This window comes from Glycine soja, chromosome 14 (assembly GCF_004193775.1).
Source record: "Glycine soja cultivar W05 chromosome 14, ASM419377v2, whole genome shotgun sequence".
Classification (NCBI taxonomy): domain Eukaryota; kingdom Viridiplantae; phylum Streptophyta; class Magnoliopsida; order Fabales; family Fabaceae; genus Glycine; species Glycine soja.
Genome location: NC_041015.1, coordinates 9,966,791 through 10,038,879, shown reverse-complemented (window position 1 = coordinate 10,038,879; position 72,089 = coordinate 9,966,791). Strand labels below are relative to the sequence as shown.

The 72,089-nt window shown below is 32.7% G+C and overlaps 3 protein-coding genes and 1 long non-coding RNA gene across 4 annotated transcripts; 2 read left to right on the top strand and 2 right to left on the bottom strand.

The window, feature by feature from the left end:
* Window positions 1–11,464: 11,464 nt before the first annotated feature.
* LOC114383473 lies at window positions 11,465–13,741 on the bottom strand. Its single transcript, XR_003660517.1, has 3 exons — window positions 12,641–13,741; window positions 11,934–12,554; window positions 11,465–11,786 (listed from the first exon to the last, which is right to left on the bottom strand). It is a non-coding gene; the product is annotated as an uncharacterized LOC114383473 (long non-coding RNA).
* Window positions 13,742–17,884: 4,143 nt separating this feature from the next.
* Window positions 17,885–19,102, top strand: LOC114383782 (protein BIG GRAIN 1-like B). Its single transcript, XM_028343524.1, has one exon. The coding sequence runs from the start codon at window positions 17,885–17,887 to the stop codon at window positions 19,100–19,102; it is 1,218 nt and encodes a 405-aa protein (XP_028199325.1).
* Window positions 19,103–33,707: 14,605 nt separating this feature from the next.
* Window positions 33,708–40,448, top strand: LOC114384606 (serine/threonine-protein kinase STY13-like). Its single transcript, XM_028344310.1, has 6 exons — window positions 33,708–33,973; window positions 36,700–37,005; window positions 38,347–38,519; window positions 38,608–38,945; window positions 39,642–39,784; window positions 39,953–40,448. Exons 1-6 carry the CDS (start codon window positions 33,743–33,745, stop codon window positions 40,130–40,132), a joined length of 1,371 nt encoding a protein of 456 aa, XP_028200111.1. The 5' UTR covers window positions 33,708–33,742; the 3' UTR covers window positions 40,133–40,448.
* Window positions 40,449–57,240: 16,792 nt separating this feature from the next.
* Window positions 57,241–62,503, bottom strand: LOC114383148 (thermospermine synthase ACAULIS5-like). Its single transcript, XM_028342749.1, has 10 exons — window positions 62,252–62,503; window positions 62,016–62,082; window positions 61,585–61,679; window positions 60,384–60,486; window positions 59,728–59,816; window positions 59,299–59,455; window positions 58,906–58,981; window positions 58,732–58,790; window positions 58,288–58,424; window positions 57,241–58,109 (listed from the first exon to the last, which is right to left on the bottom strand). Exons 1-10 carry the CDS (start codon window positions 62,407–62,409, stop codon window positions 58,031–58,033), a joined length of 1,020 nt encoding a protein of 339 aa, XP_028198550.1. The 5' UTR covers window positions 62,410–62,503; the 3' UTR covers window positions 57,241–58,030.
* Between the last annotated feature and the right edge of the window lie 9,586 nt (window positions 62,504–72,089).

Genomic DNA, 72,089 nt, shown 5'->3' with positions numbered 1-72,089 from the left:
TTTAAATTAATTTAATGACAATGACTATTTTGTAAAACTTATATAAAGATTGAGACTAATTTTTACATTTCAAAAAAATTGGAATTAATTTGTAAAATGGATCAAAAGTGAAAAATCAAAATGTATATTTACTCCAAAATGATCAAAAGATCCGTGTGAGCACTTTTCATCACAATGAGCAGACTTAATTATATCCCACGCTTGCAAGTACAAGATCAAATGGATACAATACACACACCCATGTATGTTTTAAGAAGCAAATAATAATATCGTAAAAGAAGAAGAGAATAATAATGATTAAGAACAACTAAAATAATTTTATGAAAATTATAGCATATTTTTATCAAATGGGAATTTATTTTACCGTGGGAAATGAGAATTAATTATGAATGTAGGTTATTGATCATATTTAAATGCTTCAAAAGTGTTTAAAATGATTTAATCAATTTAGTTTGTAAACTATAAAATAAGAATGTGGAACATTTACGTTAAAGAAAATTGACTGTAAGATCAAATTTGCTTAACTTTAAAAATAGTTAGACTTACCAATAGGGTTGAATTTAATGAAATAGGTTAATGTTTCACAATTATAATAGATCAAGATTTGAATTTCTATTAGGAGTGATGTTTACATTTAATAAAATATTAGAATAACAAGAAAGTAGCTTAATAAAAGAACATGTTAGCATAATAATTTAATAAATATCTACTCATGCAATATGAGTGGTAATATAATTTAATAAATAAAATTATAGGTGTATATATAAGTTCAATTTATATTATTCGATTGTAAAATTTGATCGAATTTAATATATACTTTTTGTTCTTATACAATTTATAATCTTTTGATTTAGCTTTGGCTTAATTAAGTTTGTAGTTGTTTAAATTTTTTAGATTCTAATTTTTAGTCCTTCATTATTTTTTTATTAATATTTTTAGTTTTTCTAAATTTTTTTACCCATTTTTAATCCTTTGTTTATTTTTATTCTTTAAAATTAATTCGTGTTCTATATATTTATAGTCTCTCATTTATTTTATATTTAAGATTAATTTTGAATAATTTAAAAGTAAAAGAGAGGCTAAAAGTGGACAAAAAAAATTAGAAAGACTAAAAATGGTGAAAGAAATTAATAAAAGACTAAAAATCATAAAAATAAATAAATTTGAGATACTAAAAATTAGAAGCTAAAAAAAAAGGAGTAAAAAATTAATTAATGCTTAACTTTTACTGGTGGCATTTATAAATTGGTAGACGCAGGTGGAGTGTGGCCTCTAAATTTCTTGTTGGATATTTCTTGTCAATTTCTAACAGGAACCTGAATAAATGATTGAGGTTGTGTGGGACTCGTGCTGAGAAACAACAATGTTTTCCTTTTGCCACACAATTTCTTGCTTTGCTAACTCATCAATTACTCAATGAAAATATTTTCTATTTAATAATGAAGTCCATCAAATTTCTCCATCTTTGACTCCATATATTGTTATATATCTTTAGCACTGACCCTACCAAATATGAAATACTCTTGAAGATCAATTGCCATCAGACTTCGAAAGTACATAAGATCATTGTCTAATTGCTGGTGGAAGCCAGCCTCACCTATTACCATCTTTGGACCATTTTTGTAACATCTTCACCACAATTCAAATTGGGCATATCACACCCCTTGCAGTTGAATTCACAGACCAAATCAAGGACCTTTCTATATCAACCCTATTCTTTTCCTTCAAAATAGGGTGCACAATGGGTCATGTATGTTGTGCATATCATATTAATATTAATGTCTTGAAGCTAATGAACATAGAGGAAGCCAAATATTGGATGACACGTGACCTTGAACAGTGTTTATGGGGGCAAATCCTTGATTTGCATAGACCTAATGACATGGTGGTGGGGTTTGTTGGACCGTAATATAAGTCCGATATATCATTCTCAATTTGCTTAGACATGATTTTTTGCTTTACATATTTACATTTACTAGATACACCAATAAGTCTCGTCACCTTATCAAAATTAATCACGTGAATACAATTGCTTGCTATGATGAAGATGGCAATAAATGTGAATTGGCCTATTATCGATCACATCCATGCGCACAATAATTGATTTCACTAAATTTGTCATTTGGGAGGGTTTCTTATCTTGGAAACCAGATATATGATCGACCCCAACATTTTCTCGTATGTTTCTAACAATTCTACATGGAGTGAGTTTCATAATCCTCATGGCAATGCCCCATTGACCCCTAATTGACAATGGTTAAACACATCTTCCCAACCTTGTCCTATTTAGATATATGGAAAGATCGAGAATGCTACTAGCAAAAATGTTTAAAAAATGTCAATGATAAATAGTGAAATGTAAAAAGTATTCAAAAATTAATACCAAAAAAGAATAATAAAACTCAATCTTATGTAAAAGTAATGGTAAATGGAAATTTTAATAATTATTTAAGAGTAAAAAGAAAAGAAAATATAATAAGTTAGAAGTAAGAGTCTCAAAAAAGTGTTTTAAAAATGTTACAAACTACTAAATATTATTATTTATCAAACACTAATAATATGTTTAAACAAGTTTTTCAAATGATAATAAAAAAAGACTTAATTACTGGTTTAATTTTTGAATTTGGTGTGTGTTTATTTAGTTGCTGATAAATTATTTTTTTAGTTCAATGTGTAATTAATTGATACTTTATGAAAGCTTTTAACCGTCACTTGACTTTTATTTTTTAATTGCTAGAATTTATATTTTAAAATCGCGGCAGATTATCAATTCATTACCCGTGAAATTTAAGAGACTATTTTTTAAATAAAACAATAAAAGTTAATATTAAATAAAAAATATATTCACACATTGGTTCACACTTTAAGAGACTAAATGTGCAATTAACAAGTGCAGTAGTAGTATATATAAAATAATTTTTATTTATTGTATAAATAAGTCAAATGATTTAGTTTCTTTGGTAGGAATGGAATATATTAAAAAAGCAAGAGTTTTTTTTTAATAAAAGTAAAAGAGCAAGAGTTATAATTTCACCTATAATATTTTTATCATTTTAATCGTTTATTTTATTTTGCACATCCCCTATTTTTGAAGTTTCACACATTTTGCTCTTTTAGTTTTAAAATTTTGTACATTTTATTTCTAATTGCACGTCAACACCACAATGCCATCTCAACGATCCATATGAATGCCATATGTACTGCCACGCAATAGTCATCATTTGCTATGTCATTATTCTAATATCGACAATAAACATTCAACTAACAAAGAGGTAAAATTTGCAAAATTTTAAAAAATAGACCTGACAAAAAAAGTTATACCCAAATTCACGAAATCATGTATGCAAGTGAGAAAATGTGCAATTAAGCTTACTTTAAACATATACAATCATATTATCATTACCAAACAAAATTCAAATATATTAACTGAAAAAAAAATTCCAACTTAGATTACGAATGATATTTTTTTTGAGGTTATATAACCAATGATCTTTAATTCGAATGTGTTAATTAAGTACTTAAAATGATAATTCTTCTGTTGATAATGATTATACCCTACTCCAGCAAAATTCCTTTTGGAGGAGGTTACTGTGATCCATAAAAAAATTGCAAATATGATCTTACCAGGTGATCAGCTGTAAATATTTTTTACTTTTCTTAAATATCATACACAAAACAATCCTTGTGATATTTCTAGACATTAATTATTAATTATGAACGTGTCTCTCAATAAAATTTCGAACCATTAATTGTAATTTGAATAAATGATTGTACACTCATGTTTCTTTTTAACGCTGTCTACCACATCGACAACATGCATCTATTTTCATTTATCGCACCTATTTAATTAAAACTGGACTCCAACCAAAGAAATAGGAATCAAAGTCACCCGTGGCACATTGGGGCTTAATCCTTCTGTTTCTTTTTTAAATTCACTCGTGGCACATTTAATGAATGAAAATGATATTCCAGTTCATCAAGCCTGTGGATTTCATGACCAAATCATATTTGGACATTTGTTCACATTCAAATTCCCTCTACTATCTAAAGCTATTAAAATTAAAAGTTGAAATTCAAAAATGTTTTATTTTTAAAAGGAAGAGTAATTCAAAGAAGTTGAAATTTAATTAAACTAAAGTGTGTTGTACTTTCTCAAGGTATGCAACAAACATCCCATGAGTATCATCAACATGCTAGCTAACTATAGCTCATGGTTTGCTCTTGACCGAAGACCAAACATTGCATCTCATTCTTATGTGAAGAGAAATGGATCAATGACCAAAATGATGTAAAATTCACAACTGCTATGCTATTCCATCTCCACGACTTACCTATAAAGCAAGAATAAGAGCCCCAGCATTAATTTGGTACAGTCTCAATTTGGTTTTAACAGTTTTGGACTTTAGCAAATTAGACTTGATGTATTATGATGATGAGCTCGAGTTATACTTTAATTATGTTATCTCAATTTGGTAGTATCCTATATTTTTAATGAGTATAATTTTTTTGAATAACTGTATATTAATAATAATTTTTTATGTAATAGATAATATTTTTGCACATGATATTATTTATATATATATATATATATATATATATATATATATATATTAAAATATAATTTAAATAATTTAAGTTTCATATTTCTTTTATTTTGCGGCTTAAGTATACACAATATTAAAATTAATATATTACATTAAATAAATCGAACTAACCCGTTCTTATATCACATTTCTTGATTTGCATCAGATAAAGTTCAAGTTTAAATAACTGAATTTCAGGGGATCGAAGTAAAGACAAAAATCAATTTATCTGAATCCGTCTCACTCACTCACCTCGGGCTATATATTTCAGAACTCCACATGTGAACCAAAGGAGAAAGGACTTTCCCATCACAAATTTGGACATTATTGGTGTGACATATACCTGTATATTTTTTGTGTATCTTCGATTCTCATACAAAAACACCTTGCTATTTATTAAGAATCTGTACATGACAATATGGTATTTGCACAAAAGGAGTCTCACATTTATTTTGTCACCAACTTGCAGATATATGTTGACTATATATAGTCTCTCATTCTTCATCATCCTACGTCATCTTGGTCAGCATGCATGTTATAGTATTTACTAATTGAAGATGATAATTATAATTTAAATTTATAATGATAATCTTGTTTTGGTTGTTATGCTTGAATATTTGTTGCTACATGAAGCAATTCAGTTCTAACAGTATCATTTATTGTTTGGCTAAAATTTCCGCCCTCAAAATTAATTTTGTAGCGAGTAAAGTTGCTTTAAAGAAAAGTTAATATTAAGTGAGAGACTTATAAAATATGTTATATTAGTTGTTTTGAAAAAAAATGGTGATTAAAATAATATGTAAATATAAAAATAAGTAAAATTATTTGCGTTGCCAAGAAAATGATTTTCAATCCTCCACCAGCGCATTAGTTCTTGATCACTATTTTATCCTTAGGATACAATAATCCAACTATTTAAATTTTCTATATAGAATAGAGACAAAATTTTCCCACTTAACACCTTTTTACTACCAACTATATATAATGTTTTAATGGTTTATAAATGAATGATTGTGCATCAATGTGACTACATCACTCGATCACTCTTATAATTTTCAACCGATGGGAGAAAATCTGGGAAATTTATCTTTCTAAGATGATTAACTCTAGGAGGCGATATGCGTTCATCAAATTCAGGGATATTAAGTATCCAAACGAGCTGGAAAGACAACTGGATAGCATATACATTAGGGATAGGAAACTCTTCGTGAATAGACATGAAAAGAAAACCCGTACTCATGGATACTCGTTCGAATTCGTCTCAATTTTGACGGGTAATACCCGTGTATGGGTTTAGATATGAGTTTTTCCTGATAACCAAGAGTCGGGTACGAGTACGGGTATGAGATTACTACATCCGTCCCGACCCCAAACCCGAACCCGCCCCGTCACTTAATTTTTAGAATTTTTACATAATTTAATCAAAAAATTTAAAATTTTTATTACTAGTTAATTTTATTTTAGAATTTTTACATAATTTAACATTTTTTTCTTAACGATTTTTGTAGACACATGTACTATAATAAATTTATTGATATATAAGTAGTTAAAAATAAATTTTTAACAATCAATTTATTTTTTCTAAAATCAATTTTTTAATATTTTCTTTACAAAAAAAAATTATTTTTCTAATTTGGATCGGGTACAGGACAAGATCGGGGATACCCGATACCCAACGAGTACAAGGATGGGATAATAAATTTTAACCTGTCGAGTATCGAGTACAGGTATGGGAACATGTTGGAGAGTCGGGATCGGGGATTGGGGAGACAATACCCGTCCCCGTCCCGCCCCATTGCCATGTCTATTCATGAATCTTCCTAGATTTGGCAGACATCGAAAGACACAAAGGCTTGAGGAGGAAGAAAAACAATGTTACTAGTCGGAAAATATATGACGGAGGGAGAGTTCAACCAGGGGTAACATATGTAGCGAAGGTGGAGAAAAAGAAAAACAAAGTTACTAGCCAATGACAAATGAAAATAGGGGTGAATAAGGATAAGAAGATGGATTCATGGAGAGGTCAAGATTTGAAGATTCAAAAGACCACACGGAGTGGTTGCAAAAATGCTATATTGCGACGCTTCATGAACCAGAAAATTTTAGTAAGGCAAAAAAGATGCTTATTTTACAAGGGGTGGAAGCGATGAGAGTAAGATATCTAGGAGGAAATAAGGTACTCGTGAGTGAAAATGAGGGTGGAAATTTGGATGAATGGTTCAAAAACAGGACAGATTGGCTACGAAATATTTTTGAATCTATAAACCTTTGGACTCCCGTAAATGTCTCCTGGTCTAGATGGGTGTGGATTAGAATATATGGTGTTCCCCTACAATTTTAGAATCAAGAGGGATTCACAAAAATCTTCAACACTATAGGCTCTATTGTTTTTTTGGATGAAAATACTTCATTGTTGGAAAGGATGAAGTGTGCCAGAGTATGGGTGAAAACAAGTTGGTCAACAAACATTAATACCATGACGAGGGTCCAAATCAATAAGCAAGTATATAGCTTGAGGTTTTTTGAGGAATGAGGGATGGATCAGGTGAATAGGTGTTGCTGCCATAGTGAACGTGAGGAGGGAACTAGAGATGAACAATCAATCTTTGGTGTTGATGGGGATGAATAATGTTCTGGTGACTAAAAAAAAATCTTGTATCATCTTTAAGGTTGATTTTGAGAAAGCGTATGATTTGGTGAGTTGGTCTTTTCTTTATTACATGATGAAGAGGTTGGGTTTTAGGGAGCATCATATTGATTGGATTAAGGATTGTCTACAATCGGTGTCAATCTTCATCTTGGTGAATGGTAGTCTAACCACCAAATTCACCACTTAAAAGGGATTGAGGCAAGGTGACCCGCTTGCCCTTTTTCTCTTCTTGATGGTGGTAGAAGGACTTGAGGGACTTATGAGGCAAACTATGTTAGCTAACAAATTTTCCGGTGTCAAAGTGGGACAAGAGGAAGTGGTTGTATCTGTATTGCAATTTGTGGATGACACTCTAATGTTTACGGATGTCACTTTTGAGAATGTGCTTTGCATGAAGAGAACTGTTAGATGCTTTGAGGTCATTCTTTATTTGGGAATTCCTATAGGAACAAACTCTATGAAAATGACTACTTGGCAACCTATAATTGAAAAAATAATCAAGACTAAGCTTGCAACTTGGAAGCAATGACAACTTTCTTATGGGGGAGAATTTGTCTCATTAAATTGGTGTTGATGGCATTGCCTTTATATTTTATTTCCTTCTTTAAGATGCCTTCCAAAGTCATTAGAGAAATAAATAAAATCCAAAGGTTTTTTTTTTTGTGGGGAGGAGGTGAAGGCAAACGAAAAATGGCTTGGGTTAGTTGGGAGAACATTTGCCAAGAAAATAAGGTAGGGGGCTTGGGGTGAAGAGTTTGAAAAAGCTCAATGATGTTCTCCTGGCCAAGTGGGGATGGGGCATGGGCTCTTGTCAACAAAGTTTGTTGTGCAAAATACTTAAAGCTAAATATGGATACATCTTTGACTTCGGATGAAGGAGGCAAGTGGCTAAGGAGTCAATTTGGTGGAAAGATTTTTGTGAAGGTTACTGGAGATGTAGATGTTGAACGCTGGTTGAAAAATCATCCGGTGTGGAATGTTGGTGATAGAGAACACATGGGCATATGGCATCATAGATGGCTTGGTAATCAATCTCTAGTGGAAAGGTACCCAAGGATCTTTTCTAATTTTGAAAATAAGAATGCTAAGATTAAAGAGGTGGGTGCATGGTATGATGGAAGGTGGAATTGGCAATTGGGTTGGAGGAGACAATGGTTTAGTTGGGAAGAATCTATCCTTCATAGTTTTTTGGAAGACAAATAGTGTGGGCCTACATCACTATCAAAATGACAAATTGTAGCTTAAGGTATATTCTAAGTAAGTGACAAACTCGAATTTGACTGTATTTTGATGTGAGTTTTCATGTCATATTCATGCATTTTGATATATTTTATTTGGCAAAACTCACGATTTAGTATAAGTTTGTGAAAGACAAGTGCTTAAGAGGTTTCATGTGAAAAAAGCTAAATATATTATGAATTCCAAATCAGAAGACCATGGTCCGGGTAATTTTATAAAACCGCAATAATTTTGTATGTGTGTGGTAATTTTGTACGTCCATGGTCTACTTGCATCACCTGTCACCTAAAGATTGCAAAGGTCCCCTTCCACATTTAAATCTTAATTGACAATATTCTTTAATTAAGGAAAGATAGAGGGAGAATCTCCATAAAATATTATAAATAAGGAATGAGATCTCTCTTGGAAAATGAGTTTATTCTCAAGTTATATTCTTATCTTTTAAGAAATTTGAATGAACCTTGAGGGATTTTGAGAGCTGAAGATCGTGGACAACACTACTAGGATGGATCGTGATCATCATGCCTATTGATATATCTATGTTTACTTTTTATAGGATTGCTAATTTTGCTCTTATCATGAGTGGTTAGTCCCTCTAGTCCGGGGTTATGATGTAATTGTCCATTTGTACTCATCTCCTTGTTTTTAATGAAATTTTTCATTGTTTTATGTTAACTAATTTTCTTCCTTATTTGGAACCGATCATTCTAATACATAATCTATTGCTTAGTAGTGATCATATGCATGTAATTGGTAGATCTAGGTAGAAAATATTTTATATCAAATTGTATGATAAAATTGTATGGGTAATCTCCACTAGATTAGTTAATCTTTAATTAATCATTCATAGAATTGATTTTATCCATTGACTTAAATTGATAAATCCATGACCATTGAGGCATTGATTTATGACAAAAAAAACATGTAACCTTGATCATAGGTTTTAGTTGATTTTAGAAATCAGTAATTAAATGGGAAGAAATTTCATTAGGACTAGGATTGGGAAAAAATTGGTACTAATGAGTCATAACTCCTGATCATTCTTATCATCACTTAAATTTTTCGTTTATTTGTGTTCTTATAAAAAACTAAAACCATAAAAATATTTAAATCATATTTTTAATGACCTTTATTGTTAGTTTAATAAAGTCAACCAATTGAGAATACAACTAATCCTTTAGATTCGATATTCGAACTTTTGAGTTCACTATTACTATTGCGTAAGATACATTTATCCTTGTGTGAGTCTAACATATTTTACGCATCAGTAAGTAATTCTTATAGCTTATTGATGAATGTTCAAGGGAAGATGAAACAAGGAATATTTTTAAGGAAATATGACGTGTATCAGCCCCCCCTCACCAATGTTGGGTTCTTTGCTTGGATAGTTATGTATGATAGGTTGCTAATAAAACTAAACTTGAGAAAGCAAAATGTAAATGGGGATAACTTGATTTCTCTTGCCCTTTGTGTCATGATCATAAGAATCATTGGAGCATTTATTGTTCTTGAGCTCGGTGGAATCGACAATATAATGCAGGTGTTGGAGATGGCAGGGGATACAAGCGGCTTTGCATGGTAACCCACATGTGTCCTTTAAGCAACATGCACTTGGTTTTTTGAGGAAGGAATCAAATGATTGGCTTAAGATGTTGTGGTTTTTGGTGGTGTGAGGGCATCTGGCTTCTAAGAAATAATGTGATATTTAACAACCATGAAGTGGAGGTAGATGTATTATAGGAGGGTATTATGGTGTGTTTGTGCACTACTACATAAAAGGATTTTAATATCGGTTTTGAAGGAGTTTCAACATCAGTTCTAGAACTGATGTTGAAACAATCATCGTTAAAAGTACACACTTTCAACATTAGTTTTAAAAATTGATGTTAAAAATTATTATCTACATTGGTTCGCTGAAACTGATTTAGAAATATGACTACAATTGTGTATGGTATTGGACTTTCTACATTGGTTTTGAAAAAATTGATGTTGAAAGTATTATACAACATCGATTTTTGGCAAAACTGATGTTAATGTGTTTACTACATTGGTTTTGGTCAAAACCAATGTGTACCTATATCGTAAAGACACTTTCTACATCGATTTTAGACCAACCGATGTTGTTATTTCAAGCTTTCATCATGTTTCATTTTCCAAAATCAATCCACCTTCTTTCTCTCTCACACACACATAAATTAATGTCTCATTTTCATTAGTTTCTTCAAGCTTTCATTATGCATCCCTCATTCAAGAACATATATTTATAGCAAGAAAGAATAGTCATTAAACTTTGCTACTCCCTTAATAGTTGATAGTAGTACAGAAAAATGACATTCTCCACAATAATCCCACTTGAAACTATAAGTTGTTAGCTAGTAACTACTTGGACATGAAAAACATAGATATAGATCCATTGGATAAAGAAACCATTCTAAATATGATTTAGCAATTGACTGTATTTACAAAAAGGTGAATATTGGAAAGATTTGCTAAATATGTCCTATGTTCAATCATCAACATCATAAAATAAAATTTATTATAGGAAACAAGAAAAAAACCCCATGTATGTTTTTGATCTTATAGTTTTGGAATGTGATTAGATTTTATAAAAATTGAGTTCTACTTTTACATATTGACAAAATGAGCTATCAACCTGACAAGCAAGTAGTATATGTTCCTTTGTTTAAGGCATTGGCCCATCAAGAGCATAAACCACAAGAATTCCACCATCCATTTGTGTAGCTCTAGTTATCATGTTTTATAATTTCACCAAATGAATTAATTGAAGATGGAGTCCATACAGACACAAACATGTACAAGAGCACCAAATAATCAATCATGCAAAATAATTAAGATCACACATTCTTCAAAGTAATGCAATGCAAATTCATTCAATTCAATATAGAAGGAAAAACATAAGGGTCATAATTCACACCAAGAAAATTGACTTATAGAAATAAATAATAATAACAACAACAATGAACCATATAGATGCTTTAACAAAGTTTGTCCCCATTCCAACTAACCATACTTTAACATAGTCTGCATGTCCTGGGCAATCAACATGGACATAGTGCCTTTTTGTTGTCTCGTACTCTACATGAGCTTGTAAGATCAAGAGAAGTTTACAAAATTTTACTACTAAAACAATTTGTTCTGTATTATTCACAACATGCATAATTGGAGTATGGACTAAAAAAAAATAGTGATCTATCTTTCATAGTCATAATAATAATCCATATCTTCTTCTCCTCAGGAGCCTTGTCTATGTCCTCAAAGGCAATGCCCTTGGCTTTACCTTCTTTAGCTAACACCTGTTCCACAAAATCAATTCACATATATAAATATATTGTCAAACTTAAACACAAGAATTGAATCACAAAATGTTTATGCCAAAAAGAAATTGAAATTAAAGGTAGATTTCCAGTATTTAAGAATCAGGACACAAAAATAAGCCAAACCTTGGTAATTGCAACAATCAGTGTGGTTTTCCCATAATCAACATGCCCAATTGTGCCCATGTTAAGATGGGTCTTTTCGCAAAAAAGAACAACAACTTCAACAACAAAAAAGAAACACACATTAAATAACCCTTATAACTAATAGCATGTAAAGGAACAAGTAATAAATATCTCTATCTGCTATTTGTATTTCTATTTCCACATTGATACCCAATGCCTCCATAGTTAAGGACTGATTGAAGGTGAATTCATATATAAAAAACATATATTGTCCTGAAGGATATACAAGTGCTTAAACTGGTTATTTGGGCCAGCGAACTTAAGTACATTTTTCTTCTAACGTTGAAGGAGGAAATCATTAAACTAGAAACTAGAAGAATATCAAATAAAGCAACAAGATTACAAATTTCTGGAGGAACTTCTTCCATCCCTTAACACTTTCTTGGATCACCAGTACATTTCTGCCTTATGTTGGTGCATGCTTAACACTGCTCTCACTTCTCCAACACTTTCCCCTGTTATCTTATGTAATCCAAACCACTCATTAATTAACATTTCTAAACTTATGAAACATAATAAAATAAAAATACCTTTCTTGGCATCAGAGTTGTTGGAATCACCCTGCAATAATAATATTAATAGGAAAGGTTCTTCATTCAACATCACAAGTACAAAAACATATAGCTAGGGAAACAAAATTCAATTACCCTAACACGTGGTGTCTGCCATCAAGCACAATTTGTGAGATTAAACCCATCAGCCCAATGCTCCCTCCTCCATAAACCAAGTTGATGTTCCTCTCCACATGCATATATCCAATTCTTATAATTTCTTCTTCTTGATCTTACCACATCATCATCAATCTAGTTAATTAAACTCATAATAAATAATAACCCTTCAATTGTTTATTCATCTTTACTTACTAGATTATTAATATGAATACTTATTGGTTCTTTTATTACTATTCTAACTCATACAAATTTTAATTAGCCAAGGGAATATTTACTCTAATTTGGTACATATATAGTTTGAAGATCAGAATTAAAGAAAGAAAATTGAGTGGTGTGATATGTGAGTGTATATATATTCTAATTAATAATTAAAAGAATAAATAAACGTGGTTTTGTCCGAATTGAAGAAGAGAGAAATAATAATAATTGAGTTGTGACATTACAAGTTGTTTGGTGAGTTGGATGATAGCGAGTAAGTAGTTGGGGGGTTCTTGCTAGGGCTGGTGCCATGAAAAACACAAATACGTCTTAACCTAGACAACAACTTCATCATCATTTTCATCGCTTGCTCTTCAATTTCCATATTAGAAAATTAATTAGTAAAAGTGAACAATTTTATTGGTAGCTAGAAGGTGGGTGAATGAATATGTACATATAGTGAAGGGTGGGGGAAGAACAAATAGAATTGCAAACATGATTCTTATGCTAGCTAAGTAGAAGAATTGAAGTGGTGAGATAGAACTGGTGCCAGATAATCTCTTAAATAAATAATCTAAGAATCACATCCACCTTCTATGCCCCCTCAAGTACTACTTTGTTCAATTGTTGACATGACAAACAAATTTTAGAAAAATAGTAAAGAAACAAGGCCTAGATCTTCTGAATTCAATCAAGGGTTTTGTCTCCCAAATGACACGGGTAATAACTAACAGCTTAAAACTCAAATAAAATCCATTGCACAAGAAAACAAACAAAGGGGACAGATCTCAGTGACATTAGAATGAGCAAAATTGGGTAAAAAGTACCTGGATGAGAGCGGTGAAGACGACATAGATTACATAGAGGTCAATGATTTGAAAGAAAGAGTAAAATTGGGGGTTAGGAAAACAGAAAGAGTAGAAACTAGATTAAGGTTGGGAGAAGGAAAGATAGTTATGTTGAGATTTGTTGGGAGAGTAGAAATCAGGAATCAATTTAATTAATTACAAAAAAAAGGAAGAGATACTCACAATTGTGACTAACTTGTTTAAGAATCTTGTATTCATTGCCATAAGAGAAGGAGGAGGAATCATAATCTGACATTTACATGGCGACGACCTCAATCTATGTGCCCTAAAACCTCCAATCGGTGATTGATCACGAACGGAGAGAGAGATCGCCAACGAATCAGAAAACCTGATCAGTCTATGAAGATGAGAAACGAGACAGAAATGGAGACGATATCTTCAATTTGAACCAATAAACTAAAATCAAAAGAAGAGGAAGAAGAAGGAGTGAATTTATGGTGACATTGTTATTTACCGAGAGTTGAAGGGAGCATGACGATGGTGTGTTGAATGGTGTAAAGGGTTGAAGGAGTTCAAAATCGAGAAGGTGTTAAGGGGTTAGAGACAGAGACAGAGACGAAGAAACTTCGGAAAAGCGAAGTGGACCGATAGAGGACGAGATCCTTTCCTGAGCCAGAATCACATCGTAAAGGATCAAAAGCTAAAACGACACAAAAAACGAAGGGACAATCATGGTAGAAAAAGTTAGAGAGTGAATCGAGATAGGGAAAGAGTTGATCAGAGGGGGAATTGTGGAGGGTTTTAGGGTAAGTGAGAGTGGGGTTTAGATCAAGGAGAGAGTGTAGAGAGGAAGGGCAACAAAGGTGGTGAAGGAAGAGGGAGGGAGAGGAAAGGAGGTGGTGGGGATTGAAAGGACATTGTATTAGGTTGAATTTTAAGGTTGGTGGTGATGGTGTGATGGAGAGAACAAGAGCGTGAAACAAGGAAGTAAAGAAAGACTAGAAGAGGTAGGAGATGGATTCGTGGATATGCGAGAATGAGCAAATCAAAAGGGCTTTTGAGTGTGAGAGAAACACAACATCGATTTTTCTATGTTGTGTTTTGATATTAACATCAGTTTTTTTAAAAATCGATGTTATTAACCATTAAACAACTACAATTTTAATAAAAATCGATGCAAACCTCAATATAATATCGATTTTTTTAAAAAAATCAATGTTAACAATCTCTATTTATTTATAAGTATGTCACCGTGCTTTTTTTAACATCGGTTTTAATAAAACTAATGTTAAAATGACAATGTTAAAAACACTTTTTCTAATTGTGATGGTTGTGAATCTCGTGTAAAACAAAATTAAAGCATTTATATCATATTGTATGATTGGAGCACGAATCCGTTGGAATGTTTGAGACGATCTGCAAGGTAGGTATAACTCTGCAAGGTAGGTATAACTAAAGTGGAGGTACTCTTCTTCCATTTGGTTTTAGGTAATGCTTTTGGAGCTTGTAGCTGCAGAAACTTAGATGGGGAACATAATTGATAACTATAAGTTTGTTCCATCAGTTTATACATATCTGTTATGCTACAAATTGGATTTTCATATCATTGTAATGTTGGCTAGCTACCTGTGTGGGTATCACTTGTACCCACAGTAATATAATTATATTTTCCTAAAAAAATAGAGTGCACGAGAAGAAGTTCGTCTTTCAATATTGTACCACTTTTTATAGCTGTGAAGAAAAGACAAAAAATGTAATTTTTCTCAATCTATTTTCTAAAATTCATGGTTTTAATCTCTTTTTTTAATTAAAACATTTCGTTCATTAGTTCTAAAAATTTGTAATTTTAGTCATTAGTTTAAATATTCCGGCTATCACTTTTTAAGAAAATCATGATTTTTAATTCTATCACAAATTTCAAACATTGATCTATTAACATTATTTGACATGTATCTATTTATTAATCACATGACAAATGAATTTTTAAATTATTTAATTGTTAATAATTTTAATTTTAAAAAAGAATTAGAAAGTACACAATCAAATATTTGAAATTGGTCAAGGGAACTAAATCATAAATCATGAATTTTTGAAAAGTAAAAGATAAAATATTTTAATTAAAAAATGAATGAACTAAAATTACAGATTTTATAAAAGTGAAAAATGAAATTTTTCAATTAAAAAATAAAAAAATTAAAATCACAAATCTAGAAAATTCGGGAGATAAAAATTACGTTATAGCCAAAAGAAAATGCTAATAATAAACAAATCATAAAATTTATAAGTTGTTTTTAATTATTTGATGTTGGTTATAAATTATTTTAAAATATTGATGGCCAGCACGTAAACATTGCTAAAATCTATATTAAACATTGATTAACTGAACGGTACAAATTTAAACTTTTATATATATATATATATATATATATATATATATATATATATATATATATATATATATATATATATATATAATTTCAACAATTAAGTAAGAACATATGAGTTTATACAAACTATTTAGTCCCACCACTTTAAGCCGATCGTAATGACCTAAATTTAAATAGGTTTACATTAATTATTATTATAAATAGAATGTATTAAAAATGAGAGAAGTAAGTACAAAGTGATTACTCAAGCCGTTATATAGGCTATTAAACTAGTAACAAGCTTACTACTAATATCCAAATAATTATATTTATAATACCCCACTGCAAGTTGGGAGGTATTTTCAACACTTATAGCTTGAGATAAATATTACATATTAAACAGACAAATACAATTAAGAATACAAAAAATACATCATCTTAAAGGTAGGCAATGTATAAGATAATAACCAATCAATAGACAAAAGTTTAACCATTTAGAAAAAACCATAACTTAATAGGGCTTGAATACTTAACAGAATTAAACATGCTTAACTATCTAAAAGGCAAAAACAACTTAAGGTTAAGCATCAAATAGTGAAAGCTAAACTATGATGGTTAACTACTTTAGACAAAAACAAAAGATCTCATACTTAATCTTCTATGGCAGAAGCTCACAATAATTCTTAACCATCATGGGCAAAAGTTAACAATTGATATAGGACAACATATGATAACACGAAAAAATCTCACAATCCTTATACTCATAGATTCTAAATAATGAAGGCGGGTAACCTAGCACGACTTTTGAAGGATGCTTGAATCCTGAATCTACAATGGCTTGAGATTTAATAACACCAAGGTACACAATTGAGTAAATACCAATAGTCATATGACAAGATCGAAGAGTGAAAACTATCATCATTTGAAAATTGAAACCATCATACACTAAAAATTTGACATGTTCTCAAATTACAACTCAAAAAGATATTATCACCTTCACGTTGAAGGTTGAGAGCACCATTACTTGAAAAGAGGAAAACGACGTCATAATCCTATCTTTATCACTAGCTTTGACAAGAAAATCACACTCGATCATCCTTATTGGAAAGTGATACTTCAAAAAATGTTAACAATTAATATTTATTGATAAGAAAAATTAGAGAAAATAAAATTTTTTAAGTAATGAATAATAGAATTTTTTTTAAAGAGATAAAATGAATTTTAAAAGTCATATTATTTTATACTATCATTTAATAACAAATTGATATAATTTTTAATACAATTATTAAGTCATTAAATTTATTTTTATGATAAATTATGACTTAATGATAATATAAAACTTGTTTATACTTTATACTATAGTTACATTTTTTTTTATAAAAACATAGAATGAGTTGCCTTTCTTGTTTTTATAAATACTGTGAAACATAATTTGAGTACGTTAAAAAAAATTAACTCCAAAATGTACATCTTGAGCCACACCTCACCATATCAGAAACCACATTTTCACAGTTCTTCAAACTCGATCAACGGCTACAAAATCGAATTTATGGAGCGATCAAAGGAAAAAGCAAGAGTAATAATGGAAGAAACGAGTCAAGTTTGTTGCCACATCAGGACTTGCCCAACTGTCACATATGCTTTTGCCAACGACAACGTACACTCACGCGCGTGACACTCCTCACTCACAACGACCCTTTATAAAGTCCCCTCCCTCTTTCTCATTCTAACTCCAATCCTCAAACACTCCCTCTTCCTCAATTTTCTTCGATCAAACCCAATTTAGCCACCTTCAGCTTTTCACAATTTCCATAGTTTCCTTGATTTCAATTATTGCATGCCAAATCATGTACCATTTAGAGAAGCCACAAAGAGATGATAAACAGTTTCTAACTCCCTCTTTTTCTTCCACACTCCTCGATCAAATTTACCGTTCGATCGACGAGGGTGAAAGAAAAAACGGCGAAATTAAGTTCTACAGACACACCACAATGAGCACTAGCAAGAGACAGAGCAGGAGCAATTCTAAATCGATGGACGCTGGAGACAGAAAAATTGTCCGCGCAAAAAACGGCAGAAAAAAACTGCACTGCGACGAGGACATCATGTTCTTCAGCTCCACTTCGATTTCGTCCACGGATTCCTCCAGCCTCGGATTCTCCTCCTCCGACACTGAATCCATCTCACGGGCCTCGTGTTTTGCGCCAAGGGTGGGGCGTAGAGGAGGAGGGAGCGCGTCGTTCCGGTCGGAGAAACAGGGAATGCGCGTGTTAGACGGTTTCTGTCGGAACTCCTCCCACAGGTCCAAACACGCGCATTCCCCGTTACCCGTCTCGAGCCGTCACCACGTGTCCGTGTCGGAACAGCAACGACATGAACACGTGACGGCTTGCGACGAGGAGGCGCTGATGATCAAATCCAAGTCGCGAGCGTTGCGGATTTACAACAACCTTAAAAAGGTGAAACAGCCTCTTTCCCCCGGCGGCAGGGTCACGAGTTTCCTCAACTCGCTCTTCGCCAACACAAAGAAAACTACTTCTACAACTTCCCGCTCGTGCGGTGAAGGGAATGCTCCTTCTTCTTCATCTTCATGTTATTATTCTTCCACGTGTTCCTCTGCTTCTTCGTTTTCACGGTCTTGCTTGAGCAAGACCATGTCTTCAGAAAGGGACAGGTTGCGCAATGGGGTGAAGCGAACGGTGCGTTTTTACCCCGTGAGTGTGATCGTGGATGAGGATAGCAGGCCCTGTGGGGACAAACGCTTGTGTGAAGAGGAAGAAGCTTCTGGAGAGTTCTTAAGAGAGTACAACCGACACAACTCCAAGATTAAGAGCAATGATAATTTGGTCTTGAAGGACTTGCCTTTAAGGAAAACTAACCTTGTGGAGGATGGTGATGACAATGATGATCATGACGACGATGCATCGAGTTATGCGAGCTCGGATCTCTTCGAGCTTGATCATTTGGCTGTGTTTGGAAGTGGAAGGTATAGTGAGGAGCTTCCGGTGTATGAAACTACTCATGTTAGTACTAACCGCGCCATTGCTAATGGCCTCATAGTGTAATAATTCTGTTCAATATACGTATTACAGAACCATTTTTGAGTTTTCCCCTCCTTTTTTGAAATGGTTTTGTTAATTATGTATGGTTATTAATATTGGGTAAATAAAATGATTTTGAACAGATATTTTTTTTGTTGTCTAAAATATCCTTCCGCCTAGAGTTAGATACTAATATTTTTAAGAATTGATTTCTCTTTAACAAATATCCCTATATTAAAAAATAAAACCCCAAATTATATACTTAAATATTATATGTTTAAGGGATAAAATTATTTACTAAGCATATAATATCATGGTTGGATCTCATACACATAATAATACCTTGTTGATTTTAGCTTGACATGATTGTAGGTATCCATTGGGAAAGATTAATGTTCACAAAATTAATAGGCTTAGCAATTGGTAATAGACTTTTTGGGGTTAGGAGTATTGTTGGACAAAACCAAATCAATGTAAAGTGTGTAATTTTAGCTGTGTAACTTTTTAATTTTGCTAAATTTTGTGGCGTGAGAACAAAGCCGATCTAAGATGAAGCCTGAGGCACATAGATTCTCTGTTTTTATGTAAAATATAACTTTTCTTTTTCTTGTACGTATGTGTGTGGGTACATGTGTATTGTGTATGTATGTAACTGCCGCAGAAGGTGGCAGTGTTTTGTTGAACGACCAAAGAAAACGATAGAAAGAACTGTTTTTATGAAAGTGAGTAGAGTAGGGCGCTTGGTTTTCTGAAAAGAAAAGAGGTGGGGATTCGTAAATTCTTGATCACGATCTAGCACTCAGATCGGATGGATACTGAACAGAGTTAGTTTGATGGAGGATGAGGAAAGAAAAAAAAAAAGGAAAAGAAGAGAGGGAAAATGAGAGAGATTCGAGATGGTAATCACAAGCAAGGTGTGTGTGAGAGAGAAGGGTGTGAATGTGATGGTAAAGGGAAAGGCAGATCTTCGCCCATGGGAATAGAGAAAGTGATCGAAGACTAAAGCTTTTGCTTTCTCTCCTCTTTATTTATTTCTTATCCTTCTCTAGAACCCCATTTTTTAGCTTTGTAGTTTGTATTGTATGTATTAATTTACCACTGTAGCTTGCAGATTGGGCTACACTATTAAAGGCTTCCATTTTTAGAACAGAAAATTATAATAATAATGTTATGTTAACGTTTAATGTTAATCCATACTTTTAGGGAGAAAGAAATAGAAGATACTCAAGATAGAAAAGTGATGACATATGATGGGATAAAAAAGAATGAGATAAATAACAGAGTGTAACTTTTCCATTAGTATAAGACATTTACACTTCCATTAATAAGAAATCATTAACCCGGCCATCGGTTGAAAATTTCATTGTACTCATATGTATGATTTATTTAATTCATATTAGACAAAACTAACGAAAAAATAAAAATAAGTTGATAGTTGAAAGTTTATAATCAAGAAACGATATTTAAATAATATGTCAAAAAATATCAAAAGTTATTAAAAAAATTATTTATCAAATCGTCAAACAAATTTATATTTAATTTTCTTTGTTGTAAAATTTCTTTTAGGTTAGAAACGACTATATACCCCAAATAAATTAATCTCTAACCTAAGGTTGATCTCTCATAAAAAAAAAAATCATTATTGACATAATTTTTAAAAATTATTAATATAAAAAACAATAAATTTGTTATATGTGCTAATTTGTATTTGAATGATAATCTAAATAATCTGTTTTATATGATTAATACATAGTTTATTTTTTCTGAATAAAAATAAGAAAAGTCAGAGATGGGTAGTTATTATGTTGGGGCCCATTGTTGAAATTAAAAACTTATGTATGTACTAATGTGATCTTGGGTTGAAGTTTATACTATATGGTGTTTATGTAACGTTGAAAATAAGCTCATGGTCAGTGGAAGGAGCGGATGATGACAAGTGAAGGAGGAAATATTGCAGTTAGTGTGTGGTCTGTTTTGGGCACTAAATGGTACTTGCTGCAAATTCAGCAGAAAATTGCAAGGCACTGTGTGCGGTAAAGTAGGCAATTATTTTGGTGGGTATTAAGAGGATGATTAATCACCGCCGAACAAGACAAGACTGTGTGGTCACAACTCTTTGTTTATGCCAGAAATTTCAGTGTGTTCAGTACTGCTACAATCATGCGTCCTTGAGATAAGTTGAGGACTAGATATTTGATTAAAAATTTAGAATGTAATTAAGATTCTTATAACAGAAAAAAAATAAACAGATTGGTTTACTTGAGGTTTATGGATTTTTTTTTTTATATTTTACTTATTTTTTTATTTTCTTTAAACACACGTAAAATACACTAAAATCAAAAGAAAATATTTTTTATGGTCAAATTTTATGCTTAAAAACTTTATACAAATATAAATAAGTACCAACATGACCAGCTCGATTTCGTACTCGCGTAGTCTTTGATTTGAAAAGTAAAGAAAATAAAAATGAACAAATATATAAAATAAAAATAAAAATTAAATTTCATTTACTACCCTTTACAAAATGAGTGACTCATGTGCATGCTGCTCTTTAAACAAATGCATTGAATCTAATAACTTTTTATACTTTTAATCCTATAAAAAGAAAATTAAAAGTATGAATTTGAAAGAAAATTTTTTATTTTACTTTTCTCGAAATTTAAATAAATTTTTAAGCTTTTAATAAATTAAAATATTGCGGTTACATAATTTTTGTATTTAACATCATTTCCTAACTCAACCCGTATACATTAATATTTTACGGTTCATAATTTGTTTGGTATTTTATTAAGTATTTTCAAAAGCACATTTTGGGCTAGTAATTGATTTTAGAATATGAATTGAGCATATCCATTGGCACTCTTTACATAGCTTGCTTAATTATTTTAAGTAATATTATTTAATTTTTTTTCTTGAAACAAATGACACGAAATTGCTTATATATACAAGCATCGTTGTTTATACAAGTAATTGTTGTTTAACAAAATTTATAACGTAAATAACTTATTTTTCAAATATTGTAAGCCCTGTAAAATTAAGTTAAATACTATTATAATTTTAATAATTATTTCAAAAGAATTTTCTTAAAAAATATTTAATTAAATGGACAAGTTATGATATTTAAATTTAAATTTCCTATTAATCCCAATAAAAATAGAAATCAAAAGAGGGACAATAATAATTATAGGCTCAGTATTGGTGATAAAAGAGAAAACAAAAAAAAATGGGCTGAAGTTTATTTTTTAAAAATGATTTTAAAAGGAAATGAGGCCATTAGCTTCTTCTTTGTTTTCTCTTTACCTCTATTAAGCCTTCTCCTTCTTTACTCATGAGTCAATCATTTTTTTTCTTTGCAAGTTTTGTAACCTTAGCTATGCTAAGATGTTCATGTTGTATCCTGGAAGGTTTGCATGAGACACCGTAGTTAAACCTTTTAGGTCAGTGATTACCACACCTCAGGAAGTTTAACCGCATTTGTGATTTTTGACTTCAACAACAATAATCTAAAATGTTTATTTAATGGTTGAAGCTGCAAAACCTGTCAATAGTGCCAATGCTTCCAACCCCATGCCACCGACAACAATCTTTGCCAAGCTGTTGTCTGACGTCTCAAAAATTGAGGTCTTCACTGGCCAAAATTTTCATCGCTGGCAGGAACGCATTCATACCTTGATGTACATGCATGGAGTTGTCTTTGCTCTTTCCACTCCCAAACTCGATGCCACTACTGATAACGGTCAACTTCAACAATGGGTTCAAGCCAAAAAGGTATGTCATTGCACTTTGTTAAGTGCCTTGTCTAATGATCTTTTCGAAGTGTATTGCTCCTACAAGGAATCCAAAGAGATACGAGACTCTCTCATATTCAAATACACTGCCGAGGACATGATCAGACAGAGATTCATCATTGTCAACTACTATCGCTGAACCATGAACGAAGAAAAAGACATCAAGGTACAAATCAACGAATACCACAAGTTGTTGGAAGATCTAAAGACTAAAAACATCTCTCTACCTGACAAGTTCGTTTCTAAACTCTTGACTAAGAAGGTGTCGGAGTCCTGGATAGACTATAAACAACAGTTAAAGCACAGGCACAAACAGATGTCACTGCCATACCTTATCACCCACATTATCATTGAAGATACAAATAGGAATGAAAGTGTTGCAACAAGGACCAAAGCAATGTCTGCCAAGGCAAACACGGTACAAGACAAACCATTTCATAAGAGGTATGCCAACAAAACTGATCACAATAACAAGAATAAGTACAAATATAATAACCCACGTGTTGCTCTTTCTAATCCCATCCCAAGTGCTCCTACTTCTAATCGTTCTTTCAAGAAAAAAAAGAGCCTATTTTTTTGTGGGAAGCCAGGACATTTTGCTCCTCAATGCAGGTATAGAGTTGTGAGAAATGACAATCATCCTAAGCCTAGGGCTAACCCGATTGAAGAAGATGACATTATTGTTGCGATCATTTCTCAAGTGAATGTTGTCACCAATGTGAACAAATGTGTGGTAAACTCTGGGGGATACCAAGCACATATGTGCTAATAAGAGTATGTTTACCTCCTACACTACTGTGGGGGATAGAGAAGAACAATTTTATCTTGGTGATTCGAGAAATACTCTGGTTCAAGGAAAGGGGAAAGTTCTTCTCAAGCTTACATATGGGAAAACACTGGCTTTGAATGATGTGCTACATGTTTCCTCTATCAGAGTTAACCTTGTTTTTGTAGCATTGTTGGGAAAGGTTGGGATAAAGATATCCTTTGAGTTTAATAAGATAATTATGACCAAGAATAATGTATTTGTGGGGGAGGATTATTGTGATCAGGGTCTCTTTGTACTTAATGTTTCTGAAGTGATTAATGAGAATGCATCTTCTTCTGCCTACTTGATTGATTCTTATGATATATGGCATGCTAGATTAGGATATGTTCATCCAACATATGTTATGAAATTGAAACAACTAGGTTTAATTAATATGCATGATAAACAAAATAAGAAATATGAAATATGAGTTGAATCAAAATTAACTAAGAAATCATCTCCTTCTGTACAACTTAAAACTGAACTGCTAGACTTAATTCATTCTGATCTTGTTGATTTAAAACAAACTAAGACAAGATGAGGTAAAGTTACTTTGTAACCTTTATAGATGATTACTCTAGATATACCAAAGTTTATCTAATTAGACACAAAGATGAAGCGTTTGATATGTTCTTATCTTATAAAGCCGAAGTTAAAAATCAATTGAATAGAAAAATCAAGAGGCTAAGATCTGATAGGGGTAGTGAGTACGCTTTGTTTAGTGACTTTTGTGAAAAAGAAGGTATAATTCATGAAGTAACCCTCGCTCCCCCCCCCCCCCCATATTCACTCGAGTCAAATGGAGTAGTTGAAAGGAAAAATAGAACTCTTAAGGAAATTATGAATGCTTTACTTGTTAGTTCATCTGCTCCTAACAACCTTTGTTTGGGGTGAAGCCCTCTTGACTGCTTGTTTTTTACAAAATAGAATTCCACATAAGAAAACAAGTTTAAGCCCTTACGAGTTATGGAAAGGATATTAATCAAACCTCAAATATCTGAGAGTGTGGGGGTGCCTAGCCAAAGTGATGTTACCCGATCCAAAGAAAAGAAAAATAAGATCTAAGACTTCTGATTGTTTGTTTATTGGTTATGTTGAACATAGTGTTGCCTATAGATTTTTAGTTCTTAAGAGTGATATGATTGAGTGTGACACCATCATGGAGACTAAGAATGCCGAATTCTTTGAGGACGTTTTCCCTTTGAAGTCCGGGGCTAGTTCCAGTACCGTTTCTAGTCTTGAACAACTAGTTGAAACCTATAGTGAATCTATAAGCGAGGATTTGAGGAGAAGTAAAATACATAGGACAGAAAAATCTTTTGGAGATGACTTTTATACATATCTTATTAAGGATGATCCCTTAAGTTTTTTAGAAGCTATTAGTTCTTCATATGCAAACCTTTAGGAGCAAACCATTAGGATTGAAATTGACTCTATTAAAAAGAATAATACATGGACTTTAGTAGATCTACCTGAGGGTGCAAATCTTATTGGATGCAAATGGATCTTTAAGAGCAAGTATAACCTTAATGGATCTATAGATAAGTACATGGCAAGGTTGGTTGCTAAAGGGTTTACTCAGAAACCTAACATAGATTTTTTTTATACCTTTGCACCTGTTACAAGGATTTCCTCCATTAGGATTTTGATAGCCTTAGTTGTAATTCATAAGTTAGTGATTTATCAGATGGATGTTAAGACAACTTTCTTGAATGGTGATTTAGAGGAAGAGATATATATGACTCAACCTAAGGGGTGTGTGGTGGATGGTCAAGAGAACAAAGTGTGCAAACTTTTGAAATTCCTATACGGTTTAAAACAAGCGCATAAACAATGGCATGAAAAATTTAATGAGACTTTACTTGTTAATGGTTTTTCTAGTAGTGATGCTGGTAGATGTGTGTATACAAAGTCTATGAATGATGATCATGTTATTATATGCTTGTATGTGGATGACATGCTTATTTTTGGTATATGCAATGATATAGTTTTTAAAATTAAATCTTTCTTAGCATCTAAATTTGATATGAAAGACATGTGTGAAGCAAGTGTTATTTAGGGAGTTAAAATTATAAGGAAGGGAGATAGTATATTACTATCCCAAGAGCATTATGTTAAGAAACTTCTTAGGAAGTATAAATATTATGACTTTAAGTCAGTGACTACCCCTTATGATGCTAACTTTCAATTAAAGAAAAATAAAGGAGAACCAATTGCTCAAACTCAATATGCCCAAATCATTAGGAGCTTACTACATTTGATGAACTTTTCTAGACATGATATTGCATATGCAATAAGTAGATTGAGTAGATATACCCATAGTCCTAATCAGGACCATTGGGATGCACTTGTTAGACTTATGAGATATCTGAGAGGTACCATGGATTATGGTATAGAATACAACATATTTCCTGCAGTACTTGAAGGGTATAGCGATGCTAACTGGATCTCTGATTCAGATGAGACAAAATCTACTAGTGGTTATGTGTTTACTCTTGGTGGTGGTGTGGTAGCTTAGAGATCAACCAGACAAACTATTATTGCCAGAGATCAACAATGGAGTCGGAGTTTGTTGCTCTAGAAATGATCGGTAACGAGACGGAGTGGTTGAAAAACTTTTTAGCTAACATTCCTTTGGGAATGAAACTGACCCCATCAATATCTATGCATTGTGATTCCCAGTTAGCGATAGTTGTGGCTAAGAATAAAACATTCAATGAGAAAAATAAACATATACAACTGAGACATAATGTGGTTAAACAATTGCGAAAAGATGAAAATTTTTTCATAGATTATGTGAAGTCAAAAGGAAACTTAGCAAATCCTTTGACAAAACCCTTAGGGAGGAATATGATATTAGAAACATCGAGGGGAATGAGACTTAAGCCACTTGAAAATAAACAAGTGATGGTAACCCAACCTTTGTGATTGGAGATCCCATGAAGAAGGTTCATATGGGTTAAAACGAGTCACTTGTCAGTTTTGCTAACACTAAAATTGATTTCTATCAATTTTCTTTTAGTCTCTTCCTATGGTGAGAAAGTGTTAGAGTTGCATTAATGAGAGGATAAACTTTATAGTAAACTTTACATGTTTGAGTAAGCTTTACATCTTATAAAGTTTTTAATGATTTTCATATCCCTTATGGGTGGTGTATGATTTGCAACATGCACCTGATGAAATCACCTATATGAGTGTCAACTAGGGTCGCTTGCATGAGATCTTGGCGAGATCTCTAGAGCACTCATAAATACTAGGCACGTGCATGGCCTAGTAGCACAACACGGTGATAACAACAAAAACTATGGTGATGTCTTGTGATTGGTAGACCGTTATCACATGCCAAGTGTTTTTGGTTCATGTAGCTTGCAACACCAACTACACTGTGTGTTAAGTCCTATCAATCTAGGTCTGGTTCATATAGCTTGTTATACCAGGTCCAATGCATTACACGTCATATTGACCTAAGAATTTTCTTTTATTTATTAAATATAATTTATTCTTTTGAAATATGTGGGGGATTCTTGTAATTTTAATAATTATTTCAAAATATTTTTCTTAAAAAATATTTAATTAAATGACAAGTTATGGCATTTAAATTCAAATTTTGAAATTCAAATTTCCTATTAATGTCAATAAAAATGGAAATCAAGAGGGGAACAATGACAATTATAGGCTCATTATTGGTGATAAAATAGAAGAAAAAATAGTTGGCTGAAGTTTTTTTTTTTTTGAAAAATGATTTTAAAAGAAAATGAGGTCATTGGCTTATTCTTTATTTTTACTTCTTGGTTTTTTCTTCTTTATTTTCTTTTTTGTTTCTCTTTGTTTTTTCTTTGCCTCTATTAAGCCTTCCCCCTCTTTACTCCGGGGTCAATCATTTTTTTTTTGTGAGTTATATAACTTTAGCTCTGCTAAGACATTCCTATTGTATTCCTGTGAGGTTTGCATGGGACACCGCGGATAAACCTTTTAGGTCAGTGACTATCATATCTCAAAAGTTCAACCGCATTCGTGATTTTTGACTTCAGCAACAACAAATACTCGTTTTAATATAAAATGTTTAAATTTATGTGAAATTATAAAACTTACAAAATTAAGATAAACAATTAATTTAACTAACTATGTAGTGTTGATACTCTAGCTTTCATGTTAGTTCTTAATTAAATGAAAAAAGTATTTACTGTTTTTATTTAAATCTAACTTGAAAATAAGGTTAAAATTAACAGCTTTCCACTCATTATACATTTTACATATTAAATCAGCTAGTTACCTTAACGCATTCCTAGCTAATACATGGATAACATTTTTTCTTGTTTTAAAAAATTACTACTAAAGAAGTTCTGATGTAATTATTGAACCATACCATAAATTTTAATAATGATATTATTGTACCTAAACATAACCTACCCATAACTCATGAAAAAGAACTCTTAACAGAAATTAAATCAATTTTTTTAAAGTCAACACACTAGTTGAACAAAGAAAATTTCATCGACAATATTTTTACATCACTGCTATTTAGTTTCACTTTTGTTAACGAATTTGCATATGTTCGTACTCATTCATTGCGTAATAATAGTAGTAAAATCCATATATTTATAACTTTAGATGTGGTCGTCCACACTACCAATTTAATTAATTGCCTTCCCCCAGATATTAAGATATAATCATGCATAACACACGTTAATTTGGACTTAAATTTCATATCCCTACAAAGAAAAAACGAACTTGATTTCAAATCCAAGCCAAAAATCACCATATTATTCAAAACTGTGTATCTTATGTAAAGTGAACCATGAAGCATAGAAAATCTCTGTAGTTAGCGGCGATCGACCATCAGAATGATCCTGTTGGTTGGTTTCATTGCTAGTAGACATAATGACCTATACTCACATGAAGAATGAAATATATATTTAAAGCTCATTACGTGATGGGCATGCATAAGCATGGGGTTGTCATCGAAAATGGAGGAATTAATGGTGGGAGACCCACACTTAATTTAAAAACAATTGCTTTATTAGTCATAGTCGTCTAAACATGACCGTATCACATACTAATAAAATTGTTATTTGTTTATTAATTAGTAGCAGATATTGTGCATGTAGCTTATATTTAAGAAAATGCAGGTAACTATATAGGGATCTGCTTATGGAATATAAAGTGCACTTGTTTATGATTTTAGCCAAAAAGCTTGCCGTATTAGAGCATTTATAAGCTTTAAAAATTTTGAACCACATGTGATATATTCAAATTTGTTGCACCATCTTCGTCGGTTAGAGATTTCGTACTTCTGATGAGATGGTGAAGGACAGTACAATGATGAGAGGAATAATTTTGTAGCGTTTTTATTTATATAAAAAAAAAAACTCTTATTTTATTTCCCTCTTTTAGAGAGTTTGCACAATAAGTAATATTACTAATTACGGTTTACAAAAATTCCACAATTAGACCACCCAATTGCGGCAACAACGGTCTCCTTTATAATTATTTTTTAGAGAAAATTATAGCTTTTAACAATTGCCTAAGAAATTTTTTTAAAAATATTCTTAATTTCTTTTTCAAATATGGAACAAATTATATCATTATATATAACAATAATCCAGATGATGCACTAAGTTAATTTACACAATTTCTTGACTTTTTTTTTATCTTTCAACAAACCACCTGACTACAAGTGACTCTCTAAATAAAATATGTTTCTCTTTATACTTTTATCAATATGTTTATATTGTTTAATAGATTAAAAAATATAAAGTAGTATGTCTAAAGAAAAATATGTTAAATTAAAGTAAACATACAAATCAATGTATAATAAAAGAAAACACTATGTAATACTGATATATCTGGTAGCACGCATTACTCTAGCCCTGCACCCTTATGAAGTTCTATCCAGATGTTTTTTTTTCCACAAATATTGGCTAACTTTTTTAAGATCCAGTCAAACATTAAATGTGAACTTTTCTTTTAGTAAAAAATTTAAACCTTAATTTATCACGTGAAAGATTAACTCTTCCTACTAGACTCAACCCATCTTTATCTCTCTCTCTCTCTCTCTCTCTCTCTCTCTCTATATATATATATATATATATATATATATATATATATATATATATATATATATATATATATATATATATGCATAACCCTTAAGTATGTAATACATATGTTAGAGGTTGGCCTATGTTATATATGACCTTGAATTTAGATTGATTTGGCAACAAAAACTAAACTAACATGCGGAACCAATGGCAAAACCATACCAACAACTTTAATTTGTATACAATCCATGTTGAAAATTGGTGAAGAAAATTAAGTCGAGAACACATAAGAAAGATAAAGCAGAGAGCAACTATTACATACAAGGCTCTTTTAGGGTGGTAGCTAGTTGTAAGTAACCATGTGGTCAAGGGGGTCTCTCCAAGACACTACAACAGAAAAGAGGAAGAAGAAAAAAGTTAAGGTGGAAGATAAACTCCGGGTCGTTAATAACGCTATATGGCTATTACAATTCTTTGTGGTCCACACCAGAATTCGCTCTCTTTAATTTGTTATCTTAGGGAAAGACAAAAGTGATGAAGATTGGCAATCCCGAGGTGAGTTTTCACTAGACTGTGTTAAACAAACCCACTTTCCCTTTATATATATATACTTCAAAGTACAACTGTGAGAATCATCAAACACTTAAATTTACAAGTGTAAGAAAGCTTAATCAGGATATTTGATTTTAGTTTTAGAGAGACAACTATGATTTTATCGTCATAATATAATTTTATTTAATTTGAATAAGATTACTTCCAATAAGTATAACTTTGGTTTAGATAAAAAAAAAAAAAGAAGGTAAAATTGTGAGACGGAGATGAGCACCATCATTGTGATGTTTGTGTCCAGTTCAATGGAAGAATCTTTTTCGCTGTCTCTCTCGATCCGTTCTCTTTCAAAGCAAGCAAACACCCCAGAAATAACGTTCACACGGCAATCATGCTAGTTACTAGTTGCTACTTGCTACGTTTTAGGCTCCGTGTATGCTTGGAACATTTTGAATTGAATGTGTATATATATTCACGTTGTGCACTGCTTTTTGGTCACTTTAATGCATTGTATATGCATTATTCATGTGGTGGTTCTTATAGGTGAACTAGCAAGCTAGGTAACTAGATCATGGAAGGAATTAATTCAAAAAATATTAGATCCGATTTGAAAAGGAAGATGTTCAGGAATTTGATCCATTCAGCTGATCGTAAAGTTGGATTGATAAAGAATCGACAACAAAACATATATCCGACACGTCCAACTTGATGAAGACGAAAAAAAAAAAAAAACCTTGCCCAACCAGTTTGCAGCAGGTTTTTTTTATTTTGTCTTTAAATAAGAATATATATATACCAAGGGGACATAGGGAGAGAAGAAAAAGAGAAATATAAATATGATAGATAATATAATAAGAATAAAGAAAGAAATATAAAGAAATTAAGAGTGTTGACCTGTATTCAATATTTATAATCGTTTAAATATTATTTCTCGTTTGCCTTTGAAAAAAAAATAACATTGCTCTTTTAAATATTGGTGTATGGATTGTTTCAATGAATTATTTTATGATATTTTTATTATTTTCTTTCTAACAATTAAGATTGATGATGTCATAAGAAAGATTATCTTATCATTTTAACATATTGAAAAGAGGTTGTTAGATATTCTCAAATATGTTAATTCAAAAGAAAAGTAGTTGAGAAGGATAGATCGAACATTCAAAACAACAATTATTAAACAGTTAGTGATTATTAAAAATGAGAAAGACACTAGACAAATGATGAAATCTGAAGGCATTTGAGAACACATGTCATGATGTGCTTCAAAGGTCAATTATTTGTATTTTTTATAAATAGGCAATAATGTACTATGTTTATTCGGTTATAAACATTTGTATGCTTCGTATATATCAAATTCTGTCGCACTTATGACTTAACAGTTATATGAAAATGTGTATATTCATGTCGTTGTTATTATTATCAATTTTGATTTTCATCTTTATTTTACTTTTTATAACTCTTTCTCCTTTCGATAACACTTTTTTTTTATTTGTAACTCATTCTTTATTATTTTCGAGTATTTATTTACAATCTTATGATATTATGAATATATATGTTAATGTGTTCATAAATTTGTCACTTTTAAGTGTTATTTTATGTTTATCTATGAAAGATATTTACATTCATACAAACTAGTTATTATAAACCAAATACTACTTATTATAAAATTTGTTCTTATAATAAATTTTTTAAAGATACATTGTTTGTTAAATTGAAAATCTAAAGATAATTAGTTTTCACAACTTAAAGATACATTATTTGTTAAATTGAAAATCTAAAGATGATTAATTTTGAAAACAAAGAACTTTGAAAATGTTTTGATTTAGTATAATTAGCCTTAAAATCAAACTTGTATTTGTTGATTTAAAGTATAATTAGCCTTAAAATCAAACTTGTATTTGACAGCAACGATTTTGGAATGATCGGCCATTATAAATGTTTGTTTGGTGGAGTTGATTTGTGAGAGATTTATCCCATGTTTGAAATTGCTATTATTGATAAAGGTGAGGAGTGTACGTACAACATTTAGATTTGTATCATTCTTTTTGTCTTTTTTAACCAATAAAACTTACCTACATTTGATAAAAATAAAAAAAGCACACGCATTGATAAGCATATATTAATACTTTTATTACTTATCATTTTATTTTTAATTTCTTTTTTTTACATATTTATTAAATCAAACAACCCAACATCTTATTTTATTTTCATTTTATTTCTCTTTTCTTCAATTATCTTCTATTTTTATACACTACTTTTTTACAACCAAATAGAGGATAAAAGAGAACCCCGTCAGTTAATTTGTTAATACTTGAGTAGTACTTTCTCCTACTTACGCGTTGGGTAATTTATTTCTCTTAATTCTGTGTAACTATCATTTGGTTATTAATTTCCTATTTTTATTACTTTTATTAGATAAGAAAGAATTTAATATTGGCTCTCTCTTTTTCTCACTCCTGAATTCACATATAATTTTAATTAATAATTAAATCTGGATTTTTTATTTTGACCAAAGACTGCTATTTAATTTTCTCCCATCTCATAATAAAATATTCCTCTTTGATGTCTCAATATGAGGCTTCACGATATACACTAGATACTTTACTTTCTTACACAATAAATCAAGCTAGTAGACGCAGTCAAGTTAGGTCTATCCATCTTATGTACGTTGTCTGTCTATCCATCAGATATCCATAAATGTAATAAAATACATTTTTGTTATATATTATAAGATTGCATTTCTTAGTTGAGCCCACCCTCGTTAACTTCTAATCTCATTAAATGTAACTCTTACCCTTGTTGCAAGTGATAATAGACCGAATCTTTTAGGCATTTTTTTTTATTTTAAATTTTGTGAGAAAAAAAAGATCTGATTAACAGTGATTAATTAAATTTTCGTTAGAAATTAGTCATAGTAGATAATTCATTTTGCAAGAAAATAAATTAATGCATGATAGCTAGAAATTGACTACGAAGATTTGATTAAGCTTTATTCCATTATACCTATGCTCTGCTACGTTTTGTAGTAATATCCGCTGCAAGTTGTCACCTATTACCTTACCATATTCTGCCCCACTAACATGGTCAAAAGTCAAAACTAAATTTATTCTAGATTACATAGTTTTTTAGCTCTTAATTTTCCTTGTTCAATGTGTGTATAGTTTAACACATGGCCTTGCTTATTCCGAAATGTTTATGCTGGTTTTCTACTATTCGCTAGAGTTTCAAAGACAGAGAGGCCAATGTTTCACGAAAACAGAAAACAAGGCATGTGAAAGCAACCCAACAAGGCAAAATTAATTGCCTTACTAATAAATCGAATGTTCTTCACGAAATCCGTCCAAATTGTTGCCAGCAACTATGTGGCATTCACTAAACAACAAAAAGGGTGCAAGACTATATATTAAAGGGACCCTGATGATTCCATTTGGGTTTGACAAAGTTGGGAGCATAGACAAAGTTGAATTAAATTAATAAGATGAGTTTCAAGAACAGCCCTAAAATTCAGCACAAGGGAGCCTCTCCATGCCTGTCTCGCCAATCATCCACTTCTAGTTTTAGGGCTAAGCCGCAGAAGAATGTGGAGCCACCAAGCCCTTTACCTGTTGGATGCTGCAGAGGCTTCAGCAATGCCAAGACTATGGGTTCCTCTGCCTCCACATCACACCAAAATATGCACCAGTTACAGTACCAAAAGCTGGAATTAAAGGTACAGTTTCATGCATTTCTAGGAGTGCACTTACATGCGTGTATTTACTAGGTTCAAACCGAAGTTTTAGTTTTTCTTGAAGTGAATTATATCAATGATTCTTCCTGATTCATGGGATTAATTTGAAAGGACAAAATTAATACATGTGCTAGAAGTCTAAATTTACATGCATTACTCATAGATAAATGTAATCTTATGATCCACTTAGTAATCAAGAATTTGAGTAATTTACATCAAATTCTAGGTTCAAATTCCTTTTGCTAATTGTAATTTTGATTTTTTACTAGGAGGACTCTAAGGATGTGTTTGGTTTCAATATGATATGAAAATAGAAAAGAGAGAATTTTTTTTTAATGAATGTAAGAGATGTGGGATTCATATGAAACCTAGGTAATTTATTTTTTATTTCTTTCCTCTTTCCTTCAACTAAACACGCCCTTAAATATTTCAATAAATTTCCGTCTTAAATTAAATATGAGACTAATTCTTAGTTGAAACATTTATATCTTTGAAACTATGTACATCAAGTAATGATATACTGTTTAGGAAAAAATTATTTCAAGATAATTTATCACCAAAGTAACATTTTTATCGAATTGATTTATTTTATAGTCATTTTAAAAAAAAATATTTCAAGTTGTATGACCAAGTAAGTAACATTTCACATCTTTCAGATTCTGATATGTTTATTTCATTTTCAACATTATGTAAAGCCAAGAATCAAGAATTACATTTACTTTTTAATCTTGGAGCCGTGGGCGCGACATTGAGGTCATTCGTAAACGGGACTTGGAAATAAGTATAGCCAGAAAAGTTGTTGGATCAAAGCCTCAGAAGGGGTTTTTTTTCTTGCACCCAGCATATTTCTTCTACACCCAACATTATTTTAAAAATTTCAACCTTACCTCTTTTTACTTCTTCTTAGTTCGTTCCTTCTTTCTTTCTTCTACACCATTTAGTTGCGGTTTTTTTTTTTTTGGCTGAGCTCCTCCTTCCATGTTGTGGTTGGTTTGGTCGAGGTTCATTGTCGCGGTGATTCATTCGTAGTTCGCATTGAGTTTATGATTATCGTCATGGTGGATGTTTCGGTGCAACGGCAGAAGAGGTTGATTTTTTTCATATACAACTTCGATTTGTGTCATACAAATTGGTAATTCGTAAAAAACATACGGATTTGTAATCCGTATAGGTCCAATACAGGCTGGGTGAATGAATTATTTGCTGCGTGCAGGAAGAAAGTCCTTCCGAAGGATTATTTGGGTTGCCACAAACCAGGCTATTTAATGATCTATTGGGTTGTTACTTCTGCTCTCCTCATGTTGCCTTATGCACTCCTCAGATTGGTCATTCCAGAATGTATTTACATTCTGGATTGAGAATTCCGAAAGGCAAAAAGGGAGTACCGGGGCACATTTGGTTCCAGAAATGAACCATATTCGCAAAGGGGAAGTTATGAAAAAGAAAATGCTTGTATAATATGCTTATAAAAGAAATAATTACTACAATCCTAAATAATATATCGGGTTTAAATCTTCTTAATGAAAAAAGAAATTAACAGAATTTTATCTCCTTCAACAAATTCATCCAATTAAATGAAATAATTTCTTGCAAAGTTTAAATTCATAATTTGATTTCAAACCTATGCAAAAATATATTTTTTTTCATAAACATTTGTTGAGAAATTTATTCCCATTATGTATTAGTAAAAAAAAATGGCTTGATTCATAATCAAAATTGACATTATTGTTTTAATTTTTAAAACTAAAAAATTATTAATAGTTACAAATAAATCACCAATATTGTTATGTCTATTAAAGTTGCTTTACTTTTGACATTATTATCTCCTTCTCATATTTTTTTTATGTTTCAGCTTTTTATTTTTTAAAAAAAAATTGATGTTTTACGATTTCGAAGTCTAATTGTGCATTTTTATCAAATATTTCCTCCGATCTCAAATATAAGAAAAAAATTGATTTACATTAATTAAGAAAATTAGTTAACCACATTTCATTGTATCAATTTTAATTAAAAAGTAAACTTTTTTTTTAACTTACCCTTCATTAAAATTTGGTATAAGAAATGAAGAAGAATCATTAAAACTAATATCTTAATTAAATAAATGATATTTTAGAGATAATAACATCAAATAAAATAAAGTTAATTGAATTTGTTTATTTATATTTAAGACAAAAAAAAAGTATTTTTTCTTACATTTGAGATGGGAGAAAATATATTCTTATTTAATACCTACTGCTTATGGCACAAGTATCAAAAAAGGTATTAAATAAGGATATTTTAATTCAAATATAACATTTTTTAGTTTTATTAACTATTTCTTAATTTATGTGAAATAATCTTTAAATATCAAAACATATGGAATGGAGGTATATTATTTGTAAGGACATTTGAACATAATATCCCTAATACAATAAGATAGGTATATGTTGTTTTGTAAGTGTTTTTTTTTATATAGTTCAAAGACTTTCATTGTCTTGGATCGGGTTACCATTTCTCTTCCTGAATTTTTGTATACAAAAAAGAAATAAACATTAATAGCAATCAGCGACGAATTTATGATAACACAATTCTCTTAATGAAGAAAGTTTAAACTATAAGTGACACTCATCATAAAAATAAAAAAACCTTAAGTGAGTGTCTTTTTTGGAATATTAAAGGGGGGGTCTGAATTCTGAAATATGTGTGCCATGACTGCATGCCATATGTAGGTGGCAGATTTGGAAAAGGAAGTGCAAAAGCAAACAGAGCTAGGAGTGATGTACAGGAAAAGAATGGAAAGGACCCAAGACTACTTGAGGTACTGCCTTCAGATAGCACAAGCAAATGGAATATTAGATCTCATTGTGAACTGCAAAGGTGAATTTCAACAATCTCCGGTCTCTGTCCCCACCATCAGCTCCATTACCAGCCCTCAAATTCATATTCCCACTCCACCAAACCATGGCCACCACCCCAATCTAGCAGCCATTATTGATCAAGCTAAAATCAATGGATGGTATATTGATCCAAATGAGGTTAGTATGTAAAATTCCACTCACTAATCATACATGCATTATACATAATCACTAAGTATTCAGTATGTTTCCCATCTCCTTGCATATCACCAGTTTTTATTGAGTCCATCATTTTAAAAAACATCATTATTTGATTCTGGTAATTTTTCCTGTCCATATAATCATTATGTTTATTTTTTTTAATTTTATTTACTTATTTATTAAGTGTCTGTTTTACATAATTTTTTCTGTCTAAGTGTTGGATTAGATATAAGCTCTAAGGTGAGTACTGATAAAATGGGTTAGACCGACTAAGTTAGCTTAAACTTGTCTAAAAAAAATATATATTCGAGCTTTAAATCTTGAACTTAAATTAAATGTGCGCTTTTTAAACTCATTTCGATTAAGGTAGTATTTAGGAATAACCAATTCGTGATGTGGTTGGAATATCATAAGAGGGACTATAACGAATCCAGGTATTTGGAATTACAAAGGTATGGTCGGTGTATATACTGTGTTTTCGGGCTTATGTTTTTTAGTGACTATTTGGCATTGGGTTTATTGGAATTTAGAAATCTTTTGTAATGAACGTACGGAAAACCTTCTTTGCATTTACCCAAAATTTTGGAATTTATTTATTTCTTGCAGGAGTGGCTTGTTTTGATTTTGGGGCATTTCATGTAACAGGATTTAGTTTAATGTACAAAAAAGACTAAAAAATTGACTTTTATCGGACTTAAACTCCATTTTAGAAACTCAAATTGAATCAAAACTTATTTTTTGTCTAGCTTGTTATAGGCTGCAATCAGTATTGAACTATCTCATATCGGACTCGGTAATTTGTTTAGTCATCATTACCCAAAACAAGATAAATCTTAGTAATATTTTCTCTAATACTTTATTACAAGACAAATCTTAGTAATATTGTCTCTAATACTTTATTTTCAACACATTCTATTTTATTTAGTGAAATTTTATACAAGTCCTTATAAAATATGTGAGACACACTCTTTATTTAGTAGATCTCATTCCCAAACAAGTGAAATCTACATAGATTTCAATTTCTAACTAATAAAACAAGGCGCTTTATAAAGAAAGTATTCAAAACTGTATTAGCAATACTCTTCTTAAAATAGTTAGATGTTTTTTTATTATTATTATTAAAAAAAACGACATTCAACAAATAAATAAGTAATAAACTATATGAAAAATTTAAAAATAGATTACAATTAAATTATACTTTTAAAAAACTAGATAATAAGGCAGAAAAATTTGCAATATATAAAATGAACAAAAACATATTAAAGTGTTAAATTAGTAAGAAAATAGCTGCTATATCTGAACTTGTCCGTGCATGCACAGATTCAATTGGAAGAGAAAATCGGGCAGGGAAGCACCGCAGAGATTCACAGAGGAACATGGCGTGGATTTGAGGTAGCAGTGAAGTGCATATCCGAAGACTTCTTCCGCACAAACCAAAACGGCGTCGCATACTTTTCCCAGGAGCTCGAAACCCTATCGCGGCAGCGGCACAGGTTTTTTTTATATGAAAAATATTAGTTTTGTTAATTTTTATTAAAAATATTAGAAGGAGAAATTCGAATCTTTCTCCTAGCGTCACAGGTTTGTGCTTCATCTCATGGGCGCGTGCATCCACCCTCCCCGGCGCGCGTGGGTGGTCACGGAGCATCTCAGCACCACACTGAAGGAGTGGCTGCACGGGCCCGGGACCAGGCGCAGGGAGCGAATGGTGCCACTTCCACCTTTCAAAGACAGAGTCATTAGGGCCCTTGAAATAGCCCAAGCCATGCAGTATCTGCACGAGCAAAAGCCCAAACTTGTTCACCGTGACTTGAAGCCCAGCAACATTTTTCTAGATGATGCCATGCATGTTAGAGTTGCTGATTTTGGTCACGCACGCTTCTTGGGTGATGAGGAAATGGCCCTCACTGGAGAAACGGGTAAATACTAAATGTTGTTTCTTTTGCTGCAAAGCAAACGTTTTCAAGAATAATATTCTATTTTAGTGTCATATTTAAACCATTATATTTTATTTTAGTGTCATATTTCGTGTTTAACCCTATGTTTGGTTCATTGGTTGAAGAGAAAATACAGATAATGAAATATTTTTTATTTGATTAAAAAGAAAATAAAAGGAAAAAAGAAAAGAAAGTTGACTTCTAGAAACAAAATTTGAAATTTTTTTTCTTTTATTTTCTTTCCAATTCATGTTTTAAATTTTTCTTTCTTTCCTTATTTTATTTCCTTTCCTTTCAATCAAACGGACCATAAGTCTCATTTTAAAAGCTCCTGTGAATTGATTTCAAGTTTCCTCTAACCCAACTCACTATAATCCACAATCAACATCGGACTCACTTGTATCAGGTTGTATTCCATTTTACTATCTCTAGTGCTTTTTCAAGTGTTTTAGTTTGGTCATAACTCATAACCCCATTGTCATTAATACATAACAATTTAGGATAAAAAAAAAAGTCATAAAGACCATTTTCACCTGCTAGATAGGATGTTTGAAAAGTCAAGTTGTACATTTTTAAAATTTAGAAGAGTATTAAATGACATAAACTTAAATAGTGTTAACTTTTCTTTTCTCAAAACGTGACACACAATGATATTGATTTTTTTTGTATAATTTTCAGGAACATACGTGTATATGGCACCAGAGGTGATCCGATGTGAACCTTATAATGAAAAGTGTGATGTGTACAGTTTTGGGATTATATTGAACGAGCTTTTAACTGGAAATTATCCATACGTTGAGACGGAATATGGTCCCACCAAGGTATATATATGATCATCACACTGATCTTGAGTTGCCTAGTTAATTTTGTTAAATTGTTATGTAAATGTTCAATTAAGTAGTTCAATGCTAATCTCAATTGTATAGCAATCTGAAATGTCACTTGATTTTGATTATCATGAAATAAAATGTTTGATGTTATATTATTAGATTGCCATGGAAGTTGTGGAGGGTAAGCTGCGACCTAAGCTTCCGTGTGATGATGTTGGCCAACTGGGAGAGCTTATTGACCTTATATGCCTTTGCTGGGACAAAAATCCATCTACTCGCCCATCCTTCGCTACAATCACCCTTTGCCTCAAAAGTTATGTCAAGAAGAATCTCCTTTAAACCAGTGCATATTATATTTAATTAATCAAATATTAACTACCTTAATTTGTATTAGTCAGTAATTAAATTAACTACAGCTTTGAAACATGATTGGAAGAACTTTTATCCAAGAGTGGGGTACTATACATGAAGAGGTGGTCACAAATTTCAATTATATCAGGATACCTTGGACTTTTTGTCAAGATTAATTTAATTACGACATCAAATTGTATGAAATTATATAATTTGGCAGTCTAACTATTGGTTATTTTTAAATAAGACTATGTTATGGTCTTTCTATGTAATGGAACACCGTTTCTACTAACAAATTTTCCTATGCATATGATATGATTTTTAGGATAAATGATCAAAATTGATGGGCAAACTTTAATCCAAGAAAATCACCAACTTATACGACTAACACAATTATTAGTGCAAGCATTGTGATCAAGGAGATAAAGATCATCATCATCACCAAGAGGAAAGAAAAACAACGCAACAATATCATCGTTAGGGAGGGGGTGAGAACGGGTAAGAAGAATAATTGACAGGGTAGTTTGAGAGACCATAATAGGTGGCTCACTGTGAGAAAGTTATCACAATTGGCTGATATATTGAATTTTTTATGGGAGGGGCAATATTTTTAATGGTTACTGCTAGCAAAGTTGAATAAGAAGTATTTAAAAAAATAAAATAATCCAGGTGACATGAAAGTATCCATTATCCAATACTCTTATGATTGACTTTGAAAAGTAGACGCTGGAGACTGACCGCTGGAAACATTGCAATCTTTCTTTACTTTCACTCCTGTCTTCCCCAAATTAACAAGTTCTTTCCCCACCAATTTTTATTTTGTGTCATTGTTACATATTTTGGGCCATATACTGAATTACAGTTGGCCCAAATATCTTAATGTAAATGAAAGAGTGTTGCTAGGTGCACCCAGCATTATTGCTGGTGCACCCAGCAAAGCTATTAAATGCCAAAATTGTCATTACTTGCTTTTCTTCTTATGGATCAAAGTGATCCGTACGTTGATCCGTAAGACACTTACGGATCAACTTGATCCGTAAGTGTTTTACGGATCAACGTACGGATCACCTTGATCCGTAAGAAGAAAAACAATTTATTAATTAGTTTGTTATATATAGAAATCTATTTTTTTAGTTGAGATTCTTGTAATTGAAAACGATTATGCAATACATGAATTCAAACAGTACATTAACTTCAACATAGTTGAACGAAATTAAATTTCCATCAAATACTACAACTAAATAACTCATGCTAATTTTGCAACAAGGACAACTCGTCTTCCATTTGCGATAAAGGTTTACTAAAAATAGCTAAAATTTCTATTGCCCCAATCTTTTTCCAGTAGTTAGACTCAATGAGCACCTTCATCACGTCCTTGTTGGTTTTGAGTTCAATTATTTCAAATTTTATAACTTTTTCTGAATACTCATGGTGACTTGGTTTCCGAAAAAACAATCGCGTTACCATTTGTGTTTCATCAACACCATAAGGGAGAATCCCACGAGGCGCAACTTGTTTGATCAAATCCTTCAGTTCATCCATGGTACATCCGGTGGGAATGTCAAAGTTTTTGGGATTTTTTCCTATGAACGAGTAACCAACAAACTCATTTTGGCGTGACATGTTCCACCTCCCATTGTAATATAGCAGGGCATCATGAGTAGGGGTCATAGTAGTTTCAAGTAAGTTTAAAATACCATCTAGGGTTCTAGCAATGCTACATAAACGAAAATTCATGATTACACATTAACATTGTGTTAACATCAGCATCATCTTTCAGTTTCATATATTGAAACCAAAATTGATTACCTGCATACGTGAAAGGCTGCCGGTAGTAAATTTCATCCAAAAATTGCTTGTCGGTTAACTTAAGGGTATTGTGTATTCTGGTTTTTAACGTTTGAAAATCACACCCGTTAGGTACTCGAATGGGAACTGGAGTGGAAGCTTGGAAGGAAACACCACTGTCGTTGTGAACAATGGATCCATTTGGAAAAATAAAACCTAATGTGGAGTTCACAACTGTCTGACTGCTTGTCTCTCCCAAGAATGCCATAGTTTTTTTGTAAGACTTGGGTTGATACTGAAACTTGTGCTTTCTTACAAGGTTAGGTTGTGCCATATATATAGATGAGTTTTAATATTAGTGCTGCATTTTTTAAAGATTGAAAATATGCATGCACATGCTTTCTGTATGTGTTGTCAACTACACGAATGACATGACATGCTTTAGCTTGCATCAGATCTGCATGTGTAGTCATGATGTGCAGGGTCCTTTCACGCGCATTATGTTAATGCAGACAACAATTTATCATACACGGTTTTCCATAATGTGTAGTCAAGTCAGACAACGATATATCATACATGCTTTTTTAGAATTAAGTAATAATTTTGTTGTGGACGTAACAAATAAATTACATGTTCAAAACGATCAGGAATTTATAAATTGCATGTACAATCATCATTTATGTCAACATAGTCTCTCTAGAACATCACGAAACTCTTGTAATGCTGCATTCTGCTAATATATGGATTTGGCCATGACTTCGCCTGCGGATGACAATTGCTAGACCATAACAATGATACAGGCGGTAAGAGACAACGTTTTTTTAAATAAACATGTTGTGTATGCGAAAAAAATGTTAACTCAATCCTACAAAACTCATTGCATAATCATAAAAAAAAACACTTCATATCTACAATGTACCTCAACAAAATGATTGTCATACACATGACCGATACAAATTATACGATGCAATGAAGAATTTGTCAGCGGTTGACTTCTAAGGGAAAAGAATGTCATGCTTTGTTGTTTAGACAAGGATACAACGATTACGTTATACCTTGATGCAATGACATGTCCCATGTCCATTATATCCATCCACTTATCCGTTGTCACCTGAATAAAACAAATATACACGTCAAACTTAATTTCAAACTAAAGTCTTAAAAATCAAATTCATAAATTACATATCTTGGTTAACCCATCAACAAGTAGTGACATCCTTAATTCCTCAAATCTCTCCGTGCCAACAAAGAGCTTGATATAGTCTTCTGAGAAATTGGTAAGTTCTTTAAGCAGATGGTTGCGGACCACCGACCAAGAGTCTTGACCCATACCTAATAAACCGGCAACCGACCAATATCCACAGTTACCACCACCTTTGACATCAACAATCTTATCAATGAAGTCGTGCATAAATGGCTTGTAGAACAAAGGATCAAGCTGAATGTTTTGATGATGCCAAAGGATTACATGAATCATATGCTTCTCAAAGATTTACTCAAGACAAAGCAATTAGAGATAATCAAGATGGATGATCAAGACAGTCTATAGAGTCTTAGAAAGGATATTAAATAGGAAGGGAATTCCAATTGGATTAGCAAAAGGTTTGGCCAAGAATTTTAAGTTAAAAAAGTGTTTTTCAACAAATTTACTCTCTGGTAATCGATTACCAGAGGATGTAATCGATTACCAGTGGCCAAAACTGATTTACAACAGCTATTAAAATTTGAATTCAAAATTTGCACTGTGTAATCGATTACACATATATGGTAAACGATTACCAGCAGTTTCTGAACGTTTTAATTCAAATTCTAAAGAGTGTAATCGATTACACACTTATTGTAATCGATTACCAGAGGAGTTTTTCAGAAAACATTCTCAACAATCACATCTTTTCATGTGGTTATTGAATGGCTATCATAGGCCTATATGTGTGTGACTTGAGACACGATTTTGATAGAGATTTTCAGAACAACAAGTGTTTATCTTCTCAAAGAGCAAAATCATTTTATCCTCTTAAGAATTCCTTGGCCAATTCAATTGCAATTCATTAAGGAATTATTTGAGCGCTCAATCTATAAAATCTATCTCTTTCTAGAGAGATTCATTGTTCTTCTTCTACTCATTCTCTAAGGGATTAAGAGACCATGGGTCTCTTGTTGTAAAGGAATTCTAAACACAAAGGAAGGATTGTCCTTGTGTGTTTAGAACTTGTAAAAGGAATTTACAAGATAGTGGAACTCTCAAGCGGGTTGCTTGGGGACTGGACGTAGGCACAAGGGTGTGGCCGAACCAGTATAAATCTGAGTTTACACTTTCTCTTCCCTTGATCTCCTTTGTTTACTATTGCTTTACATTCATATTCAAATTGTTTTATTTGAATTAATATTTAATAGGTTCATTGTTAAGGGAATCTATAACTTGAAAAGAAAGTGAAATAAATTTTTAATTGGGAAAGTAGTTTGGAATATCTTAATTCAACCCCCCCTTCTTAAGATATCTGAGGCCACTTGTCTAACAAGTGGTATCAGAGCTTCATTCTTGTATAAAGTTTAGAAGCTTCAAGAAAAAGATGGCCTCAGCAAACTCCTTATTTCCAGAAGGGAATTCTATCAATAGACCTCCAATCTTTAATGGAGAGGGTTACCATTACTGGAAAACCTAAATGCAAATTTTTATTGAGGCAATAGATCTAAATATTTGGGAAGCCATAGAAATAGGGCCTTATATACCCACCACAGTGGAAAGAGTTTCAATAGATGGTAGTTCATCAAGTGAAAGCATAACTATAGAAAAACCTAGAGATAGATGGTCTGAAGAGGATAGAAAACGAGTACAATACAACTTAAAAGCCAAAAATATAATAACATCTGCCCTGGGAATGGATGAATATTTCAGGGTTTCAAATTGTAAGAGTGCTAAGGAAATGTGGGACACTCTTCGATTAACACATGAAGGAACTATGGATGTTAAAAGATCTAGGATAAATGCACTAACCCATGAGTATGAATTATTTAGAATGAATGCAAATGAAAATATTCAAAGCATGCAAAAGAGATTTACACATATAGTAAATCATGTAGCAGCCTTAGGAAAAGAATTTCAAAATGAGGATCTCATAAACAAGGTGCTAAGATGTTTAAGTAGAGAATGGCAACCCAAAGTAACGACCATTTCTGAATCAAGAGATTTATCTAACATGTCCCTTGCCACTCTATTTGGAAAGTTGCAAGAACACGAGATGGAATTATTGAGATTACACCAACATGAAGAAAATGACAAGAAAAAGAAAGGAATTGCTCTTAAAGCATCATCCTCAATTCAAGAAGAAAGTGATCAGGATAATGATCCAGATGATGATGATGATCTAAGTCTTTTTGTAAGAAGATTCAACAAGTTTCTTAAAGTAAGAGGAAATCAGAGGCGACCAAATTTTAAATCAAAGAGAAGGACAGAAAATTCATCCTCTACTCTAAAATGCTTTGAATGCAATCAACCTGAACATCTGAGGGTTGATTGTCCCATCTTCAAGAAAAAGATGGAAAAATCTGAAAAGAAAAATCATAGTGAAAAGAAACTGAAGAAAGCATACATCACATGGGATGAAAATGATATGGAATCTTCTGAAGATTCTGAAAATGAAGAGATAAATCTCTGCCTTATGGCTAAAAGCTACGAAAGTGATGAAGAGGTAACATCTTCGAATAACTTATCTATTTCTTTTGATGAATTGCAAGATGCATTTGCTGATCTGCATAAAGAGTCAATTAAACTTGCAAAATTAGTTTCATCTTCAAAGAAAACAATTTCAAATTTAGAAAATGAGATTTCGAAATTAAACAAAGAATTAGATCTTCTTAGAAATGAAGTCTCAATTTCTAAAACAAATGAAAAAGTTAATATCTCCACTATTTCTGACAAGAAAATATCATATTCTTGTAGTTGTTGTGATAAATATGTAAAAGAAATTAAAGAGTTGAAGAATTCACTTGCAAAATTTTCATATAGTAAAAATAATTTAGATGTTATATTAAGTAAACAAAGATATGTGTCTAATAAAAATGGAATAGGGTATAAATCTGATAAACAACAAAAGTTTCATAAAAACTTTTCCACTTCCACACAAAAATGTAATTCTAATTCTATCACTTGTCTTTACTGTGGAAGAAGAGGACATGGCATATCAACTTGCTACTTCAAGAAAAATTACAGTAACATTAAAATGATATGGGTCCCAAAAGGATCCTCAGTTTATACTAACATGCAAGGACCCAATAAAATTTGGGTACCTAAGTCAAAAACTTAATTATGCAGGTATCTTTGAGAAAGAAGTGGTACATAGATAGCGGATGCTCAAAACATATGACTGGAGATGCATCAAATTTTACACATATCTCTCCTAAGAAAAGCGGGCATGTAACATATGGTGACAACAACAAAGGTAGAATCCTTGGAGTGGGTAAAATAGGTACAAATTCTTCAAACTCCATTGAAAATGTTCTACTTGTTGAAGGACTTAAGCATAGCCTGCTTAGCGTTAGTCAACTATGCGACAAAGGCTATCTAGTATCATTTGATTCTCAGAAATGTCTTATAGAACATAAGCATGACATTAATATAAAGCATATAGGACATAGAGTCAATAATGTTTACATGATAGACTTAAGCATAAAACAAGAAAACAATCATTGCTTTCTTAGTAAAGATGAAGATCCATGGTTATGGCATAAAAGAATTGCTCACATAAACATGGATCACTTAAATAAATTAATTTCAAAAGATTTAGTAGTTGGTTTGCCTAAATTGAAATTTGAAAAAGATAAACTATGTGATGCATGTCAAAAGGGCAAACAAACAAGAGTCTCATTCAAACCTAAAAACGTTGTTTCAACTACTCAACCCTTACAATTATTGCATATGGATTTATTTGGTCCATCTAGAACCATGAGTTTTGGAGGAAATTACTATGCTCTAGTTATAGTTGATGATTTCTCTAGATATACTTGGACATTATTTATTACACATAAAAGTGATTCATTCCAAGCATTTAGAAAACTTGCTAAAGTCATACAAAACAAGAAAAATCTCAAGATTGCATCCATTAGAAGTGATCATGGGGGTGAATTTGAAAATAAAGATTTTGAATTATTTTGTGATGAACATGGTATTGAACATAATTTTTTTGCACCAAGAACCCCTCAACAAAATGGAGTTGTTGAGAGGAAAAATAGGTCATTGGAAGAAATTGCAAGAACTTTATTAAATGATACTTTTCTTCCAAAGTATTTTTGGGCTGAAGCGATCAATACTGCATGTTACATCATGAATAGAGCCTTAATAAGACCTATTTTAAAGAAAACCCCATATGAATTATTTAATGGTAGAAAACCTAATATTTCTCATCTACATGTTTTTGGTTGCAAATGCTTTGTGCTCAATAATGGAAAAGATAATCTAGGAAAATTTGATGCAAAATCTGATGAAGGTATTTTTCTTGGATATTCATTACAAAGCAAAGCATATAGGATATATAATAAAAGAACTGTGAATATCGAGGAATCCATTCATGTTACCTTTGATGAATCTAATGCTATCTTGTCAAGAAAGAATATGCTAGATGATATTGCAGATTCTTTAGAACTTATGAATATTGATGAACAAGATTCCAAAGGAAATGATAAAGGAAACAATGAAGATCCTCTAGAAGAAGTCAAATCCAATGATGAACTTCCAAGAGAATGGAAAGCTTCAAGAGATCATCCCCTCGACAACATTATTGGAGATATCTCAAAAGGGGTAACAACTAGACATTCTCTTAAAGATTTATGCAATAATATGGCTTTTTATCTATGATTGAACCTAAAAATATAAAAAAAGCCATAGTAGATGATAACTGGATCATTTCCATGCAAGAAGAACTGAACCAATTTGAAAGAAACAATGTGTGGAAATTAGTAGAAAAACCTGAAAATTATCCTGTTATAGGAACAAAATGGGTTTTTAGAAATAAATTAGATGAACATGGTATAATTATTAGAAATAAAGTCAGGTTAGTAGCAAAAGGATATAATCGAGAAGAAGGAATAGACTATGAAGAAACATATGCTCCTGTTGCAAGATTAGAAGCCATTATAATGCTTTTGGCATATGCATCCATAATGGATTTTAAACTCTATCAAATGGATGTTAAGAGTGCCTTTCTAAATGGCTTAATTCAAGAAGATGTATATGTTGAACAACCCCCTGGTTTTGAAATTCCTGATAAACCAAACCATGTTTATAAATTACAAAAGGCTCTTTATGGTCTGAAACAAGCCCCTAGGGCGTGGTATGAACGCTTAAGCAATTTTCTTCTAGAAAAAGAATTCTCTAGAGGTAAAGTGGATACCACATTGTTCATAAAGAGAAAGCATAATGATATTTTGTTGGTTCAAATATATGTTGATGATATAATTTTTGGATCCACTAATGATTCATTGTGAAAGGAGTTTTCCCTTGATATGCAAAGTGAATTTGAAATGTCAATGATGGGCGAACTAAAGTACTTTCTGGGATTACAAATTAAGCAAACTCAAGAAGGTATATTCATCAATCAATCCAAGTACTGCAAGGAATTGATCAAAAGATTTGGGATGGATAGTGCAAAACACATGTCCACACCTATGAGCACTAGTTGTTACTTAGATAAAGATGAATCTGATCAATCTATAGACATAAAACAGTATCGAGGTATGATCGGATCTCTTCTCTATTTATCTGCTAGTAGGCCTGATATTATGTTTAGTGTATGCATGTGTGCTAGGTTTCAATCCAACCCCAAACAATCACATTTGAGTGCAGTTAAGAGAATTATGAGATATCTATTGGGTACATTAAATTTAGGATTATGGTATCCTAAGAACTCAACATGTAACTTAATAGGATATTCTGATTCTGACTTTGCCGGATCTAAAACTGATAGAAAAAGCACAAGTGGAACTTGTCAATTCATTGGATCCGCTCTTGTCTCATGGCATAGTAAGAAGCAAAACAGTGTTGCTTTGTCCACTGCTGAAGCGAAATATATTTTTGCCGGCAGTTGTTGTGCACAGATTTTATGGATGAAGCAACAATTATCTGACTATGGTATCCTTCTTGATCGTATACCTATTAGGTGTGATAACACTAGTGCCATAAATCTATCCAAAAACCCAGTTCAATACTCTAGAACTAAACATATAGAGATTAGACACCACTTTCTTAGAGATCATGTCCTAAAGGGAGATTGTGTATTAGAGTTTGTTGATACTAAGAATCAACTTGCTGATATTTTCACAAAACCTCTCCCCAAGGAAGTGTTCTTCTCTATTAAAAGAGAATTAGGTCTCTTAGATGTAAGAGATTTAGAAAAATAGGGATTGATTGGTTGATTGATTGATTGATTTACTCTTATTTATTGTTTGTAGCTTAATTTGTTTGTTTGATCTTGTTTGAATTCTTGTTTTTATGATAGAATTTATGATTTCTTGTGTATATAATAATTGAATGATTAAATTTAGTGTATTAGTAGTGAAAAGTAATCATATAGGATATATTTTAGCATAAACATAGATATTCTCTTAAGAAACTAGCCTAGGATAGGCTCTGGTAATCGATTACCATCCAATATAATCGATTACACTAGAACAGATGGCCTGTAATCGATTACAGTATTCATGTAATCGATTACCAGTAGGCTGCCTCCTCCTGTAATCGATTACCATTACTTGTAATCGATTACCACGCGTCCTGCTCTATAAATATCACGTTTTTCAGAATCTCCTGCGCAGCCCCTTCCTCCTTGCGCCATACCTCCATTCCCAAACCTCCAAACCTTCCTATCTCACTCATTTCTTCATCAAATTGACTCCCGTAAAGTGAAATCTTCTTCTTTTTCATTTTTCTTTTGATTTCACCGACTAAAATCTACAAAAACTCCCTCAAATGGCAGAATCGTCAAAGAAACGAAAGGGTTCTTCCGCCTCCGCTTCGGCTTCAAGAGCTCATCGTTCTGGAGCCACTAGCGCATCCACAGCACCAATTCCACCCTCATTGTCCTCTTCCCCAGTGTTTTCTTCCGACGAACAGCAGAAACGGTACTCCAATCTTTTCTCATCTCGTTCCATTATCGACCCTAAGTTTATTGATATGGAATTCTTTTCTGCTGAAACCTTTGATTGCATTCAAGCCTTTCAGAACTTAGGTCTTCTACCTTTTATGTCATTACAATTGCCTATTTATCCTGAATTGGTTAAAGCTTTTTATTGTAATCTTGAAATTCAGGACAGCACTTTGATTTCTGAAATTTTTGGGATAAAAATGGTCATTGACCAATCCCTTTTCTATGACTTAACCAAATTACCCAGTGACGGTGTACCATTTGAAGGCATACTGAATGACGACTGGAAATTTGATTTCTCTGCCCATGATGCCCGCCAGTTGGTTTGCACCAACAATGCGGATATGATCGGACGTCTTCTTTCCGGGTCATTGGCTTTTGAAAGCCGCATCCTTCACTATTTAATTGTGCGTATTTTGCTTCCACGATCTTCCAACCTTGCCCAGGTTTCTGAGGAAGATCTAATTATCATGTGGGCCTTTCATACAGGGCGTCAACTTGACTGGGCACACTTAGTCAGATATCGCATGCATAAGGCATTGCGATTAAATGCTCCATTATCATATCCACAGCTTGTCACTCTCTTTTTCCGCCATTTTCAAATTCCTCTTGATTTTGAACCTTACGTTCCAATCAAGAGATCCTTTTTAATTGGTGCTGCTGTGATTGCTTCTTTTGGTTACCGCAAAGAGCATGATGGCTCTTGGGTCAAAAAGGGTGCTCCACCCGCTGATGATGAAGGCAACCTACCAGTTGAAGATAATTCCTCTCTTCTTCGAAAGCTTTTGGAAAAGTTCGATGGTCTTCAAACTTTTGTTGGTGACAAGTTTGATACTATGGAATTGCAAGTCGACATGCGGTTTGATGCCATGGAATCAAGGATCACCAAAGTTGAAGAAGATGTCTCCTTCATCCGTACTTGCTTTGATCCACCACCACCGCCTCCATCATCCTCTTAGCTTATCTGTTATTATTAAGACTAAGTATTATTAGTGGTTAAGTATTATTAGTATTTTGTTTTATCGCCGTGTATTTGGCTTTTTATTGCTCTAGTTATGGTAATCTTGCACTATAATTATATTTCTAGACGTTGCTTTTATTGATTATGACAATGTATGGATTTATTTTGGTTTAATGGTTGGCTTTGTTTGGATATTTATTGTGTTAATGTTTGGATATTGATTTCCTTGCTCTAGTTCTTTTTGATGTAGCCAAAGGGGGAGAGAACTTGGGAGAGAACATGGGTTAGAAATCAATTAGAAATTTAGAAATTTATCGTTAAGAAAAGTTAGGCATACATGCCAAAAGATAGGGGGAGTAAGGGTTGTGTGAACGTGCTATCATCTTGTATATAGCTTGTCTTGATTTTAGGTATTGTCATCATCAAAAAGGGGGAGATTGTAGAACAAAGGATCAAGCTGAATGTTTTGATGATGCCAAAGGATTACATGAATCATATGCTTCTCAAAGATTTACTCAAGACAAAGCAATTAGAGATAATCAAGATGGATGATCAAGACAGTCTATAGAGTCTTAGAAAGGATATTAAATAGGAAGGGAATTCCAATTGGATTAGCAAAAGGTTTGGCCAAGAATTTTAAGTTAAAAAAGTGTTTTTCAACAAATTTACTCTCTGGTAATCGATTACCAGAGGATGTAATCGATTACCAGTGGCCAAAACTGATTTACAACAGCTATTAAAATTTGAATTCAAAATTTGCACTGTGTAATCGATTACACATATATGGTAATCGATTACCAGCAGTTTCTGAACGTTTTAATTCAAATTCTAAAGAGTGTAATCGATTACACACTTATTGTAATCGATTACCAGAGGAGTTTTTCAGAAAACATTCTCAACAGTCACATCTTTTCATGTGGTTATTGAATGGCTATCATAGGCCTATATGTGTGTGACTTGAGACACGATTTTGATAGAGATTTTCAGAACAACAAGTGTTTATCTTCTCAAAGAGCAAAATCATTTTATCCTCTTAAGAATTCCTTGGCCAATTCAATTGCAATTCATTAAGGAATTATTTGAGCGCTCAATCTATAAAATCTATCTCTTTCTAGAGAGATTCATTCTTTTTCTTCTACTCATTCTCTAAGGGATTAAGAGACCATGGGTCTCTTGTTGTAAAGGAATTCTAAACACAAAGGAAGGATTGTCCTTGTGTGTTTAGAACTTGTAAAAGGAATTTACAAGATAGTGGAACTCTCAAGCGGGTTGCTTGGGGACTGGACGTAGGCACAAGGGTGTGGCCGAACCAGTATAAATCTGAGTTTGCACTTTCTCTTCCCTTGATCTCCTTTGTTTACTATTGCTTTACATTCATATTCAAATTGTTTTATTTGAATTAATATTTAATAGGTTCATTGTTAAGGGAATCTATAACTTGAAAAGAAAGTGAAATAAATTTTTAATTGGGAAAGTAGTTTGAAATATCTTAATTCAACCCCCCCTTCTTAAGATATCTGAGGCCACTTGTCTAACATGGCTGAAACTGGTCCAACATGGGCATCATCGTTCTTCGATTCGGTTGCTCAGAGGATGATGCAGTACGTCTCACGAACGAATTGCTATTTTGTTGTGATTCAAAGGCATCTACATACTCCCAGTAAGATGGATCGCACTTTGTTGACCTTGGGTTCCTACTCGTAGTTTTCTTCGGTGTCCCCTTTGTGTTAACCTTTGTTGTAGGAGGACACATCGAATTCTGATCAGGGTGTGCAATTTCCCAAAGTTTACTTCTTAGAGTAAACTTGCCACAAACATCAAGTTCTTCGAATTTTTGGTATATTGTTTCCATTACGTCCTTGATGCCCACCTCGGGCTCAGATAACCCTTGGTCTGAAAAGCTGAGTCTCCTCTAGAACATATGAATTGAATCAAGTGGGATGCAACCACCAACATATTTGGATAGCTCATAAGCACAAGGAAGACCAAGCGTGGTTCTCACCATGCAACCACAACTTGAGGGATTCTTGCCAGCATAGTGAACACGCTCAAATTCAGCAGCAATCTGATTTAAAGCATACCTTGAAACCATTCCAAGCAGCCTCCTGTATAAGGTTTTTTGGAACACATGTCCAACGACATGTGTACTTGTTTCAAATGATGCTTTAATCTGTGTGTGCTGCAACGTAATCATGTTGTTCACGGCATCCCACACACTGCATAAGTCTCCAATGCTATTTTGTAACAGTCTTTTTAAAGACGAGTGAGCAAATTCAACCCTACATTTCAAATACACAAATAAAAATAAACATATACAATAATACAATTCCATAAATTTTTCAACGTTAATAGAAATAGTTGAACAGTTTCATACCTGTTTGTTGTTGTGTTTCCTAAGTGCATCACCTTATTAGTCCAGGCGGAAACAAATTTTTCCTTGTGTGGTATTATCCAGGTTTCCTTGACATAGTCAACAAATATTGGCCAAGGTGCACAAGCTACTTCGAACTTCTTCAGGCATTCATCAAACTGTTGTTCTGAAGGACAATCAGTCAGAGATCCCCAACAATCCATGACATAATTCCAAGCATTTTTTTGCGCAATTAGTGATTTATATTTAGCCTTCACATTCTTGTTTATGTGAAAGATGCACAACAAATTTGTGCATTCAGGGAATACATCTTTCACTGCATTCATCAATGCTTGGTCTCTGTCAGTGACAATAACTCCAGGGAGGGCATCACGCTTTAAAAAAAGGCCTCGAAAGCGTTGTAAAGCCCATACCAAATTATTAACGCGTTCACCCTCCACATATGCAAAACCGGCAGAGAATGTCATCCCAGTCGGTGTCATCCCAACAAAATCGAGCAATGGGAGTCTATACCGGTTTGTTTTGTAGGTGCTGTTTATCAAAAACACCAAATTGCATGCGTTGACTAACTTCACTGAATCAGGATGACACCAAAAGATATCACGAACCACGTCTTCATCCTTTATTCTGTGCCAATAAATATATTGATCACGTTCAAGAAGCTTTATCAGATGTTGCAATTCAAGATCGCTTCCACTTACGGAAGAACGAAATGCACTTCTTGCATTGTATATCTGTTTAATAGTCGTACAGCTATTGGCAATGTGTTCCTTCAGAGTTAGCAGAATGTTTCTTGGCTTCATCATGGACTTCATCATATCAGCAATAAGTGTTTTTTCAGCTTTAGTCAATCGCTCCGCATATGGATGTCCAACTAATGACTTGGCCAATTCATGATTATGCACTCCACAAATCAACTTCACCATCCAGCCTTCTCCTCCAGCCACTGGCTTGCAACGAAGCTTGAAGGGACACCTACATTTCCTAGTCCCAGTGTCTCTTCTGATAAATTCTTTTTTCCTACACTTATACTCGCCACTCCTTTCACAGCCAATTAACACAAACGTACTCCTTCCTCTACTACCTGTGTTTGTGTCTGACCTTAAAATCACCGCCACAAATCCGTTTTCATGTGCCACGGATCGAGCCCACCGCAAAACATCCTCTCGGCACTCAAACACCTACAAAATCCACATAATTTAAGTTTTCTACCAGTATTCATTTTATTAAATATGTGACAAGCATTAACATTATAACCTGAGAAGTCTTGAACGCATCCGAACAATCAACTTGTGGTTCATTCGCACCACATGATTCTGCATTTTCATAATCCATATCCGCTCGTTCTGACATTATTTCATACATCCACTCATCTTCATCCATCTAACCAAATCAAACAAAAAATGACCATACAAAAAAATTAGTAATTTAAAAGAAAAAAGGAGAATAAATGGAAAAACATATGCAAAAATGCAAAAACAGATGCAAAAACAGTAAATACAAAAAATAATACACTTACGGATCAAGTTGATCCGTAAAAAGCTTACGGATCAACTTGATCCGGAAGTCATCTGTACGTCCGTGACGAACAAACACCATCTGCGTACCTCGTTTGCCGCCACCGACCACCGCAAAGCTTGACGCCGAAAACTTCACCTTTACCGCTGCGCTCAACGTTGCTACCCCCATGAACCAGAGACAATGCCGCAGGAAAAAGTGAAAAACGAGAAGCAAAGCTTTCTGAAAATGAAGGTAAGAAGCTTTTCCGGAAAAGAAATGACATTTTTAAGAAAGAAAGGTGATAGGGACAATTTTGGCATTTCAAAAGTTTGTTGGGTGCACCAGCAAAAATGCTGGGTGCACCTAGCAACACTCTAAATGAAAATGTAAAGAGTTGGATCATACACATGCCATGCCTAAAGGAAAAAAGAATTCAAATAGGTGGGGAAAAAACAAGTTGGCTAATGTATATTATAATTATTTTAAAAAAAAATTGGCGACGTCTATTAAGTGTATGTATCTACTGGAATTAAATTATATGATAAATATGATAAAATGTGCATGGGACAGTCTAGGTGGTTTTTATCGTTGATGAAATGTTTAATTTGTATTAGTGTTATGTTAAATGCTTTGGATAAGCAACCTCTGGCCCAAATTGAGGAAGTTCATCCCCAAATACTTATTAAAACTAATTATAATTTTAAAAAATTAACAACTCTAATTTTTTAAATAGTAAAGACCACAAATATTATTAACAAGAAACAATACCACTCAAGACTATCACAATATAGTATCTGGTGGTGAATACACTATCTTCGTACAGCATTCTACTTTGACATCTATTACTAAACAAATTACAAGTTATTGTGAGTTGTGACACATCTGAAAGTGAAATTCCCACTAATGAATGGCTCGCTCGACACAATTAGCGTTGATAATTAATTTTATAAATTAGATATTTTTAAGATAGATACCACAAGTATCTTTCAAAGATTTTTTCCAAAAAAATCAAGTGTAATACCACCAAATAAAGGTTTTTAATAAGCTCGCGATCGTCACTAAGAAATATTTCTATGTTGGTGTTAATTTTCATAATTGTTAGGTCGACCCCAATCTAAATAGAAACATTGTAACCTTTTGGACATAAAATTAAATAAGCTAAATAACTATTTAAATATTATCAATTAAATTATTATTATTATTATTATTATTATTAAGAGTATTTGATCTAATTTACAATTTATTTGATTTATTATATAATTATACAATGATTGACATAAATCTAAAATATAATTATCCAGAATTTAAACTAAAACAATTTTGTATTTTATTATTCTTTGTTTAAAAATATTCAATTTTGATGTAAATTAAAATAACTATTTTTAAATTAACTTTATTTTATATTGTTATTTTGAATATATTTATTACATGTATTATTATTATAAATTGTCTATGCAAATTTGATCCAAATATTTGTACAAAAATATTAGTGAAGTATATGTTATAAATAAAATATATAAAAAGTATAGTAAATAGTATAATATGATATAAAATTTGTTAATCTTACAAGCGAATTAAATTTTTTATAACGTGCTTGAAATACATTTGTTCTTTTACTCTTCACTATATGATTTTTTCACATAAGCCTATACCTTGATTGAAAAGTTAAATGACTCCAAAATTGTAACAATGATACCCAAATAAAATGGTGGGGGTAAAACTTGTAAAATTTGGGAGTGAGAATAGAGAAAGATTTTTGGGTAGCACTCAAACCACGTCTACGTTTCAGAGTTAGTCAGAAGAGTATTGGGGAATTGATACTTTCAGACCACACCACGTGGATTATTTCATTTTTTAAATATACTTCTTATCTAACTTTGCTAGCAGGTAACCCTTAAAAATACTGACGCTCCGATTAAAAATTCAATATATCTGACGGCTGTAGTAACTTTCCCACAGACGTTAGCCAACGTCTCAATCTAACTAGCAGTTATAGTTGGCATTGATTTGTTCACAACAATTTGCAAAACCTCTCTATAACTTTGGTAAATCAGTTAATTAATGGATCAGAGCGGGACTATTGTGTTTTGTTTTTCACTTTTGCATCCATGCAATAATATTTTTCGAAGTCTTGGTACGAATTCTCATATCTACATTATTTAATTAGACCTAATACATGTCATGACATTGATAATTTGGCATACTTCACCACAAATAGTATAGAGAATTTTAGGTGTGTTGATGGTATAAATTTATCTTGATATCTGTAATCTTAACCCATCCAACCCTAGTAGATCCTTTTTTACCTCTCGGATGTTCATGAAACAATGGTAGGATGTTCGTTGAATTGTTTGATTGATGTTGTTGTTCTTATTGTTTAGAATGACCAGTCCTTCTAATACCTTTGTATTCTATACAACAAATTCCCACATACTATAACACCAATTTACAAATGAAAGCATGCATGGATTACAATAATTGAATGTGCCCTTTGATAATTAAGTTTGATGTTAAATTTGAACTATACGATTCAATAATTTGAGGTGAGAGTCAGAGTATGCAGGAGTTTCTATTTCCAATTTCAATCTGCAGTATTGTTAAGCTCACCATATTCAAAGTATTGTCCAATTTGGCGTGAAGATTTTGTGTTTAAAAGATGTTTTGGTATGTTAAGGGAGAAAAATATCTATAAATTATCATTGGTCTTGTTTCCTAAGAAATGTAGGATTTTTTTAGTATATTTGAATAATAATCCCAATTGAAATTGAGGGATATGTGATTTAAGTTCTCCTTCTAATGTCAATGTCTCAATTGTTCCAACCTCTTTAATATTGAAACATTGACATTAAAACAAAGACTTGAACCTCACAGTGAAGACTATTAGGTCCTCTAATTTCTTGTCCTCAACTTGGGGTTACTCTTCTAATACATAAAAAAAGTCTCACATTACTTAATCAAGACTAAAGATAATTTATAAATATTTTCTTTCCTTAACCTATTAAGGCATCCATTAAAAACAAAATTGTGAAGGCTCACAAGACTAAAAGTGGACAATTTCTTAAATGCAATAAGCCTAACAATGTAATCAGCTAGAGGTTGGAACAATTTCTCTCTATCAATGGCTTGAAATCTTAGAGATGAAAAGCCATGCCATGTCCAGGAATAAATCTAGCACTTTCTTCCGTGTACACGTGAGTTTCATTTTGCAGCCTGCAAGAATGATTACATAAAAGGAAGTCAAAATCCAATAAAGTGAACATGTTAATATCATCATGCATCTAAATTGTTTATTGAATAATGTTCTGACAAGAGAATGTTAACTTGGATTATCAGGGTCTTAATTTTATTTTAAGATTTTTGGGTTTGGATTTGAGTAGCAAGTACTTACGATTGGTAAACAGTTTTATTCATGGTTGTAGATGAATGGAACCAAGCACCATTTAGATATAGAAGTTCCCCATCTATTCTTGCTTCGATTCTTCTGTCCATTTCATTAGCGCAAATCGATAGTGGTTGGTCCGAAGCCTGAATCGAAAGCATAAAAATTCTTGTGAAGAATATTTAAGAGTACTTCATTTTAGTCTCTCATATTATATATAATTGTTTTAATACATTAGATATTTTAGTATCTAACTTTATTAAAATTTAATTTTAACTGTTAGCCTTAAAATGTCGTGAATGATATTTTTTTAAGTCACAAAAAGTAAAGTAAAATTTTAAGGAATTCGGAACAAAAATAATTGAAACATGTAATGGCAATAACTTGAACAAGAGTTTAGTGGAATGTTTAATTATAAGTACAAAAAGAAACAAGGCTTTTTTTTTCGCATACCATAACCCAACCCCATGTGTCGGCAAATGATGGTACATGAGTCGTGTATGCAATCACATCTGCACCCAAAAAATATCTTTAGTTTTTCAGCTTAAAGACATGTGCTCTTTTAGTTCTGTTAATGATATCTTAAATTCAATCCCATAATAAAAGACTTGAATTAGATAGTCTTACATTTGAAAACCTGTTTGATCGTGTTATATATAGAAGTGAAGACCTCCTTGTGTGTGAAGATACCTGCTGGTCCAGCCTACACAATATGCATTTTTGTTTTTGTCAAACATTATTAAGTAGATGAGTAGAGAAAAGTTTCTCCTAGGTCATAACCACCTAAGGCCGTTGCTTCTTGCACATCCAAGTTGCTTCCTACATTCTTTCCTTCCTGAATATTTTTTTACCTTTCAAATTGGTCGTTCCAAAAATCAAAATCTGCACTCATTTTGGAATATAATTTTATATTTTGGATCGATTATTAAGTCAAAAAAGAGATGCAGGATGCAACTTAGAGGAATAGGAGACAACAATCACGACTTAAAAGGGTGTTACTCATATTCATTATCTACCTACCTGGGTCACAAAAATGCCATTATCATTGAGCTTGGGCTTCAGGATCTTCTCATAGAAGGATTTGGTGTAGAGTTGATAGCATGGCCCATCTTCAAGTGGGTCTGCCAAATCTCCAACAATGATATCAAACTTTTCCTTTCTCTTCTCCAATTCAGCCCTTCAAAAATGAGAAATGTCATTGGACTATTGAGATAGTTTATTTGACCTTGTGGAAGAAGATAGTTATTAATCTTCAAAGCTTAAAATAAAACCTTTAATAATTTAGTAATAAAGAGATATATTTCATCTTAAAATTTTGAAGTTTAAATTTTCATTTAAGGTTTAAAAAATTGATTCCATCCAACACTATAGTTTTGTGGTTAAAAATAATATATAAATGAAAGGTAAAATGTCAAAAATCATTAATAATAAAGTAAGCAAGTTACTTACTTGGCATCATTGATGACAAGGTCCAGCTTCTTATGAGAAAACGCCTCCTTATTTACAATCAAGTATTTTCGGCAAAAATTTACCACCTCCTGCGAAAATTAGTGGTTGAATTTCCATTGACTTTATTTGAGCGTCTTCATCAATCTTAAGAATAGGATATAGTATAAATTCCTGTTGTAACGTTGACATCTTAACTTATCAAACATTCACTTGTTATTATAATATTTTATATATTTCCCACATTTCTTGTGAAAACCATCTAACACTCAATAATAATTTATAGGTGATTGGGGATATTTTTAGTTCATATACTTTCATTATCATGTAATTTAGTGCATAAATTTTATAAAAAAAAGTATTTTTAGTCTCTTTTCACATTATCCTTAAAGATAATATTAATTTTTCTTCAACGTGAAGAAAGATTAAAAATATATTTTTTTATAAAGTTCTATAGACTAAATTGCATGATACTAAAGTTTAAGAACTACAAATAAAATTCAACTAAAGTATAGGAATTAAAAATATATTTTATAATTTTTTTTTTTAAAAAAAATACACCCTTTGATCTCTGTCCATATTTATATGGGTATAATTAATGTTTGAATTTGATGAAAGGCTAAGAAGCAAATGAATAATATGGTATGTTAGTAACCAACCTTGTCTATATCGCACATGATCACTCTGTCCATTGACCTGTGCTTAAGGGCTTCCCTAGCAGCAGAACCTTCACCTCCCCCCATTATAAACACAGTCTTGGGGCTGCCAAAACAATCATTAACAAATGCCTCTTCATATTAATCAAGGGTTCATATGCCCAATGGAGTCTACCAAGAAGCATAATCATGTACTGGTATATATATATGTGTGTATTATCTTAACTAGATTTCATGAAGTAAGCGTAAGAAAGACAAGAATTGCTGTGGTATTAATAATATTATCGAAGGTTAGTTGCCAAATAATTATTAATTAATGATTTTATTATACAAATATTTATAATAAAATAATCCAGATTCGTTACTCGGCTTAATTAAGTACATGTACCATCAAATTAAAACACTATATGGGCATTAGAGAAAGTCGTGCTTAAATGAGATTTTAGCAAAGACGATGGTTCATTCACTTAGGTTCTCTTTAGATAAATTTTTCTATAAATATTTTTAGGGAAAAAAAAACAAGCTTTTTTCATAAATTAGAATTAACTTGTATATAGGTTAAAATAAATTTTTAGATAAACTAAAGTGAAAAAAAAATTACAAATTATATATATATATATATATATATATATATATATATTATCAGAGAAAAAAAATTATCCTTTTCTGTAGTCCACGAATATTATCCTTTACCAAAATGTCATCATTATGAACGCACTGGCGCACGCCCGTTTACACATACTTACTTTATATAAAAAGAAAGAGATCAAACTATGTGTGAACTTGGATAAAATATTTAATGCAATATTGCATACTTTTAGAAAATAATAAAACTATTTCTTTATAAAACATAACTAATATAGTATTCTCGTTTCCCCACAAAAAAAGGTTTCGCAAAGGCTAGACTCAAAACATGATGCCATTTAACATTTGGAACTTAGAGGAATTTCATTATAATGGAATTTTTAAACAAAAATTAATTCTCACGCAATTTTTAGTTTTGGATTAGTTGACTTGATTGTGTTGTATATATAAACAATCATTCTAAATAGTTTTTAAGAAGTCAAACAATTAATTGTAAAACTCACTTTAAATTTTTTAAAAATTAAAACTTGTTACAGTTTTTAAATTCCCTGTAACATTGTAAGCCCTTCAAAAATGAATATTAATAAACTCTAACATGATCCAACCAACAAGCTCTTACTTAGGGTGGCATAAAAGAGGTGGATGAATCAAGCATTCATGATAAACAAATTCGTCCGTTTCAGCACTCTGCATCTTCCCATCAAGCACCAAGGCCTGCATGCAACACATCAATAATTATAATCAAGTTATTAACTAATAACACCTTTTTTATAGTAGTTAAAACTTAATAAAAATTATGAAGTTACATATATAAGACACATAAATTAAATAAGACGTGAAACTCTGTATAATAAATTTCACCCTAACTAATAATAAAATACTTGCTAGAGAATGCCTTAATAGCATTTCTCAATATTATTTAAAAAATTTCCCTCCCTCTTTTTTCTCAATACTACAACTAGAATAGAAGAATTAAAGGAATTCAGAATATTGTATTTATTTGTTTTTGTTCTGCCCTTATGAGAAGAAGAAGCAGCAGAGTTTGCAAACCTTTCCAAAACGTTTTGTATCTAAGAGAGCTATGTCCTGGTACTCGCTAATGGCTTTATGGAGCACACTGTTGAAATTGAAACAATATTAGAAAAAAAAATTAAAGTAATGAAACAAAACAAAAATTATATCTATTAAGCAAGGCAGAGCAAAATGAAAATGAGAGTAATTTTTTGTTTGAATCAATATACATTGATATCGAGTAGTAGTGAATTGCTGAAGCTATGATGACGAACCTGTTGAGTTTAAAAGACCATTTGAGATCATCATCGATGATTTCCTCGTACCAAGAAGAATCATGGTTCTGATCATTGACATGGTTTTGTTGGGTTTCAATTTCATGGCCAAACTTTGAGAACCCATTAATGTAGAACACCTCTGGAGCTTCTCCCATGTTAGGAAAAAAAATAATAGACAACAACAGTGATTTCACAGAATTGGATGAAAAGTGCAATGTGGTTATGGAGTTGCAGGGTGTGGCAATAGTGGGCAGCACTCGCTTTTATAGCTACCCATCATGAAGAATGGATATTAATTAAAATTCGATTTGGTTTGTATTACAAAACACGTCATGAGAACTCAATAGATTTAGTTCAGCTCTTATTGAATTTGTGTAAAAAAAATTAAAATTGATTTTCACATAATATATTTTTTGGGAAGGAGATTTTTGGGAGGGAGATTTAAGTGTGATTAAATTATAATCGAAGATTAATCTCAATAACATCAAAGATTAAAGTTTTTGAAGATACCTGGAGTCCCACCAAGGAGTTAAAGATTCTAATAAGTATAGTTACTAAAAAAACACCTAATGAGATAAATATCAAATAATTTTGTTTGATTTTCAAATTAAATACTATTAAATATTTTAATACATTCATTTTTTATAATAATTTTTATGATTAAGAACACACTTTAAAACAATCAATTAATATCATATTTATTTTTTTTAATTCGTAGAAATAAAAGATAAAAAATTTATAATAACTCATACACAATATTCGATCAACTGAATTAAATCTCTTTGATTTAATAGTATGTCTAGAAGTGTGTCTTAAGTGATTGTTAAAAAAATAATTTTATGATTTTGTACAATAAATAGATTATATTTTGTGTTTTTAACATGTATGGTTGTTAATACCGCTGCTAATGCCTTGTACTATTGGATATGCTTACATACACGTCTCTAATGATACAAATAGTTAAATTATTTTCCACAACATCTCATATTATGTGACACTAATGTAGTCTTCAAATTCAGCATCTGGACCTCACCATTCTGCCCCACGGTTTCTCTCTCTCTCACACACACATATATATAAGTGAGACAAATTCATTCATCCATTAATGTCTCTATGTTACCATTAATGAAAGAGCATACGTGGGACACAGGGAGAAAAATGTCACATAAATGATTGTTAACATGACTATTGAATAGATTGAACAAAAATGTCAGTAAATTACCATTGGACTAAAATGTCAATAATTTTCCACTGGATCAAAATGTCATTAATTTTTTTGAACCAAAATGTGAGTACGTTTCTATTGGATTAATTTGTCAGACCCCAATTTCAGTTCATTTAAAGGTAAAATATAATTTAATTTTCATCTTCCTTCCTTTTTTTTATCGTTGCAAGCATAACATTACAATAAACACTTAAAAAAAATAAGAAAGCAAGCATAAGTTAGAACAAACATAATAATAAACATAATATTAATTAATAAGCATAATCTGTTTGTTGATATGAAATTTTTAATGTGACAATACACTTGAAATGAAGGTGAGGAGGAATAAAAACCTCACTTTCTCTCACACTTTTATTAGATTCAAAATGTTATATATATATAGAATACAAAAAGAGAGAGAAGAGGGAGAAGATGATAGTGACATCTCATTGCTGCCTTTTGAATAAGGCTTACAGATTAAGCTACCAAACATAGGTAAAATAAAAAAATATTCAACACTCCCCCTCAAGCTGGAGCATATAAATCATATGCACCAAGCTTGGAACATATAGTCTGAATTCTAGGTCCTCTTAAGGACTTAGTCAAAATATCCGCTGACTGGTCATTAGAACCAATGAACTCAGTGACAATCTCCTTGGACAGAAGCTTCTCTCAAATGAAATGACAATCAATCTCTATATGCTTAGTCCTTTCATGAAATACTGGGTTTGAGGCAATATGAAGAGTAGCCTGATTATCACAATACAACTTCATTTGCAACTCTTCACAAAACCTCAATTCTTGCAAAAATTGTTTAATCCACATGAGTTCACAAGCAACCATAGCCATTGATCGATATTCAGCTTCTGCACTGGACCGAGCTACAACCGTCTGTTTCTTGCTTTTCCAAGAGATAAGATTTCCTCCAATGAAGACACAATAGTCTGATGTAGACCTCCTATCTATGGGACAGCCAGCCCAATCAGCATCACAATATCCTGATAATTGCGTATTACCCTTGTCTTCATACAACAACCCTTGTCCAGGAGCTCTCTTAATATACCTCAAAATACGCATGACAACATTCCAATGGTCCAAATGAGGATTCTGCATAAATTGGCTAACCACTCCCACAGCAAAGGAGATATCAGGTCTAGTGATGGTAAGGTAAATGAGTTTTCCCACAAGCCTCCTATATCTCTCGAGGTCAGGATAAACTTCACTTTGATCTGCCATGAGCTTCAGATTAGGATCCATAGGGCTTTCAACAGGCCTACAATTTTGCATACCTGTTTCTTCTAAAATATCAAGAGCATACTTTCTTTGAGAGATCACAACACCATCTCCTGATTAAGCCACCTCAATACCAAGGAAATACTTCAAAGACCCCAGATCTTTGGTCTAGAAATAACTGAATAAATGCTCTTTTAGCTGGGTGATCTTAGTAGCATCATTCCCTGTAATCACTATATCATCAACATAGACCATTAGATAAACACATTTTCCAGGAGATGTATGACAATAAAATACAGAGTGATCAGCTTCACTTCGTTTCAGTCCAAACATTTGAACAACCTGACAAATTTACCAAACCAAGCGTGAGGAGATTGCTTCAACCCATAGAGAGATCGGTGAAGCTTACACACAAGGCCATACTCCCCCTGAGCAACAAACACAGGAGGTTGCTCCATATAAATATCCTCCTCAAGATCACCGTGGAGGAAGGCATTCTTAATATCGAGCTGATGGAGGGGCCAGTGACGGATGGCAGTCATAGCAAGAAACAGACGAACAATGATGAGTTTGGCGACAGGAGAGAAAATATCACAATAATCAATGCCATATACCTGTGTGTAGCCTTTAGCTACCAAACGAGCCTTAAGCCGATCAACCTCACCAGTGTGCCCAACTTTAACAGTATAAACCCACCTACAACCCACAGGTGTCTTACCAGGAGGAAGAGGAACAAGCTCCCAAGTACCATTATTTTCAAGGGCCTGCATTTCATCAATCATAGCCTGTTTCCAGCCAGGATGATCAAGTGCCTCACGGACAGTGGAAGGAATGGCAAGGGAAGACAATGAACAAACAAAGGAACTGTATGAAGGAGACAAACGGTGGTAGCTTAAGAAATTATAAATAGGATGAGGATTACGGGTAGAACGAGTACCTTTTCTGATGGCAATGGGCCAATGTGAATCAGAAGGACGAGGAGAAGTGGAAGGAGAGGACGGATCCATGAGTGGAGGACTGGTCGAAGAAGGACGAGAATCACGAGGAGAGGCTTCAGGTACTGGAGATCCAATCTGCCTTGTCCTGTGTTGATCTGTAGTCAGAGGTGGTGAGACGACTTCAGGTGAATTTGGTGAGGAAGATGGAACAATTCTGACATTTTGGCTGGAGTTATCTAGGGGATAAGGAGAAGGAATAGGAAGAACTTCTTGGAGAGATGAAGAATGGTCTACGGAGGGTGAAAAGAAGGATGTGTCTTCAAAGAAGGTTACATCTACAGACATGTAGTATCGTCTCATGGTTGGAGAGTAACATTTGTAACCCTTTTGAAGACGAGAATAACCCAGGAAGACACATTTGACTGACCTAGCAGAGAGTTTGTCTAAACCAGGAGACAAATCATGAACAAAACAGGTACAACCAAACACTTTAGGAGAGACATGAAATAAAGGATCATGAGGAAAGACAATTGAGTGAGGAATTTGGTTTTCAAGAGAAGAAGAAGGCATTCGATTGATTAGGAAACAAGCATTAAGCACCGCATCTCCCCAATGATGTATTGGAACATTCGAATTCAGCATTAGGGAGCGTGCAGTTTCAAGAAGATGACGATTCTTTCTTTCTACAATACCATTTTGTTGTGGTGTGTGAGGACATGTGGACTGATGTAGAATACCTTTGGAAGACAAAAAAAAAAAAGAAAGATCATGAGAGAAATACTCTTTACCATTATCACTTCTGAAAATTTTAATTGTTTTTCCAAATTGATTCTCAATTTCATTGTAGAATGACACAAATATAGGCAAAAGTTTAGATCTGTCTTTCATTAAATAAACCCAAGTACATCTGGAGAATTCATCAATGAAGGTTACAAAATATCGAAAACCAAAAGATGTAACACGACTTGGTCCCCAAATATCAGAATGAATGGTAGAGAAAGTCGAGTTACATCTTTGTACAATTTGAGGAAATGACGACCTGACATGTTTTCCTAGTTGACAAGACTCATAATCTAAGACTCGAAGATTCTTAAGACTAGGGACCATCATCTTCAATTTTGATAAACTTGGGTGACCTAGACGATCATGCAAAAATTTTGGATTTTGAGATTGCAAAACAAGACCCAGGTGGACTGGATTCCAAATAGTAAAGTCCTCATGATTCATGTCCTTCTTCAATCAGTCGCCCCGTCCCATGTTCCTGAATAACAAAAGAATTAGCAGTAAAGGTTACTGAACAATTTAACGAACGAGTTAACTGACTTAGTGAGGTTAAATTATAGGGACACTGAGGAAGGAATAAAACAGAGTTTAATTTCAAGGAAGGGGACAATGAAACTTGACCACTTCCTTGAGACGCAACCTTGGAGCCATTAGCTACAGTGACGAGGTGAGGAATTTTTGGTAAGGAAAAGGATGAAAAAGAAGACTTATTATCGGAAATATGGTCAGAGGCACTTGAGTCGAGTATCCAAGGACTAGGACCTTCAATTGATTGAGAGATACAAGTTGTTGAAAAACATGGTACAAATGAGGATTGAGCTTGGTTGCTAGGTTTCTCGGATTTGATCTTCAAATACTCCTGATACTCCTCATCAGAGAACTTAGACTCTATTTTTTTCTGATCTAGAAACATGTGCAAACTTGTCAGGAAACCCATGCAACGAATAACAATTCTCTTGGGTGTGACCCATCCTCTTGCAGCAGGTGCAATGAGGACGTCCACCCCTTCCACTGCAGCCTCCTCTGCTGTTGCGGCCGCCTCCTCTACAACGAGATGCAACCATTGCTGACGTCTCCACACTATCAGTAGGATTTTCATCCTTCGATACGTGAAGCACACAGAGAAGCCTAGTGATGAGAGAATCCATGGATGGAACCCGATCCCCAGCGAGTACTTGATCACGAACATGATCAAAGTATGAGTGTAAGCTTCTCAAGATAAGGACAATGTAAAACTTGTCCAACTTCCTGTTCACTTATTCTAATGAATCAGCCACAAGAAACTTTCTCAGCTCTTCCACGGCAGCCCGAGCCTTACCCACATGAGCAATCATGTCATGGCTGGTTTGCTTGAGGGTTGTAACCTTCATGGTCGCATCAAATAAGCTTTGTATATCATTGGCAAAAATTTCTTGAGCCTTCTTCCAAAAAGAACGACACGTTTTAAATGATCTAAGGATATCCAAAATATCCGGCTCAACTGATTGCCATAACACAGCACACAGTTGATAGTCAAGCTTCTCCCATTCGACTCTTTTGTCACTTGAAACAGAATCGGAAGCTTTATCCAAGTGGTCATGGTGTCCTTGACTGAGAAACCAAAGTTCTACGGAAGCAGACCATGAGGGGTAATTTTTCCACTTTAGTTTAGCAGTTGTGATAGTTGGAGTCCTGGAGAAGGAGAAAACAGGTCCAGGGGAAGTCATTTTGACCCACAAGGTGAAACCCTAAGAGAGCAAAAGAAGGAGAGAATAGGGTTGTAGCGTTCCAGGTGACGAAACTAGAAACTGAGGGCTGGAACGGACTCAGGAGGAGCCGACGGAGGGAATGGCGGAGGCGCGACACGATTCCGGCGCGGGGACGGCGGCGCGTGGACGGCGACGATGACACCTGCTCTGATACCAACTTGAAATGAAGGTGAGGAGGAATAAAAACCTCAATTTCTCTCACACTTTTATTAGATTCAAAATGTTACATATATATAGAATACAAAAAGAGAGAGAAGAGGGAGAAGATGATAGTGACATCTCACTGCTGCCTTCTGAATAAGGCTTACAGATTAAGCTACCAAACATAGGTAAAATACAAAAATATTCAACAAGTACTTTTCCCAAAATATAAGACTCAAACAAAAATACACCACCTTTAAGTTAATCCTTGTAGAAGCAAAGCTTCATGGTGAATCAAAGGTGATTCAAAGGTGTTTTGATGATAACAAAAGATGATGACAAAAAGCTCAAAGATCAATCAAAGAACTACTCAAGTGAATCAAGAACAATTCAAGAGTTCAAGATAAGAATCAAGAAGAATTCAAGACTCAAGAAGAAAGTTAAGAGTCGAGAATCAAGATTTAAGGTTCAAGATTTCAAAAATCAAGATCAAGATTCAAGACTCAAGATTCAAGAATCAAGAGAAGGCTTAATCAAGATAAGTATAAAAAGTTTTTCTCAAAAATTGAGTAACACATGATTTTTCTCAAAACATGTTTACCAAAGAGTTTTTACTCTCTGGTAATCGATTACCAGATTGTTGTAATCGATTACCAGTAGCAAAATTGTTTTGAAAAAGTTTTCAAATTGAATTTACAACGTTCCAATTAATTTCAAAAAGCTGTAATCGATTACAATGTTTTGGTAATCGATTACCAGTGCCTTTGAACGTTGAAATTCAAATTCAAATGTGAAGAGTTACATCCTTTCACATAAAAGCCTTGTGTAATCGATTTCACTGATTTGGTAATCGATTACCAGTGACTGTTTCTGAATAAATCAAAAGATGTAACTCTTCAAAAGGTTTTTGACTTTTTCAAATTGGTTTTAAGTTTTTCTAAAAGTTATAACTCTTCTAAATGTTTGTCTTGACCAGACATGAAGAGTCTATAAAAGCAAGGCTTTGTTTTGCATTTCAAGCATCTTGAACACTTATTTCATACAATCCTTTACAAGCCTTGCATCTCTTTGAACTTCTTCTTCTTCTTTGTACCAAAAGCTTTCTGAAGTTTTCTGGTTTTCCAAACCTTGAAAACTTGTGATATTCATCTTTTCATTCTCTTCTCCCTTTGCCAAAAAGAATTCGCCAAGGACTAACCGCCTGAATTCTTTTTGTGTCTCTCTTCTCCCTTTTCCAAAATAACAAAGGACTAACCGCCTAAATTCTTTTGTGTCTCCCTTCTCCCTTGTCGAAGAATTCAAAATGACACAGTCTGAGAATTTTTTTGATTCTTCCCATTCCCTTATACAAAAGTGTTCAAAGGACTAACCGCCTGAGAATTCTTTTGTATCCCCATTCACAAAGTATCAAAGGTTTAACAGCCTGAGATCTTTGTCTTAACACATTGGAGGGTACATCTTTTGTGGTACAAATAGAGGGTACATCTACTTGGGTTTGACTGAGAACAAGAGAGGATACATCTCTTGTGGATCAGTTCTAGTGGAGGGTACATCCACTAGGGTTTCAAAGAGAACAAGGGAGGGTACATCCCTTATGGATCTTTGCCTGTAAAAGGATTTTTACAAGGTTGAAAGAAATCTCAAGGACCGCAGTTCGCTTGGGGACTGGATGTAGGCACGGGTTGTTGCCGAACTAGTATAAAAACTCTTGTGTGTTTGTTTCCTTCTTCCCTACTCTTTTACTTTCCGTTGTGCATTTAATTTCTGCTTTTACTTTCTATTAAGTTTCTCTTCTACTCCATATTCTCTTAACAACATAAGTAAAAGTCTTAGAAGAGTAATTTTTTTAATTAGTAAAGGTTTAGGAATAATTAATTCAGCCCCCCCTTCTTAATTATTCTGAGGCCACTTGATCCAACAATCCTTACAAAAAATGAGACTCAACTTGATTTTGTCACTACCTAATGCTATCACACTAGAAATTTTCCAAAATAAACATTCTACCAATGCACAAAAATAAACATTATAACAATGTATCAATCATTACAAATTTATCCAAATTATAATAATTAGTCAGAGTCTATTATAAACAAAAGGCAAGCATATCTCATATTTCACTTCTTCGAATCTTGGCGGCGAGGCAACCCTGATGTGGGTAGGAAGCTCATGTAATTTGGTTGCTTCATCCTATGAGATGATAAATTTGAGAATATAATTCAAATTGGTACTGAAAACCTAACTGGAGGTGGTCTAAACATAGTTGACAGTAATGCAGGTATGAAGCTTATTTCCTACAACAATTATAAATAGTGACTAGTTATGCACTACATAATTTAACAATAACTAATAAGTTATATGTAAAAGTCACTCACAACACAAGGAGTTGGAGCACTTTGAGTGGTAGTTAGAGTTGGAGCACTTTCAGCATTAGGAGTTAGAGTACTTTCAAAATTAGCTGAAGATGCATAAAGAGTAGTGCAACACCATTTCGCATTTAACTTCAAAATATCAAAAGTCATAGCATGAGGAGTAGAGTCAATGAGGTTGAAAGTTACATCACCTCTATTGGATAAAACCCAGATTCCCCCTACATGACCTACTGCCTCTTGAATAATTTTTTTTTACCCCAACGACTTCCAAAATTCTTCCACATTAGCAAAAAGGTATGAGTCTTATACAAAAGAAAAAGACATGGCTAGTGGGACTTGACCAAATTTAGAATATGACATTTGGTGCAATGACCAACTACTCCTCTAATATTCCATGAAATCATAGAGAAATTACTAAAGGCAATCATGGAAACTATTAGAGATTGATGATGGCATAGTCTCAATATCCATACCATTGTTGTGTTCTTTTGCATCAACAAGAATTTCATATCTAATTCCAGATACATAGTGCATGTTCACTGTAGATTTGGCCTCATTCCCTATATCATATGTCTTAGTGATTGTGTGTGTGGCACCTAAACCTTAGGTGCAGGTGTATTAATCGCACCCTTAGTCTTGTCCTTATGAATAACATTCTGGAAAAGGCATTGCATAGGTGTGTCATTATTAGCCAATGAATTCCTAGGTCAGTTGTGTTAGGACTTGCACCAGGAATGTGTTTTTTTTTTTGTGGAATTTATTCCACTATTGGGCATTTTGCATGACCTTTCTTTTCATGCATTGCATAGGCATTCTTCTCATTCTTCATAAATACCATATTTCTGATAGAATCTTGGATATTCTTCTTTTTCTTGGAGCTATCTTTGCAAGATTTTTTTTCACTACAATCCAATCACCTTATAGCGGTTTTTGGATATTATTGATATCTTCATTATTAACCACAAACCAACATGATTGTTGTTACCCTCAATATTAGTTTTGAATTAACTATTGTTTACTTTGCACCCTCCACATTCATCTTTATTGCCTGAGTACCAACAACCTCATTCGTTGATGTATTCTGAGCCTCCCTAGGATCTTTCGATCTATCATGGAAGTCTCTCGAAAAGTGCACATGATAGCCTAAAAAAAAGCAAATCCTGTGCAGACCTTCATACTCAACATTATACAAGTATCCTTTCAACCAAACTCTCCCCACACTTGTTTTATGAGATCGATTTCCATGCAAATTGTTAACTCGTTGACAAGTGTACCAGTTTGTCACAAGCAGTAAAGTAAAACGGAAGTTCGAGTGTCGAGTCTACAAGGACTTTGTTTGTACTTAGATTGGTGCAAACCAAATTTTCAAGTAATTGATAGAGTAGAAGAGATAAGGAATTGTAACTAAGAAATTAAAGG

Coding starts and splice junctions, on each gene's coding strand:
- LOC114383782 (XM_028343524.1), top strand. CDS start 17,885: ATGTACCATTTAGAGAAGCCACAAAGAGATGATAAACAGTTTCTAACT.
- LOC114384606 (XM_028344310.1), top strand. CDS start 33,743: ATGAGTTTCAAGAACAGCCCTAAAATTCAGCACAAGGGAGCCTCTCCA. Junction 33,974..36,699: donor ACCAAAAGCTGGAATTAAAG/GTACAGTTTCAT, acceptor TGCCATATGTAG/GTGGCAGATTTGGAAAAGGA. Junction 38,520..38,607: donor CTATCGCGGCAGCGGCACAG/GTTTTTTTTATA, acceptor CTAGCGTCACAG/GTTTGTGCTTCATCTCATGG.
- LOC114383148 (XM_028342749.1), bottom strand. CDS start 62,409: ATGGGAGAAGCTCCAGAGGTGTTCTACATTAATGGGTTCTCAAAGTTT. Junction 62,083..62,251: donor TGGTCTTTTAAACTCAACAG/GTTCGTCATCAT, acceptor CAATTTCAACAG/TGTGCTCCATAAAGCCATTA. Junction 58,791..58,905: donor GATCAAACAGGTTTTCAAAT/GTAAGACTATCT, acceptor TTTTGGGTGCAG/ATGTGATTGCATACACGACT.